We start from the raw sequence: 72,089 nt of genomic DNA on the forward strand, positions 1-72,089 counted from the left end.
CTTAATCATATTTAAATGGTTAATTTCAAGACCTTTTATAAGAAATTCTTTTATAGTGTTTTAGAACTATCTCTACACTTAGCTATTTAGCAAATATTTTCTGATTATGCTTTCGTAATTTATTTAATTGATAATTGTTTGTCTTTTCATTTTTATCGGGTTTTTATCCGTTTCGTAAAAATGTTGAAGAATCATTTGTTCTCTCATTAATATCAACTTGCTTAAAAAAAAAAACTTAGTAACTATTTAACTTTTATCGATTTGATATACTATCACTTATTCTATAATTTCTCTCTCTACATATTCAAACTATTTAAATATATTTTTTACTATATTTTCTATTCTACTACTCTCTCTCTCTCTCTCTCTCTTATTTTCATGTCTAAGCTACATTGTCATTTTTAATAGTGCAAAATTTTAAAGATAAAAAATCCAGGTTATATGTCATTAAAGTTAGACAATTTATATATTTTCATGGTAAAAATGTGAAAAAGTGATAAATTTTTTCTTTCTGAATTTTAAATGTAAAGAAAACAAGTTGCACTTTATAAAAAAAAAAATACATAACTAATCTTCAATATAAAAAATTAATGGAACTAAAATTATTGTTAATACGATAGAATAGAAAGATTACAATTATAATTAAGTATAATTTTATTTTATCAATAAAAAAATAATTACTCATTTTACTAAAATTTAAGAATAATCAAAATTTAGATTAACAATATGCTTTTTAAATATTTATTTATTTGTCTTTTAAAATAAATTTTTAGTTGAAAATATATTTTGAAAAATTAATGTCAAACAATAATTCATAATTGATTTATTTTTCAGTTACTATTATTATTAGTTCATATTCATGTGTATTAATTAAAATTTCTTACTAAAGTAAAGATATTTAAATTTCTTAATATAAAATTTATTACGCAATTCCATTATTATTATAAATTTATTTATATAAGGATCTGTATCAATATAGTATTAAAAATGTATATTTATCTCTTATAATTTTAATAATTGTATGATTAAATAGGTAAGTTAACTTGTATATAAATTTTTTTTATCAATTAAATATGTTTTAATATTTATGTTTTTATAGAGGTTCTTATAATTAATAATTTGAATATTAACCTTCATTTATCAATGATTTTACCAATGACGATAAAAATGTTCTTAAAGTATAATTAATATAATATATTTATAATTTTTATTTCCAAATATCTATAAATTTTTTACTAACAAAATTTTTTAATCAATGTTTTTTTGCCGACAGTTTTTATTTAATCAATTTTTTTGCCGACATGTTTTTGTGGTGAAATTCGCAAGTGGGATGCGGAAGAGTCGGAAAGTTCAAAATGCATGCATGTACTTTAGCTTTAGCAAACATTATCAATCTTAGATTTTCATGACTTAACTATCAATGTTTGCCACATCACGTTTGATAATTTCTCAAAAGAAGCCATGTTTAATAATAAAAAAGGATCACGTGGACCTATCATGTGAAAATTAGAAAACCGTTTGGAATAAATAAAAACCCTTTTTTTTAATACTTCAAAAGAAACTACGGTTCAATTTTCGAAACCGCAATCAGGAGGGAGCTCAACCCACTTGATGTCAAAGTTGATCTTTCAAATTGGATTATACCAGTTGTGATAAAAAAAATGAAAAAAAAATATTATTTTTAGTCTTAAATGTGACATCAATTGTTTGTGTAATTGTGATATATATGTCTATGTAATTGTGAAATCAATTATATGAAAGAGAGTTTCATTTGGGATCTAAGTTTGGTTGATTTACCTCTTTTGGCTAAACGAATATGGTGTTTGATTACATGTGCTTATGATCTTTGGTGTAATATTTTTATAGTTAGATGTGGTGCTTCATGTTTTTCTTCTCTATCGGGTGGGGTAGGATCTCAAGTTTTAATCTATTTCTATTTGGAAATGTTTCTCTCTTCTTGGGCCCAAAGAAGATGACCTCTCTAATTGGTTTTTTTTAACAATGTCTTAAGTGAGGGTGGCATCGAACCTGCAAACTTCTCTTTAGAAGGATCCTTATGTAACATATAATCTCCTTAAGATTAGGTTCCTTAGATTATTTATGATCACTAATCAATTTGATGGGTTCGTGGGAGCGATTGATCGATAGGTAACGGAAACCTTGTATTGGATCTTTATTTAGGAAATAACCTATTATTGATAACCTTATCTCTGTTCTTCAAGTCACTCTCTCTCCCTCTCTCTCATGAGTTCCCACTACCTACCATGTTCATCTAGTGCTTATGAGTTCCCACTAACTAGTTATCTAGAATAGATGGGATTTTTGTACACTACGTTAAAAAAGAGTTTAGGCAACACCCTCTTTACCAACGATTTTTATAAAAACACTGCTAAAAATTAAATAGGACATTAGACAATTTTTTTGATGAAAAAGCGTTGACATAAGGTATCCACATAGGCAGCGCTTTGTAATATAAGGGTTGATGTATGTTAAATAAAAAAAATTAATTTTTAAAAATTATATATTAGACACGTTTTTACTTTAGACAACCCTTATTAATAAATAAAAGCGTTGCCTTAATTAATACATTAGGCAACGCATATTAATAAATAAAAGCGCTGCCTTAAGTAGTTCATTAGGCAGCGTCCATAAATATACAAAAACCGTTGTCTAATGTAAACATAAAATCATTAAAATTTCTAAAAAAATAACATTACATTAGGCAACGCTTATTAATATATAAAAATGTTGCCTTAAATAATACATTAGTCAGCGTTTACTAATAAATAAAAGAGATGTCTCAAGTAGTATATTAGGTTGCTTATTAATAAATAAAAGAGATTCCTTAAGTAATATATTAGGCAGCGCTTAATAATAAATAAAAATGTTGCTTTAAGTAGTACATTAGGCAACACTTTTAATAATTAAAAGCGCTGGCTTATTTAGCTCATTAGGCAATACTTATTAATAAATAAAAACGTTGCCTTAAGTATCACATTACGCAACTCCAGTAAATAATTAAAAACGATGTCTAATATACACATAGAATCTTTAAGCCAACACTTTTGACATAAAGTGCTTCCTAGAGTGTACATAAGCCAACGCTTTTAACAAAAAAGTGTTGTCTAAAGTTCACTTAAGCCAGCGCTTTTGACATAAAGTGCTTCCTAAAGTGTACATAAGTCAATGATTTTAACAAAAAAGTGATGCCTGAAGTGCACTTAAGCCATCGCTTTTAATAAGAAGCGCTGCATAAAGTGCAATTAAGCTAGCGCTTTTAGCAGGAAGTGATGCCTAAAGTGCACTTAAGCCAACGTTTTTCCATAAAAAAAAACGATGTTTATAGATATAGCAGCGCTAGAATAGACAACGTTTAAAAGCGCCGCCTAAGATAAAAAAAACATGTTGTCTAAGGTTTTATTTGGCATAGTAAGGTGGTAGCCTTTTCTTGACAACTTTTACAAGATAAACTGTAGCACCCCAAATCTACCCAACGGTTTATAATAGAGATCATAGTGCAAAAGTTCCAAACAACATGAGGTATTACATTTCAACTTTAAAACAACCACATAAAAACTCATTATAACAAATACATAACACATGTAAATAGGAAGAACTCATCACAATCAATTAGTCTTCAAAACCAAATCACTTTAATAAACAATGTAGCGGAATTCACAACTCATAAACTTCAAATGATAGCATCTTTCTCAACATGAAAACAACTAAAAAAACTTCTTCAGAAACAACTTAAACATAACAAAACAAAATAAGCGTCAATTCCCCGAGTGCTACGTATCAGAGCAAAAGACACCAACTCGAGCTACTAATGGTAATGGCTACTCATCTTGGTTACCTGCACGTTACCAACAAAGGGTAACATTCAAACAGAAGGGTGAGAATTCAAATCATTATAAATAAATATAATAATGGGAAATGTAACACACAACAAGATTACATTTCGAGAATTCATCACTCTTCATATAAACATGCATTCATATAGAATATATCAAGATTCACATGTTTAGGTCATTCGACAAAGCTCATTCAATTCCAAGTAATCAAACATGATTACTACACAATGTACATAATCATATTTCACCAATATATAGATTCTAAGTACATATGTTTTCAAACAAAATTCACGAAGTAACAATTGTATACAACATAATCATATTTCAAATATACAAGTTATCTTCACATAATCACATATTTACGTTTTCCAAATATATAGACATGTACACAATTCACCGACATATCGCAAGTATGAACATAGGTCACCAAATGCACACCTTCATCTCTATCCCAATTCACAAAACATCATAGAATACATTTATCATTGGAATCATGTCATTTATACCAAAATATACCAGTAATCACATCTCTCACCACATGTATCAATATCAATAAAACATGAGTCACATATCCACTGATATTGATATATCATTAATACATATATTCACATATACATCACATATGTTTCAATCACATATATCACATCCATAATACATCAACCATTCATATCAATGATTTCAACTTCACAACTATGCATCCACAAATCATAGCAACCACTTCATCATCACAATGACTCGAATGCAACTCAATATGCGACTCAATACTATGCATATGCATGTGGTACCATTTGGAGTAAAACTCCCATCGTCAGTGTTGCCACTTGGGCAATCGCCACTTTGCCATTTTTAGGCCATCGTCTCTTTTCCATTTTCAGGCTATCATCGTTGCCATTTTCAGGCTAATACAAATTATGCAATGGATGCGACTCAGTGATGCAACATCCACAAATACAACATTCACAATACTTCACAACATCGGCTAAACATCATCAACTTAATGCCAAGATTCAATGGCAACAACAACATCATTACTATTATAGTAATTCATCACTTCTCAATCACGTCACCATGTCATATCAACATACAACATCATTTCACTTCGCAATACATCACAATATCGGAGAATAAGATTTAAGAGAATTATCCAAAAATCATTTCAATTCGATTTCATTAGTTAGGAATTAATTTCAGCTTTACGGAGGTTCAAACGGTGTTTAAAAAAGAGTTACGGATCAAAAGATACAACAAGTAGAAGTTTCAAAAAGTTTTTGACAGCAAAGTTCGCTTAGCGGGCCACAAGCTTAGCGGACCAATCCCGCTTAGCGGACTCGCGAATTTCAGAATTTGTTTCCGAACATCTCTTAGCGATAATGTAGAAAAATAACACCAAACTCAGTTCTGCAAAAAAGTTATTCCACACCTCAAAATCACTTTCAGACAACAATTAATAACGATTATGACCAGCATTTAACATCTATTATTAACAAGTTATACAAAAACATGTTTAATAGCATTAATCTCATTAATCTAGCATAAACCCTAACATTATTAAATCATGAAATTGAAATAATAGAGATTATGCACAAATCATACACACACAACACTACCCAATTATATAAACTTATAATGACTTAGATTCACACCCTTACGTTGAATCTCTAGTCCTTCCTCTTCAAGAATTTACTCCCTCTTCTCTTTCTCTTCTTTCTTCTCTTCTCTTTCTCTCTAGCCTCTTTTTTTCTATTCTCTAATTTTTGGGTTTTTTAACATAACACTCTAACTAACTCTATTTGTTATATTGGGCTTAACCCACCCAACTCTCATTCTAGTTAATTAGGCCCATTAACTAATTACTAGTCTTAACACATCTATTCAATTATTTAAATAATCCCAAAACACACCAAATAATTAATTACCACATAAATGATAATTAAATAAATAAAACATCTAATAATTAAATACGAGAAATAAAATCGGGCTGTTACATAAACTCCCTTCAAGAGAGAACATGTTTAAGCAAGGTTGAATGTTGATCCTAATGGGATCTCTTGTACCATGTGTGGGGATTCAGTTGAGTCTGTTTTCAATTATTTTGTTTCTTCCGAGCTAGCTTTGATAATGTGATATAAGATCATTCAGTGGTTATGGTGATAGTGTTTGTACTAATCACCATATACTTATTTTTTATTTTCTCTCTCTCTCTCTTTATGTGGTAGACATATGACTAGGGGTGATTTGGCAAAGATTTGACATGCTTTTGTCTAGTCTTTTAAAATTGTTAATAATGATGGTATTTATTCATGTGTCTTAACAAATATAAAATAAGGAAAGGAGATGATTATTTTTTTTCTTGAAATGGTTTCTAGATAGATTAGAGCTGAAATAATATATTTTCTCTACTTTAATTCAGAGCTTATTCTCTTACTTAATCAATATCGGATTAAGTGTTTTTCTTTGATTCTAGGGTTGGTTTTGGTATTTGTTTTTGGTACGCCTCAAGTCAAATATCATATCTTTTCTTCTTCATTAAAGTAGAAAAAGTACCTTTAGAGATAGCATAATTTCCCAACATCTTAATTTACCATACAATGTCAAAACATGGATTAGCGACATCTAATTCTAGACATCTCATCCAATGAAGTTAAAAAAATTTGGGAAAAATTGACAAGAAAGCATGAAACATGTTAGAGCCTCGGGTGGATTGCCTTAATCAACAAGAGACAATTCATCAAGACATCTGCCAAGATAAGAATATCATTGGCATAGTGATGGTGGGAGATCACTAGGTCGAAGGAACATGTTCAATCCTTAAAGAAGAGATTAAGACCCATTGTTTTCCTTAATAAACCCCTTGGACCTTTTGCTACTAACAAAAAATAATTGAGACTAAGGGGTCGCCTTGCTTTCATCCCCTTTAGATATTTATCTCTCTGGTTGAATAATCAATCACAAGCACAAAATGATTCCCTAAAAAGACACAAGCTCACATTCAAAATCTCCTGTTCATACTAAAATCAAATATGATACGAATATACTCTCTACAACTCCAACTAACTGAATCATATGCTTTTTCAAAATTTTCCTTACAAATCAAACATGATTTTTTTTCTTAGCCATATGCACCAACTTGAATTTCTGGTATGACAGACTCGGATGTCATTCACGATGTCAAGACATCTGATCTGTTATTAATGTAGCAGAGGCATAATAGAGAGATCCCTCATTTATTAATTACTCCTGAACAAGAGTCAATGAGACCTGGGATCACAAATGTTCAGTCAACATAACCAGATTGTAAAGTTTATATGGTTCTGTATAGGAACAACTAACACTTCTGAACCTGATGTTATAAACGATGTCATAACATCCATAACTGAACAAACAATGCAGAAGATAAATAACACAGTTAATTGTTAACCCAGTTCGGTCTAACTACCTACTCTGGGGGCTACCAAGCCAGAAAGAAGATCTCACTATCAGTAGTACTATTTTATGTAAACAACCTCTGGTTTACAGATAAACAACCTCTGGTTTACCTAGTCACTACCCAATGCAACCTTTATCTCAGACCTCCATCCAAAACAAGAGAACCTCTGCTCACTCCCTAGTGATACCTAACTGTTACAACCCTGCAACAACTATTTACACAATTAACAATGAACAATAACCTGATCTTGCTTCACAACTTCGATCAAGAATACAATACTCAACTCTTACCTACAGGTTTCGAGTGAGGACAATTACTTCTCTTACCTACAGGCTTCAAGAAGGACATGGCAGCCATCCCACAACCTGGGTGGTCTACCTATAGAAACCCTAATGACTACATCGTTTCTAAACAAGGTTTTCTATATAAAACTAGGTTACAAATATTTCTATTTATAAGCTATTCCCAATTGGACTTGGGCTTACAAATCGCAGCACTCCTTGGTGTTACAAATCTGCAGAAATCTTCTGCTACAATCAAGGTCTTTTAATCATGAGTTTCCTAATTTATCTCCTAAATTAGAAACTGTTGAATCTTCAATCTTCTGATCTGATTCTTCCTGAATCTTCAATCTTCTAATCTGATTCTTCAAATATTCTTTTGACCTTTAAATTTGCGCCACAGAGGATTACAAAATATTCTACGAATATCCTGTATCTGTTGAGTAACAAACTGAATCTTCCTTCCAGTTCTGCAGGCGCGATGTCATGAGTTGATGTCATGACATTCCATATAACATCTTGCTTGTACCTGTTTTGTTCTTTTTATATTTGCAAGATTCACAATCATATTATGTTTTAGCCAAACATAAATGCCAATCAGTCAATAAAAGCACTAATACAACTCTTTCAAAACATAAACCATTTGCCTCTCTTTAAAATACGATTGATTGGATTAGACTAATTTATCCATTACATCCACTAGTTAATCTGTCAAAGCTTTAAACACAAGCTTATAAAGAAGCTCACCAGAAAATTGATCGAAATTCACCTGGACATATTTCAGAGCAATCAAAGTTATTATCATATATTTTTTATTATCATCAAAATTAAATAAGGGATATTGTCTTTAAAACTAATTTAATTCTTACAAAAAAAATTCATCTAAAATTATTATAAGAGTGAAGACCGATTTTGATCCCTCACAAAAATTACACAACCCCAATTAGTCCGTCACAAAAAAAAGGACCTGATTTAATCTGTTACAAAATTTAACCGGGTCATATTAGTTCTTCTATTCATATTTTTTTCAAAATCAATTTTTTTTCATAGTTTTAAATCATGACTGGACTGCCACGTTGGCTTTTATTTTTCATTTTTTAAATACTAAATTAATTTTTAATTATAATTTCTTTTTTAAACAATTATGATTTAATAATATACAAAAAACCAAAATTATTTCTTATAATCGAACCCAAGACTTTTAAACAATATCTTAAGTCTTTACCACTAGGCCAATATGCATTCATGACAAATAATTTCCAAGATTTTTAATAATATTAAATAATTCTGAATTTAAAACAAAAATTATAAAATTTGTACAAATTGGGTCTCGAACTTAAGTCTGATAAATGATAATCACTTCACAACTAGACAAACTAATTTTTATTGTTAATATTCTTAATGATATTTAATAAATGGTAATTCAACTAATTGTTAAAATATTTAATCAATTTAACTTAAATAATCAATTGATTTTTAAAATTGTTTAGTTAATTCAAATTAAATATAGATCAATTAGTTTAATAGTAATTCAATTAAATATGAATTAATTTATTTTTATTTAATTGATTATATTTAGGATTTATATTTTATTAATTTTATTTTAAATTTTTGTATTATTTAAAATTAATAAATATTTATTTGTTTGTTATTTAAAATAAATAAATGTTTGATCTAAATTATTAACTTAAGTATTCATTATTAAGAATATTAACAATAGAAATTGATTTATCTAGTTGTAAAGTGATTATCATTTAACATGAAAGGAGTTGATTTTGAGAATCATTGGTACAAATTTTAACTCTTTTGTTTTAAATTCAGAATTATTTAATGTTATTAAAAATTATAGGAATTATTTGTCATGAATGTACATTGGACTATATAAAAAACAATTTTAGTTTTTTTTCTTATATTATTAATTTAGAATTGTTTAAAAATAAAATTATAATTAAAAATCAATATAATATTTAAAAAATGAAAAATAAAATGAAATTATAATTAAAGTTAATTTAATATTGAAAATAAAAAATAAAAAATAAAAGCCAACGTTTAAAAATTTGAAAAACCCCGGTTTGAAAAAAATAATAACAAAAAGACTAATATTGTCTGATTAAATTTTGTAAGAGGTTAAATAGAGTAATTTTTTTGTGAGGAACTAATTTTTATTCTGTATTTTTTTAAGGGAACAAAACGGATCTTCTCGTATTATAAATTACTAACAAAAATGTCATGCAATTAATTTTTATTAAGGTGGTTTGAATAGTAGTTTATATGAATTTCGACTTTAAATTTTTTTTCTCTACGTGATTGATTGAAAGTAAAATGTCATTTTCTGATAAAAACAAGAAGACAAAAACTTCACTGTTTTCTTTTCTTAACAAGTTTTAAAGACTGGATTGATTAATACAGACAATGCAAGCTACCATCCCCACTACCATGTAAAGATTCACTACCAAATAAAGCGCACACTTTCTTCCCTCTACTTTCCACTATATAAAGCGCACACTTTCTTGCTATTTTTCTCATCCTTCACTACCAAATATCATATTTCAATTGATTTTGAATTGAGTACAATGGAATCCAAGAGAGCAATCCTCATTCTTAGCCTATTGGCAATGGTTCTTCTTATTTCCTCAGAGGTGTCAGCTAGGGAGTTTACTGAGACTTCCACTAATACCAAAGAGGGTGAGCTTGCTATAAATTATTTTTCTTAATTTGAACTTAAAATTTATATTTTTCAGTGCTCATCATATATAAAGTGATGAAATTATAAGTTATATAAACACATTATAACTAAGACATAATTAATGTCATATATAATTATCATGTTGGAGATTTCTTTCTTACTTAATGATACAAGTATATATATGTATCATTTTGTAAAATTAATTTAAGATTTAAATTCACATATTGTGGTATTTGCAGAGGTTGTTGAAAAGTCAAATGAACTGAATGATGCCAAGTTTTTTGGTCATCACCGTCACGGTCACAGCCACGATCACCGTCATGTTCATGGTCATGGGCACGGTGGTCATCATGGTGGACACCATGGTGATTCCGACAATGGCAACTGATAATACAATGATACATGATGCACATGCAACAAAGTAATAAACTTCATGAATGAATAGTGTTTGGTGTTGAATAAAAGAGGTATAGATAGTCATCAGTCCGTTGTGGTTATGTATTATCTTTGAATATGTGGTGGAGTTTGATTTGAATCTATTTGGTGAATGTGTTATCATTTGTAATATATCAAATATATATCATCGTTGTTAAGTACTTTGTCTCTTTTTATATTTATATATTCATGCATAGTTCATACCAGGTTTTAAAAAACGGGGTCTGCGACCACGACGGCCGCGACAATACCGTTTCTGCAAGTGCCGATAGGGATACGTTATTACCCTTTTTTATATTTAAGAATAAATTGTGGTTAGTTTATGCTGCGACGATTGCAATCACACCTATACCGTCTGAAATCGCAAAAACCTTTACCCGAGTGCGTCGGGACTGATACCGTTTTTTAAAACCCTGGTTCATACTACTGTCTTGTCTAAATAAATTAGGCCAATAATTGACAGAACAAACATGTATCATTCATAAAATAATACAATCTTTTTGTACTGAGAAGTCATGTATAAATCATAATGGTAATCAAGGAAATGAACTTCACTTTCAAGTGCATCTTCTCTACTATGGACATAGTTTCCATGGCAACAAATCTCACTATATCAAAGACAGATCCAAAAATAACCAAAGCTTGGACATGGTAGATTGATCAAAACAATAAATAATGGTATAAAATTCGCCATCATTTATCACTAGCATTCCAAAATCCACAATCCTCATGCATAAACATTTATTTTAATAAAACTGTTTAGTCGGGCTATCTTGTTGTTCTTTGATTTTGGTTATTTTGTTATTTTTCTGACTTAGCCTATTGTTGTTCTTTTGGTACTTGTTGTATATATATATATATATATATATATATATATATATATATATATATATATATATATATATATATATATATATATATATATATATATATATATATATATATATATATATATATATATATATATATTTATATATATATATATATATATATATATTTATATATATATATATATATATATATATATATGACGTATTATATGAGAATATGAGAATAAATTGGAACCATTAAATTTTAATAATGGAGGAGAGAGAAAAAAAATTTGATGAATAATCTCCACAGTTTATTTTAAAATCTAATGGTTTTGTTATATATATATATATATTTTTTCAAGATTTGCTTCTAAATAAAAATCACTTCAATTATCTTACACATATCTTTATTGTATCAACAACAATAATATACATACATCTTATTCAAAAAGAAATTTCTATCTTTTTCGCACTTTTTATCATAACAAAACCATCACTTATTTTCATTGAAAAAAATATGTCATAAAACTAAGAGAAAATTCTTTTTTCTAGACATATTTGGAGTTAAATTTCTTACACTACTACGAAAAACACAAAAAATGACGATTGTGAAATATATATATATATATATATATATAATGACGGTAACACGTCTTTGTTAGGTAGCGTCTGATCATATGTATGTTGGTTACCACAACGGGCGTGTGAGCATTGTTATAAATTAGATAGTACACTGCTTATAACTACTATTTATAAAAACAACGGTTGTGATATTATTTCTAAACAATTCTCAATTATATCATACCGAAACAACAATACAACCATTTTTGAATTGACACTTATATTACATCAATGACACAATTCCGTTAGGAACCAAACAACCTACAAAGAAGGAATTTTTCAACAACTCTAGATAAATTTTCAACTTCTGAGAGAAGAAAACATAGAGAATTAAAGAAGCAATAATGAGCAAACTTGACATGCGTGAAATCTTTTGACTTTTACAGTTTCAAAGTTCAGAGAAGATGAAGAATTCGAAGAACCAATATAAAAGCGGAATTCCTCTTTGAACTAAAAAACAAAAAGAACTTCATCCAACGGAATCAGAGAAGAGGAAGAATCAAAATGAGTATTTTTGCTGAAACTTCTAACAATGCTGAGAGAACAGGAGTTCACGTGGCTGTTGAGGCTAGAGCTCCTATGCAAAATTTTAAGACCCTCCTCAGAATCAAGAAAAGGTCCAAGAACCTTTGAGATCGAGGAGAGCTTTTAGGAAAAGGAGATCAAGAAGAAGAAGGGTAAAAAGGCCAATCATCATTGATTCTAATGATGATGATGAAGCAGACTATACTTGGTCAAACTTTCTCTCAACCAGAACATTTATATATGATCTATATAAAAATAACTGACCTTTTAACAAGTTTTCAGCTTAAGATTTATTTAATGAAAGTTGTATTCAAGGAATTCTATAGTTTTTTATCTGTCAGCTTAAGGTTACAACTAATATTCTATCAATTTAAGGAATTCTATAGTTTTTTATCCTGTGGTTTCAAAGAATTCAAGAACTCCTTTCTCATACACAATAATCTATTAGCTTTCATCCTATGGTTATATGTTACAAAATATAAATATAACCAAAACATAGTTTCTCCGTTTCTGAGCTCGGGTTTAAAATGAACAAAAAGTAAAAAGTATAAATAGGAAACTAAATAGATTCTTCGGAGAGAATAATCTATCAGACAGGAATATACACTACTCGTCACAAACTTAAACCTATCGATCAGTTGCACTCAACCAACAATACTCGTCATTACCATCACGTATCTCTCACATCAGTGTTCATTTCTGAAGCACCAACGAGACGCATCACAACCGAGGTTATCTCTAACACAAAGTTGCAAGAACATCCGTATTCTCGCGTCGGCGATTTCTCGCTTGCAACTCAAACACTGAAGCATTAAGCTTAGACACAGAAGTAATTGTTAGCTCTAAATACATATGTAGAGTTTAGAAGCTAACAGAATTTTATCCCTAATTAGCATCTGTGAGGTATATCTCTATAACAACACAAATCCCAAATATTTAATGCAAAAAGATTAGGAAAGATAACAATAATAATTTGTAACGCAAGTTTTATACAACGCCATGAGCAATAAATATACATATGTTTAGAGTAACTATACAAACAAACCCAACAAAAGAGAAATACAAAAAGAGGAAGAGAGATAAACCAAACATTTTGCGGGTTGTCAGCTCTGATTGATGAGAAATCCACCTCCGATCATCCAAATGCACGATCCGATTGTTGTTTTCTATGCTAATCTAACCTAAGAATAAAATTGATAAATTTGGGACAAAAAAAATCCCAAAGACATAACCTAGAAATGCTGAAAATGAAATACATATAAACAAAATTTACGTAATCGCGCTAAGTGGGCTTATCACGCTTAGCAGACTGCCTTTTATTTAACACACTAAACCGCCTCTGGAAAATATTTGGCTGATTAAAAGGGACCACGCTTAGCAGGCTGACCGCGCTAAGCGGGCTCGGGAAATCATTTATGCCTCTGAAAGGAAAATTGGTAGCGCACCACATCTTGGGCTTAGTGGGCTCTGCAAAAAATTTCCTTTTTAATACTTTAAAACTGCATCCTTTAAGCTGTGTCTTCAACACTTTATAGCTCGAGGCTCCAATATTCAACAATACCTATAAAATGAAGGAAAAACTATCAAACGGTTTATAAATGAATCAAAAACTCAAGTATACTTATTTACACAAAAGTAGAGGTTTTACTATAAAAACCGAAAGAATGAAATCAATAAGTACAGTAAATGTATACTTAAAATAATGATATTTTGGCACTTATCAACTCTCTTCAACTTGAAACGTTGTTTTTTCTCAAACAACTCAACGAATAAAAAATAATAAAACAAAGAATTGTGAATCAACAAGTTTCGAAAAAAAAACAAAAACAAATATATGGCTCAACACAAAAATGTACAAACAAAGTAATACTTACCATAATTCTACAACAAAAACATGTTCAACAAAAAAATCCTAAGTATAAAAATCAAACAAAACAATACAAGCTCAATCATGAATCATACCTAGAAAAAATTCATCAAGGGATGAAAAACACACACAAAGGTGAAGGACTTGACACTCATCCAACAATCTTGCAAACAAAAGACTAAATTATGCATTCATTCAAAAATCATATTGAAAATACAAAAGCGAGAATCACAAGGGCTTTTCAAGGTTGTAATGTGGCTTGGTTAACAAACAAGGAGAAATTTCTAAAGTTAATCGAAACAAAAACTTGCCAGGAGAAAGTCAAGGTACTCTAGAAATTTCTCCTTGTTTGTTAACCAAGCCACATTACAACCTTGAAAAGCCCTTGTGATCTTGCTTTTGTATCTTCAATGTGATTTTTGGATGAATGCATAGTTTAATATTTTGTTTGCAAGATTGTTGGATGAGTGTTAAAAGTCCTTCACCTTTGTGTGTTCTTCATCCATTGATGAATTTTTGCTAGGTGTGATTCATGATGTGAGCATGTATTGTGTTAGAATGTTTTGTATGCTTTTTGTGCTTAGAATTCGTTTCGTTTACATGTTGTCGTTGTAGTATAGTGGTAAGTATTTACTTTGTTTATACGTTTTTGTATTGAACCATACATTTGTTTTTGGTTTTTAAAACTTGCTGATTCACAATTCTTTGGTTTATTACTTTCAATTCTTTGATTTATTTGACATTGTTTGAGGACAAACAAAGTTTCATGTTGGGGAAAGTTTTATAAGTGCCAAAATGTACTTATTTTGAGTATGTAAATAGTGGCACTTATCGATACCTTTGTTAATACCGTTTGAATAATTCCCCGTTTTGTGTATAAATACGTATACTTTGTGAATAATTGTATTTTCATATACTTTTATCCTATTTGATAGTTTTTCCTTTGTTTTTATAGGTATTCATGCTTATTGGAGCCTTGAGGAATAAAGTGTCAAAGGCACGGCTTCGATTTCGCAGTTTTGGTGCAAGCCCGCTTAGCCATCGTCAAGCGGACTTCCATAGGCTCAAATTAAGGATGACCAAAATCATCATTTTGGTTTCCATTCATTCATTATTGGATAGAGCATTGAATAAGTTTTCCAACACTTCGAACCGGGCGCAATTCGGAGTTACGGTTCTCAACTTATGGCGAAAACAAGATTTCACTTTTGCTGTCAGCCGCTAAGCGGGAGTACCTCCTCTGAGCGACCATGACAGATATCAGCTCGTTAAATAGGGGTAAAAATCACATTTTTAGGTTATGGTTTTGGGTTATTTGTTCCCAACTCCATCAACCTTCAATTTTTGGATAGATTAGCTTAGAAAACAACTTCGTAGGTTGCATTTGGATGATTGGGGGTGGATTGAACGTCGAACGGAGCTGACAAACTGGGAGATTTTCGGTTCATTTCTCTTCTTCTTTGTGTATTTCTCTTTGGTTGGATTTTGTATATGATCTTACTTTGAACTCATGTATATTTGTTGATCATGACGTTATATTTAACTTGCTTTATATATCTGTGTTGATTTTATCCTGGATTTTTGCTTTGTGCTTGGGATTTGGGTTGCTTTAGAGATAAACTTCTTGAATCCTTATCTTGGATGATTATCTGTTAGTTTCTGAACTCTAGAGATAGATTTAGAGCTAACAATCACTGTGGGTATCCGTTCTTAATGCTTTCGTGTTTGAGCGGCGCGCGGGAGATCGCCGACGCGAGAATACGGATGTTCTCGCTACTTTGCGTTAGAGATAACCTTGGTTGTGAGTTGATCTCGTAGGTGCTCCAGAGATGGACACTTATGTGAGAGATACGTGATGACATAGACGAGTATCGTAGGTTGAGTATAACTGATCGACAAGTTTAAGTTTGTAAGAAGTAGATCATATGCAAAGCTTGATAAGTCTTATCTTTCCGAAGAATGAATTCTTTTCTGTTCATATATTTTACTTTTCCGTTTTTATACTTTTGCTCATTGAATCCAAAGTTCGAAACCGTAGAAACTGTTGAATGGCATCTCTCCATCTCTGAGGACGATAATTCCCGGATCAATATTTCCAAATCTTTTTTGTTGCTTGCCCTATACTGCATTCAACAACAGGTACAAATATATACAACACTTGCACAAATATAAGAGAAAAACACAAAGATACAAGTATGAAACAAATACAACTATAAACATACTAAAAGAAAATTTGGTGAATGTTGGATACGCAATTTGAGAAGTGAAGATTTGAAATTAAAAACTGGTCCAATTTCAACTTGTTTAGCCAACATTCATCACCAATGTATACCTATATGTAATCATATACAAGTAAACATGTACAAATGAAAATATATAAGTGAACATATACAATATATACGATATATACAAAACTCAAAACCATAGAGACTATTGCGATGCGATTCTAACACAAAACACAATTCCTCGACAACGACGCCATTTTATTGACGCAGTAAAGTGGAAAGCAAACGATTTGGAAGTATTACTCCAAGAACTATCGTGTCCATAGAGAATGGTCAATTTATAATGCCATTCAACAGTTTCTCCATTTCTGAGTTCACGTTTAAAATGAATAAAAAGTAAAAAGTATAAACAGGAAAATAAATACATTCTTCGGAGAGAATAATCTATCAAGCATGAATATACACTACTCGTCACAAACCTAAACCTATCGATCAGTTGCACTCAACCTACAATACTCATCATTACCCATCACGTATCTCTCACATCTATGTTCATCTCTAAAGCACCAACGAGACACATCACAATCGAGGTTATCTCTAACGCAAAGTTGCGTGAACATTTGTATTCTCGCGTCGGTAATCTCTCGTGCGCAACTCAAACACGGAAGCATTAAGTTTACACACACAAGTGATTGTTAGCTCTGAATCCATCTCTAGAGTCTAGAAGCTAAGTGAAAAATATCTCTAAGCAGAATCTATGAGGTATATCTCTACAGCAACACAAATACCAAACATATAATGCAAAAAGATTAGGAAAGATAATAATAACGATTTGTAAAACAAGTTTTATACAACGCCACGGGCGATAAATATACATATGTTCAGAGTAACTATATAAACAAACCCAAGAAATACACAAAGAGGAAGAGAGATAAACCAAACATCTCACGGGTTCTCAGCTCTGATTGATGAGAAATCCACCTCCGATCATCTAAATGCACGACCCGATTGTTATTTTCTAAGCTAATCTAACCTAAGAATGAAATTGATGAATTTGGGACAAAAAATCCTCAAAGAAATAAATATAAACAAAATTACGCGGATTAGTGAAAATATTGTCGACTCCACAAAAGCCATGGGCACAATACGGAAGATTGCATCCATCTGGGAGTCATTCCTATCCACAATGGTTATATCGGGCGGATGTTTTAACAAGCTTACGGTGGGACCAGTAAAGCGGAAGTTCGAAGAGCTCATCCTGGCCAGCTCGGAAAAGATCGATGTGCTCAACCTTCCTAAGAGAAGTTCCGCACCTATTGCATTTTACAAAGAAGAACTCCCCGGTGGCGTCCCTAACCCTACTATTCCCTTGCTCGTCCGCGCCGGGATGGCCTACTTCGATGTTTAGTGCATCTTGGTCAATCAGGGCAGTTTCGTTGATATCATGTATTCGCACCTGTTCGCCACTCTGCAACTGGATGAGGTCCATCTTACCCCACATGTAATATCAGATCTACAAGGATTCAACGGTGTTGTCACCAAAACGTGGGGATTCGTAGAGGTGATTGTTTCATTCGGAGCGGCTGAGACGGCCAGGGCCATAAAGGTTCAGTTCCTGGTCATCGACTGTTTGTCCATATATCAGTGCATCTTCAAACGACCGACCTTAGTTAAGCTAATAGTCGTTCCCTCCACCGTTCACCTCAAGATGTAATATTATACGGCTAAAGGACAAGTCGCCACTTTACATGGTGACATCGATGCAGCTCGGAGGTGCTTTGAGGCATCTGCTAAAGTCCCCAACTCCATTAAAGTGACTCCACAGCGGGATGCAAACTTGTCACTGCCCACCAGTTCCGAAGCGCAGAAGTCGTTACCACATGTCGACACCGTTGATCTGGACACCTGTTTCTGTAGAGAAGCCAAAGACTAGACCGGGACAAAGAGCTCCTCAGCAACCAGGACTAAGGACCCGTTGCATCCTATTCCCGACGGTGATTTTGAGCTCGTCACATTCGGGGACGACCCAAGCAGAGGGGTCAAGATTGGAGTCGATCTTCCCGACTTGGCCAAGAAGCAGCTGAAGGCATGCCTTTGAGAAAATGCCAACATATTCGCCTGGAGTGCTGCATAGGTGCCCGACCTTGACCCTGAGGTCGCCTACCACCATTTGAACATTGATCCAGCATGCAAGGTCGTTGCCTAGAGAAGGTGGAAGCAGTCCCTTGAGAAGACGGTCGTGGCCGAAGTAGCTCTCAAAGACCTCTTAGAGGCAAATAATATTTCGGAGGCCAAGTATACTACTTGGCTATCCAATATTGTACTAGTCAAAAAGAATAATGGAAAGTGGCAAATATGTACTGACTACACCATTCTCAATAGGGCTTTCCCTAAAGATGCATACCCTCTCCCGAGCATAGATAAACTAGTAGATAATTCTGCAGGCTTTAAATTACTGTCGTTTATGGACGCGCATTTGGGATACGATCAAATCCCCATGGCTAAGGCCGATAAAAAATACACAGCTTTCATGACAAACTCGGGCAACTATTACTACAACGTAATACCCTTCGGTCTGAAAAACGCTGAAGCAACATACCAACGAATGATTAATAAGGTATTTTGAGGAGAAATCAGAGATATTTACATGGACGACATGATCGTCAAATCCCAAGAGGAAACCGATCATACGCTCCACCTCAAAAAGGTCTTCAAACAGGCCAGAAAATGTAAAATGAGATTTAATATGAAGAAATGCACATTCGGTGCCCGGGCAGGTAAATTCCTCGGTTTTTATCTAATCGAACGAGGAATTGAAACTAACCCGGACAAATGTATGGATTTTTCCAAATTCCTTATGCCGAACTCAAAGAAATCCATCCAATTGTTGAACGGAATGCTTACATCACTATCTCGTTTCATGGCCAAATTGGCCCAACACGCTCCTCCTCTATTCAAACTTTTGCGAAAAGAGACTACATTTGAATGGACAGATGAATGCTACAAAGCCCTCATCCATCTCAAACAGGCCCTGTCGCAACCATCGGTCCTCTCCCGACCAGCTAACGGGAGGTCATATACCTATACCTAGTCATGGCAGCCGAGGTCATTAGCGCGGCCCTCATCCGAGAAACCCAAGAGGGGCAAAAGCCTATATACTTTACGAGCAAGGCACATCAAGGCCCAGAGCTCAGATACCAACAAATTGAGAAGGTGGTGGTGGCTTTAATCAACGCGGCGAGAAGGATAAGACATTATTTCCTGGTACACACCATCGTGGTACGAACCGAACAGCCAATAAAACAGTTGCTCGGGCGTCTAAATATGGTCGGACGAATGCTCCACTGGTCGCTAGAACTGTATGAGTTTGACATCTGGTACGAGGGAAGAAAAGAGTTGAAACCACAAGCATTGGCCAACTTCGTGGCCGAAATGACCTTCGCTGAATCATCGATGAGCAACACTCAAAAAATGGTCATCTATTTTGACGGAGCGTCTAGCTCGATGTATAGTGGTGCGGGCATAATCTAGGAGAGTGGATAAGTAACCTTAATAGAGGTATCTCTTACGCCATCTCCTCGTAATATCCCCTCGGAGTTCGCGCCCTACGACCTTAAGTCATCACTTCCATGCTTGGAAGTAACGACTTAGAGGGCTCTTGCACTGGACTAGCCCAATTATCTTAATTGGTCCAATCCACACATGAGTGTGAAAAAGCCCAATAAGCGTTGGTCCAATCCAGGAAGCAAGCAGAAAGCGAATCTCCCCTTCGATCGGCCACAACTTATTAATGGGACCCCCATAGCCTAGGACTATTCGAGCACGCTGGACCTCCGTCCCCGCCAACGTCTAGTTCCTCTTGCTCGGCTAACCAAGACCTAATCAACAATTTCCTATGTTTTGGGCCCTGGAATTACGCATAGGCCCACAAATATTGGACGACCTAGTCCAACACCGAAGAGAACATTATAAATAGCCCTCTATACCTAGAGGGTAAGGTAATCCAAATTTTGTCCAAAACTTCATACTTTCTGTTGCACCTTTGTTCTCACTCTTACTTTGGCATCAGAGTATCTTTCAGGTACAACCCCTTTTTTTCCTCTACCATCACCGAAGATGAAGTCGTCGTTGCTAGCCACCTGTTCTGACTCATCTCGAACATAATTATTATGGAGTACTTGAATAGTTCACTTCACAATATGCTTATGAGCCATGATTTTAATCATCATGCTAAGTGTGGGAAGTTGCAAATTACTGATATTTCCTTTGCATATGACCTTTTGATGTTTGCTTGAGGAGATTTTAGATCAGTTGAGCTTATGATGAATGATTTCAACAACTTTTCCATGTCAATTGGTTTGAAAGTGAATCATAGCAAATGCAGATTATGCTTTGGTGGTGTGGATGATAGTACTAAAGAGGACATCAAAATATTGATAACTTTTATGGAGGGACCTCTTCCTTTCAAATACTTGGGGGTTCCTCTAATTTGTAAGATGCTAGTTATCCATCACTATATGAATCTTGTTGATAGGATTGTTGGGAGAATCAAGCATTAGAGTACTAAGCTTCTTAGCTATACAGGGAGTGTGCAACTTATAAGGAGCATCTCCTTTTGCAAAAGCAAATTACAGGATGCAATGTTTCCCGATTTTTAAGTATGTGATTCATAAAATTGAGGTTGTGTGCAGGCCTTTCATGGGGACGAGTGGTTCAAACATCAGTAGAAGGAGTCTGGTTGCTTGAAGAAAAGTGTGAATTTCCAAAAATAATGGATGTCTGAACATCATCGATCTTGGGATTTGGAACAAGGCAACAATGCTGAAACTGTTGTGGAACTTGAGTGGAAAGTCTGACAGCTTATGGGTGAAGTGGGTCCACATCTACTATATCAAAAAAAAAAAGATAGCTTAATGTAAAAAAAGTAAAGCATTATATCTCGTGGATTATAAAAAGTATCCTGAAGCAAAGAGAGAGAATTGTTAATGTGTTGAATGTTTGGGATCAAATGCAAATTATGAATAAATTCAATATATGAAATCTATGTACAAGATGTTAAGAAATGATGATCAAAAGGTGTCATGGAGCAAACTGTTTTACTACAATACTGCTCGACCTAGAGCTCTGATGATATTATGGTTTTCTTGCCATGGCAGGTTAGTAACTAAAGATAGGTTCATAAGTTTGGTTTGTTGGATAACTGGAATTGTTGTTTCTGTAATAAGGATGAGACTATTAATCATTTGTTCTCTACATATAATGAAATGAAAATTATCTGGTACAAGGTGCTTGATTGGATTCAAGTGAATCATGATCCTAAGGAGTGGGAAGCTGAATTGAAATGGATTATTTGGCATCGTAAAGGAAAAGGTTGGAGAGCAGTTATTTTGAAGTTGGTTGTAACTGAGACAATCTATGATTTTTGGAAGTACTAGAACGATAAGCACTATAGTAATAAAGTAGTCTATACTAAAATAATTGAGAATATTATTGATATGATTGTTTATAAAGGGTGGTATAGTGAGACACTACAACACGGAAGCCCTTTAAAAGCGCTTATTTTGGGCTTTAAGAGCGCTTTAAAGCGCTGCCAAAGCCAGCGCTGGTGTAGGTAACGAAAGCGCTTTTGGAAGCGCTCTGGTAGCCCCCGTATAAGAGCGCTTTTTCCAGAAAAGCTCTCTGGTAGCCCCCCTATAAGAGCGCTTTTTCCAGAAAAAGCGCTCTGGTAGCCCCCCTATAAGAGCGCTTTTCCAAAAGCGCTTTCGTAGGTTGCATTTTTTTTTAATTTTTTTTTTCTTTTTTTTTAATCTTAGGCAGCGCTTTTAGTAATAAAGTGCTTTAGTAGGTGGCCCTTTAAGAGCGTTTTTTAAAAGCGCTGTCGTTTCTAAATGAGGTATTTTAAAGTGCAACCTGTAATTTCAGCCTCCCAGTTCGACCTGTAATATTTTCGACCTGTAATATATTTTCAACCTGTAATATTTTCGACCTGTAATATATTTTCGACGATATATTTTCAACCATAGGTAGGACTATATATATATACTAATATAATACCATTATAATTAATATCCAAAATTATATATATATATATACATCATTATAATTCCTGTCAAACAAACTAAATCTGTAACATCAACAATATTATACTTCAAATATTGACAATAGTATGAACAAAGTTAGTAACCATATATCCTAGAGTACTATAATATTATACTTCAAATCGACACAAATCCTACATGAATAGCTGATGAATATAAAATTGACACAAATCCTCTTTGATTTCTTCCAACTTAAGTCTCGTGTAAGAAGCAGCACGGAACTCGTCAAAGTACTACAGAACAAAAACATAATATGAATGATTTAGTTAAATGTAATAAATTATAAGAAGTTATCTAATTAAGTTATAAATCCATACCGTAATTGGAATCTCTAGTTGATTCATTTGAAGGATTTCTTTCATAAATCTCAAAACATAGTATCCGCAATCTGAACTGTTTCGCTGTATCGGACACTACATAGAAAAACAAATAAGATTTTATAGTTGTACGTCTTGTTTTATCAAGTAGCATAAATATTATAAGCAAAATTGTGAAAAATAATGTACCTGCACTTTGATCCAAGTAATGTTGTTTGATTTTGTCTGGGATACCTGTGCGTCTCGTTGACTTCGGAACACTTGTATTGATCTAACAAAAATATAAAAGCATATATTTAGATCAATCTCACAAATAATTAAATATATAAATATACACGAATATTTAGAACGATCCCACTTACAAATCAATCATTTCCTTCATAGCCGGATAATTGCTCCACTCACCATCTACCGAATTCAGAAAATATACCACCTCTCTTATAGGGTTGATAGCAAGCAACAACCAGTGTGCTCTATAAATTAAAACAATAGGTTATATGAAAATTTTGCTACGCAAAAGAAACAAAGATTAGATGAATCAAGAATGAGAAACTAACCCTACTTGTCGGGTATTATACGCCCAAAGAATTAGACTTTCTGTATTGCCGGAGGATAGGAATCTATCGACTAAGCGCTGTCTAACTGATTCCGGTTCCGAAGCAATTGTCATTCCGCTGCAATGGGCGGAAGACACGAAACGGAATCTATTTGACAATGCAGTCCCGTGCAACACTCTGTCATACAACAACCTTAAATAACCACATAATAAACATTAGATTATTTTCATTGAAATGTGTAAATAAATTGTTCGACTAATTAAAGAATATATCGGATGAGTGAATATTACCGGATGTATGAGTGCATATTAGCGACGCCTAGTTGTTCATGCGTAAAAATCTCTTCCAAGTCATCTATTGCAATATTTGACATGAATTCAACACCAAAGATACCTTCATCCATATTGATATTACGGAGAGCGCCATCCTTCAAATCGGACATATCAACAAGTGTTCCGAGCGTCGTCCGGTATCGAGGCACAAAAGCACCACCTTTTTTTGCCGCTTGCTTCGGAGGACCCTTGGGTGGTACGCTACGAACTTGCTGTGTCACTTGTTGTGACCCCCGAGCAGATGCCTAAAAATCATATAACAATCGGTAAAATATAAAATCATGCAGTTTTAGATTCAAATTATATATTAACACCTTAAATGTACCTCTTTTAGTGATGCAACAGACTCCTCCTCCTGTAAAATCCCTTTGCCCTTAATTGCGGGTTTTGTAGGAGCAGTCTAAAATTAAAATGTAAAAAATAATTAACGTAACGGTGCAGAATTGACATTCGAAAACTAAATGATTCATAATGGTTTTCAATATACCTCATCACCAATGATAATGAGCTCCGAGGGCCATGCAACAAATGACCCTATTGCATCTCGCATCAATGTTGTCTCTGAGACCATGTCAGGTACCGGTAGCACCGCATCATGATCTAATACAACATCAACTGATACTTTTAGGTGTCCATCCGGGAGCGATCTATGGTGAAGTAAATCTCCCACAGTGTTGTGCACTTTTCCCTTGCCAACTAGGCGAAAATTCGGTGACGATAAGTATAGTTGGCAAGAAGAAATGCCCTAAACCAATAGTAAATATAAAGTCATTATCATTAATAAAATAGAACAATTTGTAAGGAAAAAAATTTATAATTACCTCGGGAAGTTTTCTTTGACAGTTGAAACTAGCTTTATCACTAGTTTCTTTCACCGATGAAGTATTGCACTTTTCTCTCATATACATGTCTTTATCTCTTTGCAATTCAGAGACTTGTGCTTGCAATTCCTGCAATTTTTGCAACACTTCTTCATTGGTAGGATTTCTTCTCCTAGAATGCTTGTAAAAAGAGGTTGGAGTCACACCATGACCCTTACCCCTCACCCGACCGGGATACTCAGGAGCATCTAGTGCTCTACTAAGTACGCTCCTATCATCCTGGTCCTCACCGGTGGATACCGATTGCGACAAGGTCTCCTGTAATTCATTTACATTTCAATAATTATTAGTGGAGATAAAAAATCATTTATATATTAAAAAACATTTGATTTAATTAAAGACACAGTATACTACTTACACATTCAGCATAAACTCTTTGAACATCGGGATCGACAGCTTGATTCTTCCCCACACGAGCTTCCTTCCACAACACATGCATGTCTTGAATCGGTTTCACTACGATACATGCGTCTAAATCTCGGAATTATAGGAAAATACCATAAGACTTTGGTCGGAGACAACTTTTTCTTATATCGAGGGGCACCGCATTTAGGACACTCATTCAACGCTGCATACTCATTTCGAAACAAAACGCAATCTTTTGGACATGCATGTATCTTATCGTAGCTCATGCCAATAGAGGACAACATCTTTTTGGCTTCATACGTTCGATTGGGAAGAACACTATCCTTTGGTAGCATATCTTTCATAAGGGATAATAACTCTGTGAAACTTTTATCCGACCATCCATTGTCCGCCTTTAAGTTGTACAACTTTAACACTGCAGACAATCTTGTGAATTTTGAACAACCATCATACAACGTTTTCTCTGCATCGCTTACCAACCTCTCGAACATTTTGGGACAATCCTCAAGATCTTCTTCAAGCGCTTCTGCAATCTCTTCGACTCGATCGCAATCGTATGTGTCTGTGCAATCGATGTTTGAAGCATACTTCGTATTACACCTCGACTCAACATTCCTGTTACTTTTCTCACCATGCAAACTCCAAACTATATAACTTCTATCAATTCCAAACCGTAGTAAATGCGATGCCAACTGTTTCCCGTCAACCTTATCCCCATAACAGCAACCCAAGCAAGGACACGTCATTCGAATTGGGTCTTCGGAGTGCGCAACCGCAAACTTAACGAATTCCCATACCCCTTTCTCCTACTCTTTCGACAATTGGTTTGAATTCATCCATGTCTTATCCATGTGTTAATTAAGCTAAACAAAAACGGTCAAACTTTCACTCTTCACAAGTAACCCCTATGGCGAATTCAATTCACAAAGTTAGTAAGTTCATCACTTAACGATTAACGAAATTGACATCAAGAATATTCCACATGTCGGAATAATGAGTATTACACTACACCAATGAGAATGACACAAAGGGACATGGCAATTCAATTGTTAGTGTTTTGTTCTGTTTTTAGTCTGGAATCAGAGAAAATAAGCCACAGGCTGGTAGGGAAAAATTATGTTACAGAACTATTAGATTTAACATGCAACCTCTCTAGTCTACCACAAATATATTATAACATAAACCTCTCTTATATCTATCTATTAAAACAATATTAAAACAGTACATCTATCACTCATGTTAAAACTTCAATACATTAAAACATTAACACAGTTTAGAATCTATCACACATGTTAAAACTTCAATACATTAAAACATTAACACATTAACATATTACTTTGGCGAGAGAGAACAATTAATTACCTGTATAGTAGTAAGCAACTTCTAGACCCACACAATGTAAGATTCTTGAAAACGATCAAACTTTCACTCTTCACAAGTAACCCCTATCTAGCAAAGATTTTCCTGAAAAATATAAAATAAAAAACTTAATTGAAGAGTATAAAATGACATGGATAGACAAGCATTGTTACATGTGTAACCTTCAAAAAGATAGGTACTATATCACTATATGCATGTTATTCTGTATTTTTCAAGTGCTTAATATAATGACACTTTTAGTAACTAAAAAAAGACAGTTTTCTCTTAAAAAGTTTAGTTATTGATATTTTAAGAGAGAGATACCATTTTATACTCATTAACCAACATTTCTTTATTTAGCTTGATTGAAATCTCATACTTAATTGACGTTAATTAAGTTTAACAACTATACTTTCTTTGTCTCCTAAAAGTAAATAGTTGACTAAAATTACATTATTGAATAACGCCATTTAAAATGGTGACCTTTTCTTTGGTGGACATTCTTGCATGGACAGAAATTATATCATATTACTTTTTAGAAAGTTGTTCATAACAAACACAATAGAGTCGCTAAAATTGAATCACTGTAACCTTGACATCAATTTGAAAAAAACAAAAAGTTCTCCACATTGTTAAGTAATAATCATTTTAGCTAATAGAGTAGTTAAAAAATTCAAAAATTTCTATTGAAACAACCATGTATTGAAGTTCCTTTATTTATACTCTAAACCCTAAATATAATTAAACAATAAGAACTTATAAGCTTTCTTTATAGGAAGAGTAAGAGGAAACCTGTGTATTTCCTAATCAGTGTTCCACGATTTCTCCGACAAATATCTGAAAGAAGAATTCAAGAAAGTTAAATTGTGTGATTATTTATCAATAGAAAGACAAAACATTGAAACAACCAAAAGAAGATCAATGATTCGACCATTGCTAGGAATGTGGTTTGATTCAATTAGTACAACATTAATAGAAAGAAGCATTGAGAGCATACAAGTTTTATTCTGGCCGTGTCCTTTGAATAAAATACCTATAAACACTAATCTTTCAAATGTCAAAAACAGAAATATAAACACTAATCCCAGTCAATCCCTGAATAACCCAAAGTTTCATTAAATCAGAATCAGAGCATACAGGTTACACAGTGATACAATCGTAAATGAAGAAAACATGAAAATGGAAGAACCTTTAAATATGGGCAGCGATGAGTTCTTCTCTTCTGGGCAGCGATTCTTCTTCGTCTTCGTATTCTGGGCAGCGATGAGTTCTTCGTATTCTGGGCAGCGATGAGTTCTTCGTATTTTTATGGAGGGTATTTTTATGGAGGTTAAGATGAGTTCTTCTTCGTCTTCGTATTCTGGGCAGCGATGGAGTTTTCGTATTCTGGGCAGCGATGGCAGAGAAAGAAGATTAGGGATTATGAAACGCATATCAGAATACTTTTGATTTTAAAAATTTTAATTATGAAACAGCTATGAAAGCGCTTTTAAAAAGCGCTCTGGTAGCCCTGCCTTTACCAGCGCTTTTTAGGGAAAAAGCGCTCTTGTACCCCACCCCCTATAGCAGCGCTTTTGAAAGCGCTTTCATAAGCCCCCTATAAGAGCGCTTTTGAGAAGCGCTTTCGTACCCCCCTATAAGAGCGCTTTTTTAAAGCGCTTTCGTACCCCCCATATAAGAGCGCTTTTTGAAAGCGCTTTCGTAACCCCCCTTTAAGAGCGCTTTATTTGCGTGTTTTTTTATTTTGTTTTTAGCGAAATCTATACCAGCGCTTTTTCCTAAAAGCGTTTTAATAGGGGTGCTGCTAAAAGGCAAATTTGGCATAGTGAGAAACTTAGATCACGTATAGCTAATATAATGGTGTGCAGAGTTTTCTTTTTGTCGCTTTGGTGGAATGGATCTGTGCGATGGTCTTGTATTCTTTATTTTTGAATTAATCAAAGTTTTTATTGCTTAGGAAAATATATAATTAATTGTCAATATAAAATTAATACGAGACTAAAACTATTGTGAATGCAATATAATATAAAATTTATTTAATCAATCATTATTCATCAATGTTTTTCAATCAATGTTTTTTTTGCCGACATTGTTTTTATTCAATCAATGTTTTTGCCGACATGTTTTTGTGGTGAATTTCGCAAGTGGGATGCCGAAGAAACGGAAAGTTCAGAATGCATGTTTAATGATAAAAAAGGATCACGTGGACCCTTCATGTGAAAAATAGAAAACATTATCCATCTTAGATTTTCTTGACTTAACCATCAATGTTTGCTAGATCATGTTTGATAATTTCACAAAAGAAGCCATGTTTAATGATAAAAAAGATTACGTGGACCCTGAAAAATATAAAACTTTTGAAATAAATAAAGGTGAAAACTCCGTACTCTTGAGTTTAGTTGAGTTTCGGTAAACACTATAATTTAACATCATGTCACTTTTTATTTTATTATATTTTTAAAATATATTAAAATTTTAATACAAATTACATTAAAGGTACCGGTATCTAATTTAAATTCATGGGTACCAAAAAATTTATTTAAATAAATAAAAATCTTTTTTTAATACTTAAAAAACTATTATTTCTAGTCTTAAATGTGAAGTCTATTGTTTGTGTAATTGTGACATCTGTGTCTCAATACAATTCCGCATGTATTTTAATTCTTTTTTTTTGACGGTATGTATTTTAATTCTTGATTGTGCTATATTGGAACAAAAAATTTTATTTTATTTATTTAGATTTAAATATATTTTGTTCTAGCATATTTTCGATATTTATCTGAAGATGACCTCTCTGAATGTTTTTTTTGACAATATTTTAAAGAGGGTGGCATCGAGCGTGCAAACTTAAACTTCTCTTTGGAAGGATTCTTGGATAGCATATATTCTCATTAGTAGGTTTCCTAAATTGTTTATGATAGTTAATTAATTTAATGCGTTGGTGGGAGAGATGGACCGATAGGAAAGAAGAACCTTGTACTGAATTTTTATTTATGAAATACGCTAATATTAATAACCTTCTCTTTGTTCTTTAAGGTCTCTCTCTCTTATGAATTTTCATTGCCTACTATGTTCAATTGGATCTTAATAACTCTTATTTGTTCTCTAATCTAGTTGAAGACTTGACCATTCTCTTTGTCTAGGTTAGCTGTGCTCCTTATAAGGTGGTAGTCTTTTCTTGACAGCTTTTGCAAGATAGACTCATTTCAAGAGAGAACTTGTTTAAGCAGAGGTGATTTTTGATCCTAATGGGATCTCGTCTCCCATGTGTGAGGTTTTAGTTGAGTTTGTTTCCCATTATTTTGTCGCTTGCGAGCTAGCTTTGACAGTGTGGTTTAAGATCATTCAATGGTTACGGTGGAAGGGTTTATACTAGTAACTATATGTCTATGGGTGATTTGTCTAAGATTTGACATGATTTTGTCTAGTATATTTAAATTGTCGTAATGATGGTATTTATTCATGTGCTTCAACAAATATAAAGAAGGGAAGGAGAAGGCTATTTTTTGGTTTGAAAATGGTTTCTAGGTAGATCATAGGTGAAATCATCTGTTTTCACTGATTTACTTCAAAACTTATCCTCTTGCTTAATCAATAGTGGGTTGAGTGTTTTGCCTTGATTTTAGGGTTGGTTTTGGTATGTGGTTTTTGGCACGTCTTTGGTTGAATATCATATCTTTTCCCCTTCATAAAAGTAGTAGATGTACATATAGGGATACGATAATTTCACATTATCTTAATTGACCATACATTTGAGTGTCGAAACATGGATAAGCCATACATTTGACCAACAAGGAGTAGATTATTGACCAAATCATGCTCATATATAAAATGAGATATCCCCTAATAAGATAACAAAAGATAACCCATCCACCCATATCTCAACCCCTGCAATAAAATGACCAATCACTAGTAAGAAATATTAAACAACTTAGGAAATCAAACACTAAGTAGGATACTACTAATCTACGAATTCTCCCATAAAAAGTGAGAAAACCTTTGCCCACATTCCTCCTTAGGCTATCGACTAACCAATTTGAAGGATTATCAACTTTAGAACTTGAAAGAGACATAAATTTCCACTAGGTGTAAGAAAAATGAAGAGAGAAGAATCTACCAAGTTAGGATTAAACACTGCGAGATCCATATCTAGAAAATATGATATTCAACAAAAGACGAATTTTACCCGAGAGAAGCCTTTACCATAATTTACTTTGTACAATCAATTTACTTAAGCGTATATCTCTAACCCATATATATACTTTCCCCGTAGGTTTGCACACATTAGACCAATAGACCCACGATATTCTAGGACTCCATTTAATTGTTCGCCATATAAAACTTCACTAAATCATAACTAACTTTTGCTAAACCTTAACAGGAATCTTAACAAAGGATAAAAACGAAATCAGGATATCATTAATAATGAATTTGAGAAGGATGACCCTACATCCATACTAACATACATATGTCACTAGAATAAAGCCGCCTAGAGACAAGATTAACTAATGGTTGCCAGGTTGCCTCAAGACATAGGTTTCTCCACACCGATAAGGAATATCTTTTTTATAGGAAAGAGAGTTCCTCACCAAGTCTAAAAATCAGGATCAACATTCGCCCTAATAAGGATACTTTTGGAAAAAATGACATGAAACATGCTAGAACCTCATGAGGATTTCCTTAATCAACAAGAGACTATTCACCAAGACATTTGCCAAGATAAGAATATCATCGACATAATAATTGTGGGAGATCACCAGGTCGAAGGAACACACCCAATCTTCATAAAAGAGATTAAGACCCATTATTTTCCTAAAAAAATTCCCTCATACTTTCTGCTACCAACAACAAATAAACGGGGCTAAGGGGTCGCCCTTCTTCCACCCCCTTTAGATACTTAACTCTCTGGTTTAACAACCATTCACATGCACAAAAAGATTCCCTATAAAGACACCAGTTCTCAACCAAAACTTCACGTTTATACTAAAACCAAATATGATAAGAATATAATCCCTACAAATCCAACTAACCGAATAATATGCTTTTTCATAATTCTCCCTACAAATCCGACATGATTTTTTTGTTCTTAGCCACGTGCACCAAAGTCTTTCAAAACAACTCCCCCATCAGCCATTTGTCTCCCTTTAAAAAATATCGATTGATTGGAGTAGACTAATTTATCCATAACATCCACTAGTTAATCCGCCAAAACTTTAACCACAGGCTTATAAAAAAAACTCACAAAAAATCAGTCGAAATTCACCTGAACATATTTCAGAGTAATCAAAGTAAAATATAAGGGATATTGTCCTTAAAACCAACTTAATTCTTGCAAAGAAAAAAACTTTCATCCAAAATTATTATAAATTATTAGCCAAAAATGTCATGCAAATAGTTTTTATTAAGGTGGTTTGAATAAAGTTTATATGTATTTCAACTTTAAAATTTATTTCTGTACATGGTCGACGGAAAGTAAAATGTCACTTTCTGCTAATAACAAGAAGACAAAAACCTCACTGTTTTCTTATCTTTACATGTTTTAAAGATTAGATTGATTAATACAGATATTCTATCATCACCACTACCATGTAAAGATTCCGCATTGATTCCTCATTCTTTCCATTATATAAAGAGCACACTTTCTTGCTATTTCTCTCATCCTTCACTACCAAATATCACATTTCAATTGATTTTGAAGTGAGTACAATGGAATCCAAGAGAGCAATCCTCATTCTTAGCCTATTGGCAATGGTTCTTCTAATTTCCTCAGAGGTGTCAGCTAGGGAGTTTACTGAGACTTCCACTAATACCAATGAGGGTGAGCTAGCTATACATTATTTTTCTTCATTTGAACTTACAATTTATATTTTTCAGAGCACATCATATATAAAGTGATGAAATTAGAAGTTATATAAACTCATTATAACTAAGACATAATTAATGTCATATATAATTTATCATGTTGGAGATTCCATTCTTACTTAATGTTACAAGTAGATATATGTATCATTTTGTGAAATTAATTTAAGATTTAAATTCACATCTTGTGTTTTTTGCAGATATTGAGAAGTCGAATGAACTGAATGATGCCAAATTTTTTGGTTTTCACCGTCACCGCCATGGTCACCGTCACCGTCACCGTCATGGTCATAGGCACGGTGGTCGTCATGGTGGTGATTCCGACAACGGTAACTGATAATACCATGATACATGATGCACATTCAAAGTAATAAATTTCATGAATGAATAGTGTTTGGGGTTGAATAAAAGAGGTATAGATAGTCATCAATCTGTTGTGGTTATGTATCATCTTTGTATGTGTTATCATTTGTAATATATCAAATATATATATCATCGTTGTTAAGTATTTTGTTTCTTTTTATATTTATATATCCATAGTCCATACTACTGATTTGTCTAAGTAAATTAGGCGAATAATTGAAAGAACAAACCATGTATCGTTCATAATAATACAATCTTTTTGTAATGAGAAGTCATGTATAAGTCATAATGGTAATCAAGAAAATGAGCATTACTTTTGAGTGCATCTTCTCTACCATGGACATATTATAGTCTCGATGGCAACAAATCTCACTATTTCATTGACAGATAAAAAAGAACCAAAATCCACAATCCATATACACAAACAATAATTTTTAGAAAGCTGTTTAATCACTTTAATTCTCTTACAGACTTACACTCATCTTTATTGCATAAAGAACAAAATTATGTATACAAGTTATTCAAAAATAATTTCTATCTATTTCTCTCTTTCTTTCATATCAAAACCTTCACTTATTTGCCATTAAGAAAACCACTATCACAATACTTGGAGAAAAATCTTTTTTCTAGGAGTTAAAATTCATTGGAAGTTCAAACAATATCCAGATTTGGAAACTTTCAAACACTACTAAAAAAAATTAAAATTAGAGAAGGTAGAAATCCTTCACAAAAGTATTGAAATTCTGTCACAAACTTTTTTTTGACGGTCCAAAATTCGTAACCAATTTGCATGTCACAAATTATATATTAGTGAGAGAATTTGTGATCGCTAACAAGTTGTGAGAAATCTAAACCGTCATAAAATAAATAAATCCGTTACCAACAAATTTCTAAAACAATTTTTGTTCTTCAAATTCCGTCACTAATTAGTTACGAATTTCTATCCCCTTTACTAATAATGGACAAATTTTAATTCCCTCATTAATTAGTGATGAATTTCAATTTCCTCACTGATTAGGGACACAATTTAATTTCCATACTAATTAGCGATGAATTTCAATTAGGCATGACAACAGAGCAGGTCGGGGACCGTTATTACCTCCCAAAACCTAAATCTGAATTCCCAAACAATTCTCGTTCCCCGCTCCAAACTCAAACGAAGATGAAAATTAAAATCCAAACCCGACCCAAACGGATTTGGGTATCTCCGCCACCATCCATTTTGTGAAATCAATTTTTTCAATAGAAATACTTATTTGCTCCAAAATCAAACATTATAAATAATCAAATAAAATAATTTCAAAAAATTTCATACGTATATTTTAAAAAATAAATACAAATCAAAATTTCAAAACATTTTCCATATATTTAATATTATAAATTATCAAAAATAAATATTAATGTACATAATAAAATAAACGGGACGAGTTCGGGGATGGATTCGGGACGGATACTAGTGTCCCTATTACCTGACTCGTTCCCATATTTTGTAATCGGAAAAAAACTCAAACCTGAATTCAAAGCCAGTCAAAACGGGTTTTCTCCGTCAACTTTAGATCAGATTTGAGTGGGTACCCATGGATACAGATTTTGTTGTCATGCCTAATTTCAATTCTTTCACTAATTAATGAATATTAATTCCCCATAATAATTTATGATAAATTTTAAATTTTCTTACAAATTTATGACATATATCAAAAAATTTGAACAACAAATATACATTACAAAACAACCGATAAAATTTCTAAATGGAACATGGAAATTATAATTTAGTGAAGAGTGGAATATATATTTATATATAGAGTATTTATACAATTCACCAGTCAAATTCAATTGAACTCAATATTTTATACATCCATACTCTAGGGACCTAATGAAAAGATACTAAAATAAAAGTTACGGAGCGTAGACTTCAATAGTTCTTGTTTCTTGTCTATCTTCATTTGTTAAGTATTCGAGGTCAATGTAGTAACAAAAACCCCAACTTCATCTCCACTTGAAGAATATACCATTTAACTGTTCTTGGGTCATATCATTACTCAACATTTAATGGGCCGACCAAAACCAATGTGAAGTTTCATTAGTAGTAGTCATACCTCCAACTCATTTGTTATACTCTCTCGCTCCAAAATATAAGAAAAAAAATACATTTTTCTTGTCCTAAAATATAAGAGAAAAAAAATTAATTTTCATCTTTTTCAAAGTAAAATTAAATGCATATTCCATTTAATTAACCTTCTCTCTCATATTTTTTATAACCAACCACCAATTAGAATTGTTTTTACATTTTTTTAAACAGTTTTTTTCAAAATAACCACAAGTCAAATCATGATGTTTTTACTTTTTTTCAATAAGTGTAATTTTTTAAAAATATTTTGGGACGGAGAGAGTATTAATTAGAAATATTAACAGTTATAATAAAAATAATTTATTATTTTAATGAGATATTAGCAACTATAAATCAAAAAGAGAAAAAAAAAACAAGAATCAATCATGAATATAAAATGAACATGTTCATAATGAATAAATAATACAAGATATAAGAATAAGAAATTACCTGACAATTGAAAACAAAAGATACCTTATAGATTAATAAAGAACAAAAATCTCGTTAACTAACTAGTAACAAATATATGACAATCTAACTGATATTGAGATTTTGAATAGACTTATCCCCAATTTAAAGATGTCTCTTATCCCAACTTAATCTATTGAGACAATCAGATTTTAATGGCTGATCTCATTAACCAAATTTTTTTTTTTTTTGGAAAAGCTTAATTAACTAGAGATTTATGGTTGATATCAAGAACAAAAACTTTGACCACTTACGAAAATATTCTCCTCACAGATAGAGCTTTGCTCAATAGCATTTAGGCAACCAACATCGAAATATAAAACTTAGGAGAAGAAAAAAAAGATAAATTTTAATAGGAAAACATTAGAAAGTGGTGTAATTTCAAGTGAGAGAGACCGTTGAGATGTCAAAAAAGGAAGGTTTTGATATAGAATCGTTGAATATCTTTAAGGTGTCGTCTAAATGACTTAGCGCGTAAGTTTGAATAAATCTAATCGATTAGATCAAAGTTCTAATCAATAAGATAAGAAAAAAAAATCCCCTCTAGCCATTTACACGGCTCATAAGTCATCTGGAAAAATTATTTCAAGGCATTTTTAACATGTTTTCTTTTAATAAAACATGTTTCGAAAAAGGTTTTAGTGTATGTGTGAGTTGCCTTAGTACTCTTAAGCTACCACATTTATCTTTACAATACTCAGTTCACTCAAACTGAATGACAGACATGACTCGACGAGCTTTCATACTTTGCATCAGAGAAGCTTCAAGGCTTTTGCTAAATATTGTATGATTTACAGGGAACTTAGTCTTGAGTCATTCTTAGATGTTTTACTGTCGCAGTAGATTGTCTTCATGAGTTGTCGTCATCAAAACTCCAGATACTGATCTTTACTACCTGCAAGCACATACATTCACAAAATTGACACGAAGACATGAAGCATGCTAGAATCCCTAGTGGATTGCCTTAATCAACAAGATACTTTTGACTAAGATATCTTCCAAGATAGGAGTATCATCAACATAATGATCATGGGAGATCACCAAGCCAAAAGAATTTTCCCAATCCTCATAAAAGAGATTAAGACTCATCATTTTCCTTAATACCCCCTCAGACCATTTTCTACCAACAAAAAAAAAAGGCTAAGGAGTTTCCTTGCTTCCATACCCTTTGGATAATGATCTCTCTAGTCGAACAACCATTCACCAACACAAAACGATTCACTATAAAGATATAAGATATCTTACAAGATTTCATGTTCTCACTAAAGTCAGATATGATAAGAATATACTCCCTTAAACTCTAACAAAATGAATTTCTCAAAATCCTCCTTACAAAATCTCATTATTTTTTGTTGTTTCTTAGCCATGTGCACCAACTCATTCAAAATAACTACCCTTTCAACCATTTTTCTCCCTTTAAGAAACACTTATTTATTGGATTAACTATCTTATATATAACATCACTACAACGGATTACACATTTAACCACAATTATAAAAGACATATAACCACAGTTGGAGGTATGTGGTAAAGTAGAGTTTGTTAGTAAGTGACTTACAACCAAAAAAAAAATTAAAAAAAAATAAAAAAAATAAAAATAAAAATAAAAAATAAACAACCGTAGTGATATGTTGTCAGCCCACTTTTCATCATGGTTAGAATTTTCAACCATAGTGATATGTCAGTGCAATATATTTTTCATTTTTGCAACATGTTTTGGCTGGCGACGTTGAGAACTTCCATCACAATATAGAATATTAAATTTTTCTAATATAACAGCAACAATAAAATAAACAAAAACAACAACAACAAGAACAAGAGCATCAAGAACAACAACAACAACAACGACGACGATAACAACAACAACAACAATAACAACAACACCAACAACAAAATAAAATCAATATAATTGTTAAACATTAAATCTCAACAACAGCATAAAAACAACAAACAAGATGAATAAAATCGTTAAACATTAAATCTTAACATCAACAAAAACAAAAATTAAATCGATAATATTGTTAAATATTAAATCTCAAAAACAACAACAATAAAAGCGACCACAAGAGAAAAAAACAACAAAAACAATAACAAACATTACAAACATGAATCCATGTTTTCCTTGCCTCCTTCAAGTTGGGAAGAGATGATGGAGTTCCGAAACTTTGTTAATGGAAGAAATGATATTTGTGAGTTTCGTTTTTGGGTGAAATGATGTTTTAAAGTTTGGTTTAATGGAGAAATAAAATTTCGTAAATGGAAGATGGATTTTGGAGGTAGAAGATAAAGTTGCTCTAAGATGTTTAGGGCAATAGTGATGAACATGGAGCATTATATATCTAGGGAAAAAATGAAAAAAAGGAAGGCGCCACTTTACACCACGATTGGAATTCCAACTGTGGTAAAAAATGGCTTCAAATAAATGAAAAATAAAATTGTTGTTACTAGGAATCGAACCCATGAACATGTGTCACTTTTCACCACGGTTGGAAATCTCATAGGTGGTTAAAAGTATCTTTAAAATAAATAAAAAACAAAAATGTTGGTGCTGTGATTCGAACCCATGATTTTGTGCCACTTTTCACCAAGATTGAAATTTTTTACTGTCGTAAAAAGTGGTTTAAAAATGAAAAAAAAAAAAAAAGGCCTAAATGGATATATTTTACCACGGTGGATAATATGACCGAAGTGAAAGTGTGTTACAAAAGGTATAATTGTAGTAGTGCATCGACTAATAAATCCACCAAAACTTTAGCCACAAGCAAGAAGCTCACTAAGAAAATCAGTCGATATTGACTCAAATGGATAGGAGACTCAACTTTAGATATCTGAAAAATAAAGTACAAAGAGAAGGGAGTATTGGAACTGATTAAACATAACCTTGAGGTCACGCTAAAGAGATGCCATAATTCCTCATGAACGAGAAATTGAACTAGAAGTTATCCCCAAGATGATCTCTAAGGCTTTGTTTGCGAGTTTGGAGGGGAAGAAAGAGGAGGACTTTGAAAAATAGGAAGAATTGGGTGAAAAGAAAAAAGATTTTGGGTAGGAGGGTTTGATTTTATTCATAACACCAAAAATCCCATAAAATAGGGGAACTCAAAAATTATATTGAAGGAGAGTTTTGGAGAACTTACATAAATTTTTCAAATATCTTTTAGGTTGTTATAGTATTCTGAAAATTAAAAATTTAATAATGATAATGACTCTTTTATCATTTTAAACAAAATCATTCTTGCTAACATAACCTAAGTAGATGCATTGTTTGTCTTTGTTTCATATTAGAATATGCACACCTAAACATATTTTAGAGTAACCAAAATTATTCTCATATATTTTTCATCAAAATTAATAAGGGATATTATCCCTTATAATAAATTTAATTCTTACAAAGAAAAAAACATTCATATTAGTTTTTATATTAAGGTGAATTTGAATAGTAGTTTATATGTATTTTAACTTTTAAAATTTCTTTCTGTACGTAACCATTAGAAAGTAAAATGTCATTTTCTGCTAATAACAAGAAGACAAAAACATCAACGTTTTCTCATCTTAACAAGTTTAAAAGATTAGATTGATTAATACAGACAAGCTACCATCCTAACTACCATGTAAACATTACGTATTGATGCCTACTTCCTTCCACTATATATAGAGACCACTTTCTTGCTATTTTTCTCATCCTTCAATACCAAATATCACATTTCAATTGATCTTGAGTTGAGTTCAATGGATTCCAAAAAAGCAATGCTCATTCTTGGCCTAATGGCCATGGTTCTTCTTATTTCCTCAGAGGTGTCAGCTAGGGAGTTAGCCGAGACTTCCACTAATACCAAAGAGGGTGAGCTAGCTATACATTATTTTTCTTAATTTGAGTTTAAGATATATATTTTTTTAGAGCACATCATATATGAAGTGATAGAATTAGAAATTATATAAACACATTATAAGTAAGACATAATTAATGTCATATTATATATAATTATCATGTTGGAGATTTCTTTCTTACTTAATGATACAAGTATATATCTATATCATTTTGTAAAATAAATTTAAGATTTAAATTCACATAATGTGGTATTTGCAGAGGTTGTTGAAAAGACAAGTGAAGTGGATGATCCCATCTTTGATGGACACGGTTTTGGTCATGGTTTTGGGCACGGTCACCATCATCATCATCACGGTGGTCATCATGGTGGACATCATGGTGCTTCCGACAATGGTAACTGATTATACCATCATACATGATGCACATTCTAATAAATAAATTTCATGAATGAATAATGTTTGGTGTTAAATAAAATCTGTTGTGGTAAGGTATTATCTATGTATATGGGGTGACGAGTTTGGTTCGAATCAATATGGTGAATGTGTTATCATTTGTAATATATCAAATAATATATAATGGTTGTCAAGTACTTTGTCTCCTTTTAAATTTATATATTCATACTACTGATTTGGCTAACAAACCAAGTATCATTCATGATTATACAATCTTTTATTAATGAAAAGTCATGTATAAATGATAATGGTAATCAAGAAAACGAACTTTACTTCATCTTCTCTACCATGGGCATATAGTCTCGATGGCACCAAATCTCACTATTTCATGGACAGATCCAAAAAAGCCAAAGCTTGGACATTGTAAATGATCATAACAATAATAAAAGATATAAATTTTCTCACCATCACTGCAACAAATAATATATTTTATAATAAAGCTTTCAACTTTGCTAATATGTAACGGAGGTTTTCAACTCTGCTAATATCTAACGGAGGTGTAATCTATAATTTACATCACTTTTATTTTATATTTTTTAAAAAAGATTATATATTCTCTTGATTAGACTATCAACTCTTAGGAAAAGCTCATAAGAGACTTTTACATTTAATTTTTAAATTTACTACCCATTAAATTGGTTGATATAGCTACCGATAGGTAAAATTTTCCCTTTGCAGATTTTTTTTTTTTTTAAAATTTTATAGTTAAAATTTAGGATATCTATTCCTTCGATTAGTATGACAATTGATATGTAAAGTATTACCTATTTCCATGCTGAATCACTAATTTAATAGGAAAACTCAAACATAATTATACTTCTATAAAAGAGGGAGTTTTTAGAACAAACTATATTTTCATTTTACCTTCGAAATCGAAAAATTCTAAATTGAATCTTCATTTTCTCCATCGAAATTTCATCTTCTCCAAACAACATGAAATTTCATTTATCTTGTGATGAGTTTTGAAACTTCATCTTCTCCAAACAACTTGAAATTTCATTTATCCTATGGTGAGCTTTGAAACTTCATTTTCTCCAAACATCACTTCTTCCATAATGAATTTTCAAACTTAATCTCTTCGATAAACATGTTTGAAACTTCATCTTCTCCTCTCGAACACCATTAACGCCAATAAAGGTCACTCGAACGAAAATTGAAACGAAGTAAAGACTACGAAACCCGAGAGAAGCAAGGAACAGAAACAAAACTTGAAATGAAGCTTCCTCCTTCAATGTCTTTGTGTTCTCCATCACTTTTCCAGTATGTAAATCACTTTATCCATGCATGTAACTTAGATATAATAGTTTTTTTTTGTAAAATGTTTAATGTTTCCCTTGTCATATCCATCTTCTAATTTTTTTCATAATATATATGTCACTACAACAAAAAAGAGTTTTGGCAATAGTTAAAAACTGTGGCATAAAATACTAAAACAGTTGCCTATAACTTTAGAGGATGGTTTTTCAGGCGTGTAGTAAAAGACCGTTCCCTATTCTCATAGGCACGGTTTTTCATAAAATATGCCTATAAGACATGATTAATCATAGGCCGTTTAGACTAGGGTTTATTTTAGTCGTCAAAATAATAAATCGTCGTCTATTATATAAGCTACACTTTTAAAACTTAGTATAAGGTCACAGTTTAAACTGTTGCCTTTTATATTTCACCTTTTAAAAAAATTTTAGAGCTAATATTTTTATGGTATTGAATATGAAATCAAATTTCATACACCTAGAAAGGAGATATAGGAAATAAATTATTGAAAGCAAATACAAAATATCAAAATAAAATACACAAAAGAGTAGGAATTTTTCTTTGGCCACCTCCCTATGGGGGTGACCCCCAGCGAAAATCCCAAAATACCCCTGCTTCGGAAATAAACTTCCGAAGCGCTTTTTTTTTAAAAAAAAATTCCTTAATTCGGAAGTGCATCTCCGAAAACACCTCATGGGGGGTGTCTGCGGAGATGAACTTCCGAAAACACCTTTGTTCAGATTTTGGGGGGTTTCGGAAGTTCATTTCCGAATTATGCAGAAATTTTATTTTATTTTTTTATGTTTTTTCTAAAACAGTCTCGCATTTTAATTAAACGTAAACGCCAAATAAAATAAGCAATAGATAAACTGAAAATACTAATATGATAAATAAACAAAAAAAAATACTAATCCGATGAAAATAATATATACAAACCGAAAAAAATAAAAATAGTGTGCTAAAGATACAATCCGATAACAAAAAATATATAAACCCGACCACTACTGGGTGTGTCTAAACCTCTCGCCCTGAGACCTCCTCTGTCGCCTGTATGTCGCCGCACGGTCCGCATCAGTGACGATCATCTCCATCACGGCGACTGCCTCTGGACCGCCCCGCTCCACGATACCTCGACCCAACGCGTCCCGCCCAAGCATATCGATATCCGCTGGCAGATCGGCATGAGATCAATGGCGTGATCATCCTCGGCCTGTTGGTTCTCCAGGATCTCCTCGTGTGTTGGCCTAGGAGCGCCGGGAATGTCGGGTCTCAGAAGAGGATGTGACACCCGGTAGAACCATGTGACGTATCCCTCCTCACTGTGCCAGTCCTAGGTGACCCGAGTGAGACGGTACTCCAGCGGTACCACATGATCCTCCCAATGCTCCCATATGGCAGTGAGCTGCACTCGGGTCACAGTGTCGGGAGCAGCCTCAAAGGGTGACCTGGGTATCCGCTGCACGAATCCGAACTGACGCATGCACCGCTCAGGGAGATATCGAACCATGATGTCGGTCCCGCAAGCCAACCAGCCAGAATAAAGTGCAATGCCGTCAAAGAGGACAATCTGAGCGTAGTCGATGAACGGCCTCCAGGTGACGTCGTCGTGCAGAGTGCGGTCCAGGTATCCACGGTATGGTCCCACCGCATCGTTCCCCCTCTGGAGATCGTATCTGGCGGCCCTGGGCAAGGCGTCCACGTACGCAGGATCGAGGTGGTAGCCGTGGATGCGGGAGAAGTAGGAGATGATCCAGCTCTGAAACAGAAACAAGATAATGTATTAAAATTAAATACGAAACATATATAAATAAATAAATCCGATAATGTATTAAAATAAAACGTACCGTAAGCAGTGTGCAGGATCCGACCAACTGCCTCGTCCTCCAGTTGGAGGCCTCATTCAGCTTCTGGTAGAGATATGCCAGAGTAGCTGACCCCCAATTCCACTGGTGAACGGTATCCAGGTCCATGAAATAGCGGAGGTAGGCCACGTCGACGTACCTGGCACTCTTGTCCACAAAGCATGCAGCGCCTACCACATGCATGTACCAGCACCGGAGAGCGCAGCCGCGGTGGTACTCCCTGAATAGGTCATTACCCTCCTGCTCGGCCTCGGCCGCCGCGTCCAGGTGGAACTCAAAATAGAGGCTCAGTGTGTTGAACCAGACATGACACCCAGAAGTCGAGACGCACTCCAGGTGAGCAACCTCGTGCGGCATGCCCAAATAGTGCATCATCCACTCAATGGCCTCGACCCTCTAGATCCTGGAGTGGTCCAACAGCCACCCCCTGATGGGCAGGTGGAGAAGACACTGGACGTCATGCAAGGTGATCGTCTACTCCCCCACCGGCAAGTGGAAAGAAGACGTCTCCTTGTGCCAGCGCTCCACAAATGCCCCCTGCATGCCGGTGTTGATGGTGGTGTACCCGGTCATGCAGAGCCCGCTAAGCCCTGAACCTCGCACATGGTCGTTAAACCACTGAGCTGATGGTTTAAACAGACCGAAAATCTTCCTGGAGTGGTTCACCATTTTTAATGGCTCTCTCTCCTGTTACAAAAAAAACAAATAAGCGAGAAATAAACGGTAAAATTATAAAAAATGGTGACAAATAAACGGCTAAGTTAAAAAAATACCTCTCCCTCCCAGATCCGCCGAGCGACGTGATCCTGGTAGTGAATCAACAGGGAAGTGTCAAAAGGCCCTCCCGGATAGCTATCCACCTCCTGCTCCTCCTGCTCCTCCTCCTCCCCGACTGGAGGGTCAACATCCGGTATCACCTCCTCCTCATCCTCATCCTCCTCCTCTCGCTGGCGGGAAGAAGATACCCGAGCCAGCCTACTCCTAGAGCCTGAAGCAGATGAACTCTCCACCAAGTCCTGTGGAACGCGCACACGGCGTCCCCGGCCCCGTCCCTGGGTCGACGCCAGCTGCGCCGCCGCCCGCTCGCGTCTAGCCGACGCAGTCTGGGACTCCCTGCCCTGTCTGATGCGTGCTGGCTGGTTGCCTGACATGTTCCTGTAAACAATCAAAATCGATTAATATGCGAGACAAATGAAAAAACAAAAAAAAAAGCACTTCTGATACAGTTCGGAAGTTCATTTCCGAAACTGGGATGGAGGTGTTTTCGGAAATGAACTTCCGAAACACCCCTGCGCAGAGCTTTTCTGCAACCTTCAATGGCAGACCCCAAAATCAAAATTCAAACCTATGTATACACATTCTAAACATCCTAAATATCACTATAAACCTAACCTAATACATTTTTTGCTATTTGTAAACACCCTAATATACATTTTAATCATAGATCTTAAAATCAAAATGCTTACCTATTGAATAGATTGGAGGACTTTAGAATGTAATAGAGCAAGTAGATGGAGCCTTTGAGGTAGCTTGGAACTGGTTTGCACAAAAATCTCTTTGGGGTTGAGTTTGAAGAAGATTAGGGTAAATGATTTGGGGGAGGGGGCTGTTTTGCTTAATCTGCAAAAGGCGCAGTATTTCGGAAATGAACTTCCGAAAATGTGTTTTCGGAAATGCATTTCCGAAATAAGTTAAATTTTTCAAAAAAAAAGGCGCTTTCGGAGATGCATCTCCGAAAACACCTTTTTCGTACATTTCGGAAATGCATTTCCGAAGTCAGGGATAGTTTGGGTTTTTCACCAGAGGTGGGCTAGAGAGTTGGGAGGTTGGCAAAGAAATTTTCAAGAGTAGTTATAGTTTGAGCTTGTGATTTTTCAGTTAATGTGATATAAAACAGAAATTACTTTACCTGAAAAAGATAAGCAAGCAACACATAATATTAAATTTTAAATCACTCTTGAATATTGTTTTGAATCTAATCATATTAATAAGTTGAGAAACACAACACAACCAAAAGCTTCAATGATTGAGTATGAGTTATGAGATTTTATCTAAAGATGTTTTATTTCTCACAAACATCTTAAAATCAATGACTAGTTAATGTTCAACTATCCACCTCTACAAACATTTGTGGCATACAAAGAAAAGAACTTGAATATACAAAAATTAGTAAATTTAACATATGATATATAACCTCAATATCTCCGACCAAAGAAAAGAAACCAATGACTAACTAATGTTCAACTATCCAGTATGACCTACCAAACAAAACGTTGAATCTTGATGTATGAATCAAGTATGGCCTACCATCTAATCAAAACTTATCTTGGCACATAATATTAACTTGTTAGATAAGTTAATAAGTACACTAACTAAAATATACATGTAAAAACACGTAATTTTTTTATTTTATTTTCATAAGGTAGTTAAGGATTGTAGTTGAATGAAAGTTAATAAAGTAAGTCCAATTACGAGAATGAACGGTTGAATTTCTTCAATTAGCTAAAAGAAATCATCGCGAAAATAATGGAACTTTAAATTGTAATTTTTTCAATACTAAAAAATACAGAAAGAAAGAAACATTGAATCATCTATGTTGTGATGGAATTTATCAAAATTATATGCTATGGACGTGACATTATTAAGTGACAAAAACCTTAATTGTGTCACATTTGATGTAGATATGGAAGATCGACAACAAGGTATGATTTGTAATATTGGAGAAGATTCTTCTAGGAGAGCCCATGTGTATGATACTTTACATAGTGAAAAGGAAGAGTCGTTATAGTCAGGGTGCACAAATTTTACAAAAATTTTAGCAGTGTTAAGAAAATTTAATTTGAAGGCAAGAAGTAGGTTGACAAATACAAATTTCACTAAATTGTTTGAATTATTTATATACATGCTTCTACAAGATAACACATTTTTGAACAGTAATTATGAGACCAAGAAGATGTTGTGTCCAATGGATATCGACTATATCAAAATACATGAATGTCATAATGAATACATATTATACATGAATGAGTATGAACAATTGAATCAATGCATGAAGTGCGGGGAGTCGTGATAGAAGTTGAACAACATTGATGTTGATGACGGTGTTGGTTTAAGCAGGATGGGTCCTCATGCAAAGGTGATGTTGTACCTACAAGTAGTTTCAAAGTTCAAGAGAATTTTTGCTAATATAAATTATGTAAAGAATAGTATATGTCATACAGATGAAAGAAAATGTAATGGAAAAAATACCAAGTAGTTGATTCTTTACAATGGAAGAAAATTGATTCGTAGTTTCTAGATTTTGGCCATGAGTCAAGAAACCTCAAGCTTGGACTTTTCTATGATGGAATTAATATGTTTGTTAATTTGAGTACTAAATGCACTTCATGGACTGTTCTTCTCATAATTTATAACTTATCTTTGTGGTTTTGCATATATGCCTAAATTTATTGTAATAACTTAGAGTGTGTACGTAAATAATCTATACAATCACATGATGATAAAGTACCATGCAAAATAATAGAGTTATGGTTGAGGTTGAATCTAGGTACTTATCTACCTCCAAATATAAGAATCTTGTAATGGTATGTAGATCGTATTTTGTGGTATTTTAAGAGATTCAGGAGACTGGTTATGCTATATTTAAAGTGTATTTATTTAAATACAAGTGGATTGTCAGTAACACTGGTGTATAAATCAATGAACTAGAATTCATATGGATTGACCTTGGAAAAGGAACCTTACATGAACGAGCCTTTCATCATGACATCCCAAGCAAAACAAGTGATTTATGTCACTGATCCTTAATTAACAATAAATGGTGAATTATTCTCTAAGGAAAATGCATTCCTATTAGTGATGAAAATCGACATTTAACTCTTGATATTTCTGAAACTCCTTCTTTTTCAACACACATGTGTACCTCATTTGAAAAAATTTATTCAGATGATGTGCATGTTACTCGTTATTATCATTGAGAATGGATATGGAAAAACAAACAGGTGATTATTTTTTATTATTTATACAAAATGTATTGTTATTTTTTATTCTTAATATATTTGTAGTTATTATTGTTAATATTCTAAATGTATTGACATTTCGTTCAATTTATAGGTGTTTAGCAAATAGACACCGACCATTCACAGAATAAAAACTTACATAACACATATTCATCCACGTTGGAGAACATAATTCCATGAGTTTTAGGAGTTCAACTGAACCATTGATATATTTGAGACTTGTTGTAAAAATTAAATATGTATACTTTTAATGTCACTCTCGACATATTTGAGTAGTCTAATCGATGTAAATATGTATAATTTCTATTTTGATACATGATGTGTCATTTTGGTTTTAATGTAAATATCTATAGTTTTTGTCTAGACCTTGTAACCATTAAAATATATGTTACAAAAAGTGTCATTTTATTTCTAATTTACAAAAATATAGGTTATAACAAAAAGTGGATTTCAGATCGGTTAACACTCCTAACAGATGTGAAAATTGGTCCCCCTAACTCTATCCTCTTAGTTAATAATCCATGCAGAGGAGAAAAGAAAGGGATTTCACCTTGTTTCAAATTCCAACCGATGTGAAAGTGAGAGATTTCTTTTCAATTAATCTCTTAATCGAGGGAAAATTGGCTTGCTTTCTAATTTTACGCCACGACCTGCACTCTCCATAAAGGCCATTAGTTACCTCAAACCCCAATCCAAATAAAAACCTTTTTTTATAATAATAAAATTATCACTAGCAATTCACAGTCCATAATCCGCCCACATTCACAATCCACAGTCCACAGACACTCATTTTTTCTATATAACGATTTAATCACTTCAATGTATACTCATCTTTCACTATACCAAACAAGCACATAGACATCTCTTTTTTTAGCCATAGACAGTGGTTTAAAGCGCTTCCTAAACCAGCGCTGCTATAAGTAAAGGCAGCGCTTTGGATTAATGTAAAAACGCTGCTATATGTCCCCTTTAGGCAGCGCTTTAACTTTAAAAGCGCTTTCTTATGCACCCCTTTAGACAGCGCTTTCTCTTTAGACAGTGCTTTGGAAAGTACCCCTTTAGCAGCACTCTCACTTTAGACAACTCTTTTGGTCATCTTTTAGGTATCACTTTAGACAGCGCTTTCTTAAAAGCGATGTTTATTTCCCACTTTAGGCAGCGCTTTCCTGCTTTAGGCAGCGCTTTTCCCCACTTCAGACAGCGCTTTTCTCTCTAAGCGTTGTCTAATGTTCACAATTTTTTTTAATATAATACTTATTTTCACTTACAGAAAGCGCTCCCAATATATAAAATAAATTTTCACCATATTTTGCACCATGTTTTCTCCATATTTTGCACCCGATTTGGCAACTTTAATATATATAACAACAACTTGAAAATTCTACATATATATATATATATATATATATATATATATATATATATATATATATATAGCACCAAATTTGCATATACAAAAAATCTACATATATATATATATATATATATATATATATATATATATATATATATATATATATATATATATATATATATATATATATATATATATATATATATATATATATATATATATATATATATATATAATTGATGATATATACAACAACAACTTGAAAATTCTAAAATGCTAAATTGATGTTAAATCTACATATTACTATCTTCGAGAATTTCTAAAAAAACAACAACAATGAACTTGTTAGCTCTATCTTCTACATCTGCACCTATAACCTGAAACAAAACCAAAAGATCGAAATTCATACCATCATAAAACAAAACTTTATTCGAATTTATACTCAAAACTCTAAAGTTATACTCAAAATTATCATCAATGAAAGAAAGACAATATACCTTATAAAATTCTCAACTCCATAATGAATTGACACCATTCCTCCATAAGTTCGTACAATTGATCTTTTGAGTAATGAGCACACTTGAATTCATCAAAGTACTACATAATAATATAACATAGTATGTGATTTAGTGAAAACACTATGCCATTTTATGAGAAATATTAAAATAATTCCTAAGTTAGAAATCCATATCGTAGATGGAATCTCTATTCGATCCAAAAGAAGAGTTTCTTTCATAAACCTCAACATAAAATAATCGCAATATATACCATTACTCTGACTAGGACACTTCACATGGAAATAAAATACGGATATATATCAGGACAAAAAATAAGATCAATTATAACTCATGATGTACAAGTATATCATTGCAATTTATAGATACTCACCATTTTTTGTTGTAAGCGTGCATATCCCATACACTCTTAAAAAGCAGATCTTTTCGTTTGGATTTAAAAGTATCTCATTCTTTAAGTGAAATCAAATTTTCATATATCTCTGGACGCTTTGCATCAGTAAAAAAATTGTCATCATCTCTAAGATACTTGTTTGATAAAAAAGATCTAAACCCTCTTAGTCTTTTTCGGTCAATTGAAGACAATAATCTCTTCTGGTATCATCAATGTTGAAAGACCTCTACAAAAAACATACAAAGAGTGCGTTAGTATAAGAAATTTAATGACATAATCGTAATAAAAAACAAATAACATCACATATGGTACCTATATCTCACTCCAGATTTTGCCTTTAGCGTCATCCAAATCCTCGTTTCTCCAATTATCAGGAGTAATTGGAACTTCTCTCCTTACAACTGCACCAATGTAACTTGTCAATTGAGAACCGCTACACTCATTAAGTTGGTCATTCTCATTCCAATTCACATCATATTTTATTCCTTTATCTCTTTCACGAATGATTCTCTTTATAATAGTTAATCTTCGTCTAATTTCCCTTTCCACTACATTAACGGATTCATCTCCATCATTAATAGAATCATCTTGTGGGTGATCCTCGTTACTAGCCATCTAATCTCTAATAAAGTAAAACATAAGTACCTAATGACAAATATATAATTCCAAATATCTAATTCCATAATCAATTGAGTATATAAAATGATAAATATATAATTTTATTGAATGATGAAATAGATAATATTTTAGTATATTACCTCTTTCACTAACATCTCTTTCTTTTCTTGGTTGGATTGTGAATTACTTGTCTCTTAAGAACGCAGATAGATGGATTGATCCAAATTCCCTTATTATGATCCTTTCTAATATATGATTCATCTGTTATAATATTCTTATCTCGATCGTTTCCAATATACAACTCATTCCCTCTAATACATGACTGATTCTCAACATCAATATCACATTGATCTACACTTTTATCATCAATCACTTTGTTAGATAAAAGCACTATAGACCATTTCATACTCTTCGGGTCATGGCATAGAACACTTGTTTAACTTGAGAGGCTAGAATAAAAGGCTCATCTTTGTACCCCTCCCTATTAAGATCCACTTGCAAAAATCCCGACTTATCCATTCGTATCTCAAAAATAAAAGAAGAGTCAGTTCGTATCTCACGAAAAAAACCGAGGACGACAGAAACCCTAACTTCATCCCTTCAAATACCCTAGCTCACAAATGTTATGGAAGAGTTCTAGTACTTTTTGGAAAGCATTAAACATCCTTTACAACTTTCATATTTGGAGTTTTCTCAAATTCTCAAGTGATTTTGATGGAAAATGGCCTCCAAGTTGGGTACTTTTAAGGAACAATGCTGCCTTTATGCAAAAATTTCTAAGTGTTTAAAAAAGTTAACAACTTTGAAACTTCATAACTTAAAAACCATTGATTTGTAGAAAAATCTTCACAAGGACAAAGTTGTAGATGTTGACTTTTTTTTTCAAATGAGGCTTTGGATCACAAAATTTGGCCAAGTATTGAAGAAGTTATGATCATTCAAAGTTTAGCCTTGAAACATGTATTTCTTCATGAAAAAGTCAAAACCATAATTGTTGACTTTTTTATTCTTGATTGATTTTTCTTGATTTTTCTTGATCAAATGACTTCAATAATCATATATTCATGATTTTGATCTTCAAAAGTTCATGGTTGACCAAATTTCTTAAAAGTCAAAGATGATATTGTACCGTTGACTTTTTTTTCAGATAAATTGATTTCTTCTAAGCATTAGTGGGATCAAACTCTTCTAAGCATTATTCTCAAAAGGAACATTAACTTAACATATACTTTTTATAAAATAAATTTGCTCTCCACTACATTTCTTGCAAACTAGAAGTTTCTTCTTAAATTTCGTCAACAAATTATTCAATCATAATATGGATGAATTCAATATTATTTATGAAAAATGTACACAAATTATTAATCATTTTGAAAAAGTTTTAATTTATCAAAATTAATTAACACTTATTTTTAAATTTAAAGCTATATTTTAGGTAACGAATGATAGAGAATAACAAATTTGAAATAACATTTACATGTCATATTCATATCACATATTTTTACATTTCAATGATATTACTGAAATATGAGTTTTAAATCATGTGTTGGTAGATAAAAAGAACTATTGGTGTTAAGAAATTTAAGAGTGTAAATATCATTGAGACTATTACTTTTTTTTTTTACATAATAAATAGAGATGATGAACAATTAAATATAAATCACTTATTTTTTTCTCATTTTAACAACTTATTTTGATGTTGGTTGAGTAACATTAGTCATCAACTTCCCCACATCAAAACAATCGAAAAACAACCATCAGTATCAGCGAACGAAAGAAACATTCAAAAACAGAACTACAATATTTGACTAACTAGAGAATGAAGACCCTGATTTCTGTGTGTGGGACGACGAAGACATCAAAGCAGAATTTAAACAAAACACCAATGCAATGATCAACAAATTTCTCTCGGAGAAACCTACGCAAAAAACCTCGCTGGTATTAGGCATGTCCAACATATGGTATGACCTAGAAGGTCTAAAGATTGTTGAATTAGAACCTCAAATCTACAAGATCACAAAGAACAATACTATGGATGTGAAAATACTCCTCAAGCGGAATCTTTGGATATTCCATAATATATTGTTGTCTCTTAAACCATGGATCCTAACTATACCACACAAAAGTTATCGTTTTAGAGTTCCCATTTGGATTGCGGATTCCGCAGAAAGTCAGAACACAATAGATGGGGGAAATGGCTCGATTCAGGAGGTCATCCCTGTATCTATACCCCAATAAGAAAGTTATTATCAAAGTTAAGTTCAAGTTGGACACTCTGAAACCAATAAATACATAAATGCGCATAGGTAGCACAAAAGAGAGTACATGCAGGGTCGATTTCAAATATGAAAAGTTATCGATGTTTTGTTTCAATTGTGGTCTCATAGGGCATAACAAACAATTAAGGCCCATGGACCCATAGAAAAACCTGAACACAAAAGATATGAACCCCAAAGGCCCTTGGTTTTGATCACAAGAATATGGAAAAAGGATTCGAGAAGTAGGGGAAAGAAGCTACAACAGTAACACCTAAAAATCCCCAAGCTACGACAAGCATAACCCTATTCCAACAAATCTTGTGCGGATAATTGGAAAAGTGACTATCATAGATGACCCGAATACGAACAATATGGCAATTTCTATAACAAACACATAATGGCACATCAAACACAATGAACCAGACGAATATGAACAATAGGATAAGAAGTTCAAATGAACAATTTTGGATCTTGAACAAGAAGTTTAAATGAACAATTTTAGATCTTGATCCTCGTACAAATCAATATGAACCAGAATTTCAAAAGATTATTCATTTGAAAATCTTATACAACCAATTACAGTTGCTAATACTACAATCGAAGTGGATTCTCCTGTTGGATAATTTAATATTGCAAATGAATTGAAACCGTGTATGAAGCATGGTAGGAAACTCGGTTCCAATATTAATAATCCTCTACCAAGCAAATAAGCTAAAGTTAAAGATAACACAAGTGAGGATATAGAAAATCTAAAAGAAATTTCAGACACAATAAACAATTCATCTCTAGAAGATTTTGATCAGGTACCTGAAATTCATGAAAATAAAGAGATCTCGATAAATTATGCCTATAATAGAATACAATGGAACCGACATGAAGTCGACATTGATGATATTTTGCATACAATATAGCACTAAATGTGATAAATGAAAAGGAGGATCATGAACCAACATCTATTAAAATTTGTTGACAAAGAGAGAATTGGTCAAAATGGATAGATGCTATTTAAGTATAATAGAACCCACTTTGCAATAGATAGTTATTGGACTTGTAGTTCGAACACCTCAAAGGTGTGAATCCAGTTGGATAGATATGGGTTTTTGTGCGAAAATGAAAATAATGAAATTGTAAGATACAAAGCCCAACTAGTAGCTCAAAGATTTTTGCAAAGATCTGGAATTGATTTTGATTTGAAATATTCACCTGTAATAGATGCAAGTAATTTTCGATATTTAATAAATCTTGTAGCACATGAAAGGCTTAATTTTCTTAATATGGATTTTGTAACAACTTATTTATTTGTATGACTCACTAGATAGTGAAATTTACTTGAAACTCCCTAAATGGTTCAATATACTAGATGCATATAATTATGGATTTCGAGAAAGCTACTCCATCAAATTAAGCAAGTCTATGGACAAAAACAATCTGAACGCATGTGTTATAATCGTCTCAGTGAATATTTTCTAAGATAACTCCATTTGTCCTGGCTTTTTTATAAAAAGATCCGAAAAAGTATTAGCTATAATTGATGTACATGAGGATGACATAAATATTATTGGAACTTCTGAAGAGCTTCCAAAAGGTATAATTGTTTCAATAAATTGTTTGAGATGAAGAAATTAGGAAAGAAAAAGTCCTTACTAAGTGAACATTTGGACAATAGAAATTTGTACACCAATAAATTTATATAGAAAATGTGATAATGTATTTCTATATGGGAAAATCTCAATTTTTGTATATCTCGATGATGTTAAATTATTGGATTTGTATAAGATTCTTTCAGACCTTGAGAAAAGGATGAAGAATTGTTTGGTCCTAAAGTACCAAATCTTAGTGCAATTGGATCACTAATGTACCTTGCTAATTATACACGTCATGATATATCATTTGATGTAAATCTATTAGCAAGATACAGTTCTTCACCTATAGCAGACATTGGAACAAATTCAAACATATTATTCGTTATCTTAGAGGTACAATAGACATGGGTTTGTTTTATACCAAAGTATCTAGATTCAAATTAATAGGTTATGCAGATGCATGTTACTTGTCAGATCCTCATAATGGTGAAACAAATCATAACAGCAACATCATCTAAGCATGCAGAACTTTTAGCATTACATGAGGCAAGTCGAGAATGTGTTTGGTTTAGATCCTTAATTCAGCACATACAAAATACTCGTGGTTTATCTTCTGAAAAATTGAATACAACGACCATATATGAAGATAATACTGCATGCTTCGCTCAATTGAAAGATGGTTACATTAAAGGAGACCGGACAAAACACATATCTCCAAAGTTCTTTTTACTCATGATATTCAAAAGAATGATGATATAAGCATCCCAAAAAAATCTGTTTATGTGATAATCTTACTGATCTTTCCACAAAATTACTCCCAAGTAAAATTTTTAATCAACTAGTATAAGAGATTTGTTATCATTAAAGAAATGAACGTTCACTGAGGGGGGAGAAACAAAAGGATATTGTATTCTTTTTCCTTCACTAAATTTTTTTCCCATTGGGTTTTTTCTAGTAAGATTTTAACGAGGCATATCCTCAATGGACATCCGAGGAGAAGTGTTATGGATAAAGATAAAAGTGGATGTTCATCCTTATTCTCATTTTTCATCTTCCTATTCCCTATTAATGATTGTGATTTTCTATCTCTCTTGGGTCTTATAAATAAGATTCACATTGCAATGTAAAGTGAACAATTGAAGAAGATAATACAGTATTCCTTTCCATGTTCTCTTTCTCTCATTCATCTCTATAGTGTTTTAGTTAATTTCATAACAACAAGACTATTTTTCTTTTTGATAAAATTGAGGCCCTTTAATATATGGGGCCATGTGCAACAGCTTTTGTTGCACTTGCTTTGGGCTGACACTGGTTATAAACTGTTATAAACTGTGAAAAATTAAAATATAAAAGAAAACAGTCAAAGAACTTATAAGATATCTTTGTGAGAGAATATATATATATATATATATATATATATATATATATATATATATATATATATATATATATATATATATATATATATATATATATATATATATATATATATATATATATATATATATATATATATATATATATATATATATATATATATATATATATATATATATACATACTACCAATCTTGTATCATTGCATGCATGAGAACAATGACTATTGCTCTAGAATTATTAATGTTATTATAATAAGTTAAGAACTTAGATCATAACTCTCCTAAAAAAACTACAAATTATAAATATAAAAATACCATAGAAGTCATATAGATAAAGGTTAGATAGATATCAATTTAAATTTTATGTACTTCAAATCTTCTGTTTAACAGACAACAACTTTTTTTCCTTCTGATTTGGTATGAATATTGTTTATCTCAAAAACAACTAATAGCATCTGCAATTTAAAGGGACATATATATTGAGAATACAATAATATGTTGAGAATTTAAATTAAATAAACAAAGTTCAACAATTACCTTCAAGTCTTTATACTTTGTATTTGTTTTGAAGAATTTCAGCAAAATCTTTGAAAAATACTGCTCATGGAATATATTATCAATCTAAGGCTTTAATATTTTTTTAATAATGCATGTCATATTTTCCTTTATTATTTCTTTCTACTTTGGTGTGTGATCGTGACATATACCAAAACTTGAATTCTATCACCCTAAATCAAATAGAAAATATGGTTTACATTATAATTAAATTTGTAAAAAAACATAGAGTGTTGAAAGAAATTGAATGATTGTATTATACCGAACCTTACCGAACCTTTGAATTTATTATAACCATCTCAATGTGTTTTATACCCCTATTGTTGACAACACATCTTACATCAAGAACACAAACATCATGGTGACACAAACATCAAAATTTCTAGACATGTTTCCTGCAATTGGCAGCAATTCATTTTAGCTAAACAAAAGTATAACCTTACTAAGAAAAAGTGGAAAGTTTCAAAAATCCGAGATTATATCATACACGAAAATTACCCATGTATAAATGGAAGTAACATCATAGATGGAAAAAGTTGGATAAATGTGATTTATTGTAGAATAGACAAATATATTGTAAGAAAAACGAAAAACATTACCTAGTTGAATAGAAAAGACGAAAGAATTCAACATAGATTCATAAACGGCTTTGAAATTGAAAAAAATGGAAATATTGAAAGAAATGGAAATGAAATTAACACAATGAAATAGGGTGTTTGCGTGTCGTTTTGATTCGGTTTTGAGAAAATTCAATATCTAAACCGATGAAAATTAAATAGATTGTTATTTATTGAGTTTGCAAATTTGGGCGATAAAGCTCAAATCAAATCGAACCGAAAAACAATTGATTGGATTGATGGTAAATAAAAAATATATAAAAATATTTGAAATAATAATTTATTTACCGAAATTAATTTTTGATGATAATATAAAAAATATTGAATTAATAGTATTCAATTGTAAATATTATACTAGTAATTTTTCTTTAATAAACTAAAAAATAACTAACAAAAAAAAATGTAACATAAAGGTTTTTGAATCTATAACTAGTCACTTGAGTTTGTATGATAATTAATGTGTTTCATAACTTTATACTCAGTTAACACATTATACTAACAATTTTCTAATAACAAATTAAAATAATATAACTTGTCCACATTGAATTTCACTAATTTGGCTCGGTTTTTGCCCAAACTAAAAAAATATACAACCAAAATATTATAGTTTAGTTCGAATTCACCCGAACCAATGAATACCCCCTACAATGGAATGCTGAAGCAACCGAAGGTAAGAAAGGTTTAGGTTTATCGATGTGGAATAAGAAAAAATGCCACCACTTTGACTTTTCAATGTTTTGAAACAACAACAAAAAAATGTAAATTCTGCATTTGAAAATATTGTGAATTGTAGAGATATGGAATTAATAATTAAAATAAAAATATAAAATAAAGTGAATAATTAATATGCTAGCCAAAAATGAAAATTATACTTAGGAACGTGATAAACCATGTTTAATTAGCCTTAATCAGGATTATTATGCAAGTTATATATATATATATATATATATATATATATATATATATATATATATATATATATATATATATATATATATATATATATATATATATATATATATATATATATATATATATATATATATAAATTAATTTTTTAATAGAAAATAATAAAATTAATTGCATGATTAATTTTTAATTATATATTATATTTAAGATATTTTAATTAAAAATTTGAGATATATTAATTAAAATTTCAAATAAGACAAAAAATAACTGATACCAGAAGGACCCTCCGTGCTAAAAGTAGCTGGACCTTAATAAGACATGGAGATATATTAATTAAAATTCCACTCAAAACAAAAAATAATTCAAAAAGGGACACTTCGTGCTAAAAGCAGTGGGATCATATAGAAACCCATTTCCACTAATCTTCAGTATAAGTCAATTATGACTGTAAAATGAATTAATTGAGGGACACACCTAATGACATGTCTATTTTGAATTCTTCTCACTTCTTCTCTATCATTAAATTGAATTATTGAATGGTCTATTATTTAGTGTATTGAATGGTATGGTATTTACTAAATTATTTAAAAATAATTTAAGATTGTATTTCATTTTTCATATTTTCTCTTATATTTTTTATGGAAAGAGAATATGAGAATATTTATAGAGGGGATGAATTATAATAGCTGTATTTTTAGAAAATGATCATTTTATTCTTATACATCTAGTTGAAGGTGAAGAAACGAAAAACACAATAAAGAGGAATTGGATTGGATTTTTAAATAAACTAAAACATTAATGTGGCTATTAATTTCTCTTTCTTGATGAATTCAATTGTTGATATTTGTTTATCTCATCTCTTATTATAAAATGCTCTTATTTGATATTATATATATATATATATATATATATATATATATATATATATATATATATATATATATATATATATATATATATATATATATATATATATATATATATTGAGAACTAAAAAAAACTTTATCAAAAGCATAATTAATTTTATATAGTTTTGATTTTCGTTTAAGACTATTAATACTATTTTTATTATTTATCTCGGTTTTGTTGTCCTCGGTTTGAAATTATTTTCTTAAAAAAATATACCGACATTGCTTATGTGTTGTTGAGATTCGCATGTATAAAGTTGGGAAATCGTCCAAGTTCAACATACACGTCACTTTAGCCAAATTATCAATCTTAGATTTTCTTTTTCCGTACTCAATCATCAATCTTTGTTAGATCGCGTTTAATGATATAATAAAAGGCCAACGTGGCGCGCTTCATGAAAAAAATAGAAAAGGCCTCTTCTACTATTCATCTCTAACAATTTAAGAGAATTTTTCACTCCACTCTTTAGATCTCTCAGCACAACTGATTTATTAAAATTGTCCTTCCACTTTCATAGATTTACTTTTGAAAGTACTCTTTCTTTTTAAAAAAATTTGATTTTTTCCGTAGGTACATATACGGAAGCGTTAAAAAATAGTGAAATTTTTCGTAGTTATATCTATAGAAGGTTTTGAAAATAGAGTATTCCGTATATGTATCTACAGAACATTCTGTTATATTTTCAAATCAACTACATTTCACTCTCAAATTCCAATTTTTTTAACAAAAATGAAACATCAAATTATAGTAAATCAAAGTAATTGGAAAACCTCATTTACACTACTGTGATTTACTATAATTTGATGTTTCATTTTTGTTATAAAAATTGTGTTTTTGAATGAAATGTAATTGATTTAAAATATAACAGAATATTACGTAGGTACATCTACAGAACACTCTATTTTGAAATCCTTGCGTAGACATAACTATGGAAGATTGTATGAACTTGGGATTTTCCCAATTAATTGAGAAAATCCCAAATTTCACTATGTTTTTAATACATCCGTAGATGCATTTATGTAAAAAACCAAATGTTTTTAAAAAGCACTTTCGGAGGTACATTTACGGAAGCAGGAACATAAATAAAATTTTGTTAGGTGATTAAGAAATTCAAGGGATCTATTAACAAATTCTCCAATTTAATTATATGAATTTCCTAAATTCCTTTCATAATTGTGCTTTTTTAATAAATTATTTATAATAAATAAAATGATGTTTATGTAATTAAATAATGTTTATTTTTTTATTTATAACTCTGATTAAAATATCACATGTATCATTCATTTTAATTTTTTATTAATTAAATTACAATTAAATATTACATATATTCATTTCACTCTCTTATTTCAAATTTCAAATTTCTTTCAAATTTTTTTTTACACTTTTTCTCTTTCAATTTTAATTTTTGTCTTTCAATTTAATTATTTTTACTAAAAATATTAATAATATATTTTTTAAAATTAATAAAATTAAAATTTTATATAACTTAGAGTTCACTACTATAAACATAATATCTATTTTATTTTAATCAACCATTAATTAAAAAGACAAAATCTTTATTTTTAAATATTAATTTTTTTTCTCCATCTCATGTTTTTTTTTTGTATAATCATTTAATACAATTAAATTTTTATAATTATTGTTTATTTTACAATTAAGTAAATCATTTCAAATTTTGTATTTATATATAAATACATTTTATATCGTATAAAATAATTTTTTTATCTCACGGGTCATTGTTAGCACAATGTCCATTTTATTTTAATCAACAATTTGCCTTGACTTAAAATACAAAATCCTTATCTTAAAATATCAAAAATTTACTTTTTTTTTTTTGTCTTTCTTGATCTCACAAGTCATATTTTTTTTTCTTTTTACATTATCATTTAATATAATTTAGTTTATATAATTAATTTTAATTTTAAAATCAAAGAACTAATTTCAAATTTACGTTTTATGTAAATAAATTTTATGTTGTATCAAATAAACTTTCTATTTCACGGGTCACTATTAACACAATAAATATTATTTAAATCAATAATTATTTTAATTAAAAGATAAAATTCTTATTTTTAAATATTAAAGAGAATTTTTCTCACGAGTCCTTTTTTTCTCTTTGTATTTTAATACAATTGATTTTATGTAATTATTATAAATTTTAAAATTAGTAGTTAATTTTAAATTTAAATAAATTTCTAAATATATTTTATATCGTATCAAATAAATTTACTCGTGCGACCGCACGAGTATCTGTCTAGTGGGATAAATAAAAATCCACTTCTTAATCATCCAACAAAACTATCTGTCTTTATGCCTTAACTATAATAATGAACTACTTTTATTGATAATAGCATTAATTTGGAACAAAATATTTTATTTATTTACAATTAAATCAATTTTATTTTAATAAATTTCAATTTTTTTACCATGGGTAGACGAGATTACTCAATTCATTGTATCTCTTAGTTAAATTAAATGGATGTATATTGTTAATCTAAGATTCAATTCTTAAAAGCTTAAACAACTAGAACTGAGAGAGAGATTAAGCTTTCTCTTTCTCACTTTCACTCTCCTTTTGTGCTCATATCTCTCACCTTAACATTGAATATTTTTAACACTGTTTTTCAAACAATGCAATACAATCCACCGCATTACGCATTGCAACAACTGTAATGTAATAAAAATTCATGTTGCCACAACTGTAATTGTATTCGTGATTACAACCGTGATTTAAAATCATACCGAAAACCAATTTCATATTAATTAAATGATAATTCACGTACAATATAATTCCATAACAGAGTTGCTAAAATTTACTTATATTTAAATTTACAAAGCATAATAAAATTCTAGTTTAAATTCGAGGGCCAGGTGGAGTTTCTCGTCCATACAATAAAGTATCTACTCTTTCAAAACTGTCATTTTCTGCAATTAAAGAAAAACAAGTAGACAAAAAACAGCACAGCTTCATCTTAGGCCCTTCCATCTTTACTAGTTTTAAAGATAAGGTTGATTAATACACACTAGCTACCATTCCAACTACCATGTGAAGGTTCCGTCTTGATTCCTCCTTCCTTCCACTATATATAGACCACACTTTCTTACTATTTTTCTCATCCTTCACTACTAAATATCACATTTCAATTGATCTTAAGTTGAGTACAATGGATTCCAAAAGAGCAATCCTCGTCCTTGGCCTATTGGCCATGGTTCTTCTCATTTCATCAGAAGTATCAGCCAGAGACTTAACCGAGACTTCCACTAATACCGAAGAGGGTGAGCTAGCTATACATTATTTTTCTTAATTTGAGCTTAAAATATAATTTTTTCAGAGCACAATATATATGAACACACGGTTGTATTTGCAGTAAATGATGCCAAATATGGTGGTGGACACTATCATGGTGGTGGTAGTCACTATGGTGGTGGTGGACATGGTGGACACCATGGTGGTGGTGGACATGGGGGACATGGTGGTGCTTCCGGCAATGGTAACTGATTATATCACATTCTTAATAAGTAATAAATTTAAAGAATAAATAATGTTGGATGTTGAACAAAAGAGTTATAGATACACATCATTTCTTTTTTGTCTTGCCAATATATGTATATAAACAGTACACGGTTGTATTTGCAGAGGTTGTTGAAACAAATGATGTAAATGATGCCAAATATGGACACTATGGTGGTGGCGGTAGTCACTATGGTGGTGGCGGTAGTCACTATGGTGGAGGTGGTAGTCACTACGGTGGTGGTGGTAGTCACTATGGTGGTGGTGGACATGGTGGACACTATGGTGGTGGTGGAGGACATGGTGGACATGGTGGTGCTTCCGACAATGGAAACTGATGATACAATCATACATGATGCACATTCAAAGTAATAAGTTTCATGAGAATGAATAATGTTTTGTGTTAAATAAAATCTTTTGTGGTTATGTATTATCTATGTATATGTTCGAATCAATATGGTGAATGTGTTATCATTTGTAATATATCAAATATCATCGTTGTTTCTACTTTGTCTCCTTTGTCTCCAATCAATTGGCCGAATAATAGACAGAACATGCCATGAATAGTTCATAATCGTACAATCTTTTAGGAAAGAAAAGGCATGTACAAGTCATAAACATAATCAAGAAAATGAACGTCACCATTTTAAGTGCATCTTCTCTAACATGGACATAAATAAGAAGAAAAAAATATCATCCGACCCTCCAACGGAACATTAAATTTACAAAAAAAAAAATTTGATGAAATAAATTCTTCAAGAAAAATATGGGCATATTCAATATAACTAATGAAAAAATTACACAATTAAAAATTTTTAATTTTCAAATTTAACAGAAAAATAAATAGTATTTAATTTATCAAAAATAATTAACACTTACTTTAAGAAGTTTCACCTATATTTAAGGTAACAATAGATAAAAAAAAAAGTTAACATTGAAAGGATGATAATGAATATTGATTTGAAATCACATGGCATTTGGCACAAATCTTGCCTAAATACTTGTCAATAGAAGTATGATATGAATATTGATTTGAAATCAAAAAACAAAATTCATTAATAAGATATATAAATTATTATTATTGTTAGATTATATCATTATTATTATTATTATTATTATTATCTTTATAATTTAATAAAATATTTATTTCTAAATTGTGTTCAGTTTTACGTCTATATTGGCATCTATTTTATGTCTTAATAAATATTTATATTTCAATTAACAATATATTTAATTTTTTAAACTATTTAAATACTAAAATATTTAATTGTATATTAACTTAGAGAATATGTACTTATTTACCTAGCATAAAAAATAAAAAATTAATTTGAAATTTTAGATAAAATAAAAATTTAACCCAAAATTTCATGCTAACAATATAAAAACAGCATAAAACTTTTAATTAACATGCATATTTTTCATTATCAATATAAAATTTTTACTCAAACATGCGATGTAAATAACTAAAATATAAACATAAGATTTTTACACTAAAATGTATTTTGTTTCATTCATAAAACACATACATACAAATTTTTTATTACCAATTAAAAAAAATCTAAAACAACCCATGTCCAATTACATAAATGAAAAAATATTGTAAAATATGTACCTGTAATGAAAACCGTGAAGAAACTTAAGTTGAGACCTAAAATAAATTTGAAAAATGAAGAGAAAAGGAGAAAGTGGGAGCTATTGAAGAGTAATTCAATATTCAGAAGATGAGTATCAAAAGTTCTGATGTGGGCTGATCTTCTGATGGTTACTCAGAAGATAGTGTTGACCAGAAGTTCTACCTTCCGGGTCCTGATAGTTTAGCATTTAGTTAGTAAGGGTACTTTAGTATTTTGTAGTATTGTACTGTTTGTACTTTAAACTTGTTCACTAAGTTTAGTCTGTTAGGGTTTAGGTGGCAATTTTTTCTTTTGTATAAATAGCCTTGTAGTAGCTATCATTTATTATCAACGCAAGTAGAATATACAATATTATTCTCTCATTAATCTTTGCGCCGTTATTCCTTTTGTTTATTCTCTTTGTCACCATCATTATTCATTGTGCACCAACAATTGGTATCTAGAGCTCCGGTTCCAAACACAAAGAAACACGAGTGAACGTGAGTTTGTGTGACTGTGTGATTGATTTTGTTTCAGGGAAACAAAGTTGTAATTGAATCACATTTTTCTTGGTTGTTTGTGGGTTGGGAAACACTGTGTGAGTGTGAGTGAAATTTGTTTTTGTCTGCACAAGTTTAAAGATGAGTGGAAGCAATTTGAATACCAAACTTCCAGTTCTTGATGGTAAAAACTGGAATAGATGGATGATTCAAATGCGTGTATTATTTGGTGCTCAAGATGTTCTAGATCTTGTCACTGGAGGATATGTTCCGGTTGCAGCGGATGCAACGGAAGAACAAAGAGAAGCGCAGAGAGAGACGAAGAAGAGAAATAAAAAGGCGTTGTTCTTCATCCATCAGTGTGTGGATGTGAATGTGTTTGAGAAGATTGCTGATTCTATGACGTCAAAGGAGGCGTGGGATATACTGGTCAGGTGTTACGGTGGTGATGTATCAGTGAAGAAGGTGAAGCTTCAATCCCTGAGAAAGCAATATGAGAATCTCAACATGAAGAACAATGAGAAAGTCTCTGAGTATATCTCTAGAGTGATTTTGATCACTAATGAGATGAAGGCTTATGGAGAAACCCTTTCTGAACAAGTAATCATAGAGAAGATATTGAGGTCACTTACTCCTCAATTTGATTATATTGTTGTATCTATTGAATATTCTAAAATCTGGAAACCATGAGAATAGAAGAGTTGCAAAGCAGTTTAGAAGCACAAGAGTTGCGTCTGACTGAGAGAACTTCTGAGAGAGAAGTTGAGCAAGCTCTTAAGGCTTCTTTTGTCAAGAAGGACCAGAAGCATAGACGTGGTGATAGATTCCAGAAGGAAGCCTCAACTTCTGATGAGAAGAGATATCAGAAGGGAAAGGATAAGAAGAAAGTTCAATGTTACTGTTGCAAACAATTTGGCCATTTTGCTAGAGACTGTTTGGCAAACAAAGGAATGAGATCAGAAGAAGCAAATATAGCTAGAGGAAGGCTCAGAAGGTGATAGTAAGTTGTGGCATAAGAGGTTGGGGCATCTGAACTATAGAAGCCTGGGGCCTCTAAGTTCTAAGAAGCTCGTACGTGGCATTCCAAAGATTGTGAAGCCTGAGAAGTCATGTGAGGTATGCATGAAAGGCAAACAACCCAGATTGCCATTTGTATCAAAAGTTGCTTCAAGAGCAAAGCATGCTATGGGAGTAGTGCACTCTCATGTGTGTGGACCATTTCCAGAACCTTCACTTGGAGGAAATAGGTATTTTGTGTCTTTTGTGGATGAGTTTACAAGAATGACATGGGTAACACTTATCAAGTTTAAGACTGATGTGTTCACAGAATTCCAAAAGTTCAAGGTGAAGGCTGAGAAGCAGAGGGGTCAGAAGATAAAGATTCTCAGAACGGATGGTGGAGGTGAGTATAACTCTACAGAATTCCAGAAGTTCTGTGATGATAATAGAATTGAGCATGAGGTTACTGCTCCTTATACTCCTCAACACAATGGTCTTGCTGAACGTAGAAACCGTACTTTGCTTGATATGACGAGAAGTATGCTAAAAGAGAATAAGCTTCCTCATAATCTATGGGGAGAAGCTGTTGCTACTGCAGCATATGTGCTTAACAGGTGTCCAACGAAGAGGCTGAAGGAAATTATTCCTTTAGAGAAGTGGACTAAGGAGAAGCAAAGTGTTAGTCATCTGAAGGTTTTTGGTTCTGTGTGTTACAAACACGTTCCAGAAGCTAGAAGGAAGAAGCTGGATGATAGGAGCAAAGTGTTGTTATTGGTGGGGTACCACAATACAGGTGCATACAAGCTCTATTGTCCAGAGACTAACAAAGTTGAAGTCAGTAGAGACGCCATTGTGAAAGAATCAGAAGTTTGGAATTGGAGAGAGTCTCAACCAACTTCTGATGTAGAGATAACTTTTGAAGAAGAGTTAGAGTCAGAAGATGAAGAATCTTCTGAAGATGAGTCAGATGGTGAATTTAATTCTGATCCAGATTCTGATGATGATCCAGAGTCTGGTGGTAGTCATGATTCTGGAAGGGAAAACTCTGAAGACATAGATTTTGGAGGACAAGCTTCTAGAGATGATCATGAAGGTGGTGATTCTGGAGGTGGTGACTCTGGAGTAGCTGACTCTGAAGTAGCTCAGCGACCACAAAGAGTCAGAACTATACCAAGAAGGTTTGCAGATTTTGACATGTTGCAAGACACAGAAGTTGACTCAGAAGGAAAGGTCATTCAGTGTGCCATGTTAGTAGACTCTGAACCAATGAGTATAGAAGAAGCACTCAAGAAGAAGCTATGGCTGAATGCCATGAAAGAAGAACTTGAGGCTATATAAAGAAACAAGACTTGGAAGCTGACAAAACTTCCAAAGAAGAAGAAAACCATCAGCGTCAGATGGGTTTTCAAGGTAAAGCTGAAGCCAGATGGATCAGTTGGTAAACACAAAGCGAGGCTAGTGGCAAGAGGTTTTCTTCAGAAACCTGGGCTAGATTACTTTGAGGTGTTTGCTCCTGTAGCTTGACATGAAACAATCAGATTGGTGATTGCGTTAGCTGCAAACAGAGGTTGGTCCTTGATGCATCTGGATGTAAAGTCTGCATTTCTGAACGGTCCATTACAAGAGGAGGTATACATGTCACAAATTACATAAAGCTCTGTATGGATTGAAGCAAGCACCCAGAGCTTGGAATTTGAAGATTGATTCATTTTTCAAGAAGCAAGGGTTTCAGAAGTGTGAGATGGAATATGGAGTTTATGTGCAATATTCTGGAAGCAATATGATTCTATTGTGTCTGTATGTTGATGACATATTGCTTACTGGGAGTTGTCCAGAAGATCTGATGAATTTCAAAAAGGTGCTGAAGAATGAGTTTGAGATTACAGACCTTGGAAAAATGTCATATTTTCTAGGGATAGAGATTCTATACTCAGAAGATGGTATCATTTTGCATCAGCTGAAGTATGAGTTAGAACTTCTGAAGAAATTCAAGTTGGAGAATTGCAAAGCTGCTGTTACACTGTCAGAAACGAATCAGAAGTTGGACTCTGACTCTGAAGGTGAAGATGTTGATGCTACGATCTTCAAACAGCTGGTGGGTTCTTTGAGGTATTTGTGTAATACCAGACCTGATATATGATATGCAGTTGGATTGGTTAGTAGGTTCATGAGTAAACCTAAGTGGTCTCATTACCAAGCTGCTGTCAGAATCTTGAGGTATATCAAGAGAACTCTGAAGTTTGGCTTATTGTTTCCTTCTGGAAGAAAGGAAGAATCGGAGTTATTAAGTTATTCTGACTCTGATTGGTGTGGAGACAGAGTTGATAGAAGGAATACCTCTTGATATTTGTTTATGTTTCTGGGAGGCCCTATTTCTTGGAGTTCCAAGAAGCAAGTTGTTGTTGCTCTATCAACCTGTGAAGATGAGTACATCGCAGGCGCTGTAGCTGCATGTCAAGCTGTGTGGCTTCTGAATCTATTAGAAGTTCTGAAGATTAAAGTGAAGAAGCCTCTGAAGCTGATGATTGATAACAAGTCTGCAATCAATCTTGCCAAGAATCCGGTGTTACACGGAAGAAGCAAGCATATTGAGACTAAGTATCATTTCTTGAGAAGCCAAGTCCATAATGGAACATTAGAAGTTGTGCACTGCAGCACCTAGAAGCAGATGGCAGATGTTCTGACAAAGGCAATCAAGACGGATCAATTTCTGCTCTTAAGGGATGGAATTGGCGTTGTCAGCTTTGATTGAAGAATATGAATTAAGGGATGGTATTAAAGAGTGATTCAATATTCAGAAGATGAGCATCAGAAGTTCTGATGTGGGCTGATCTTCTGATGGTTACTCAGAAGATAGTGTTGACCAGAAGTTCTACCTCTTGGGTCCTGATAGTTTAGCTATTTAGTTAGTAAGGGTACTTTAGTATTTTGTAGTATTGTACTGTTTGTACCTTAAACTTGTTCACTAAGTTTAGTCTGTTAGGGCTTGGCAATTTTTTCTTTTGTATAAATAGTCTTGTAGTAGTTATCATTTATTATCAACGCAGGTAGAATATACAATATTATTCTCTCATTAATCTTTGCGCCGTTATTCCTTTTGTTTATTCTCTTTGTCACCATCTTTATTCATTGTGCACCAACAAGAGCTTCATAATGTAAACACTACAAAAAAAACTGCAAAGTTGCAACGCAAACACCATCTCACTACTCTTAAAAATTTTCGGTAACTTTAAACTTGCGAGGAAGCGAAACACCCTACAACAACAATATTGTAATTCACTTCACAAGTCTCTTGGTCAAGATTCAGGACAGCGCGTCAGATGCAGCAAGATGGAGACATGACATTTTTTGCTAATTGAAAAACACCTAGTAAATCATTTTTTTTAAGGTGAAACACACCTTGCAACATATATGATTTATCATATTGTAAGATGTTTTACCCATCGCATATAAATTTTTTTTAATTAAAAATATTTTATTATATTTATATTATAACAAATATTTATTTTAATATTTATAATATATAAATGTAATAAATAATTTACAGATATATAATATATTAAATTTAAAATTAATTAAGAATATTTAAATTCAGTATTAACTAAAAATATTTAAATTTTAAACTAATTAAAAATATTTAAATTTGAAATTAATTAAAAATATATAAATATTGTACAAATTAATTTTAAAAATAATCAATAAAACTTAAAATTTAATATTCATGGATCCATCATCACTCATTTTTTTCATTCTCATCCTCACTTACCGTTCACTGGCCACTAACCGCTTCGAATCCGCCAACACTTCCATTTCCACCAAAACATTGATTTTTACCCATAAAACTATAAGTCACCACTACAATTTTGATTTATAATAGCACTTGTTTAATAGCGCTTTTTACTAAAGTGCTAATAAAATATTTACATTGAAACCTTTAATAGCGCTTTTTACTAAAATGCTATTAAAAAGTTTTACACTGAGACCTTTAATAGCACTTTTATGTCGGGCGCTATTGTTGGATACCCCTTTGTTAGCGTTTTCGTTAAGCGCTATTGTTTGGTAACCTTTGTTAGCGTTTTGGTTAAGCGCTATTGTCAGAATTGTTCTTTTTACTAAATTAATTTAAAAAAACACGCACAGTAATTTTTGGGGTTCCTTCTGAATTAAAACAAAAAACACTCATATGTGTTCGTAGTTTCGTAGAGTGTGTTCCAAAACTAAAATTCAATCAGCATGTCAACTTCACCGTTACCAACTCACTTCTTCCCTTACCTTCTTCTTACCCTTAATGTTGAAACCATCTTCTTTCCAAACGACTTAAACCGCCATTCATTCTTCTTTTGTCGAAATTAGAATCCTTCTTCTCTCCGTGATACCCTCCTCCATTAAGGAAATCTGAAACCCTAAAACCAAAATTGATTGAACTATGAACTCAAAAATCCTAAATAGCATTGAAACCCTAAGATTCATTGGATCCAGAACTCGAAAATCGATTAATTTATTTCCAGAAATCGATTGGAACCCTAAAACCATTTTCCTCACCGACACTACTCTGTAATTTTCTATGCCTCAAATATTTTTGAAGAAAATTACCAGAATCAAACGAAATCTGAACCATATCTCCCTCATGAAATCATCAATTCTCTCTTGCCTTTGCTTCCTCATTAACGCCTCCGGTCAAATGGGAGCTGAGATCGACAAAATTCGATATCGACTCTTGTTCGTTTGTGCAATTGCAATGCTTTACATGCCATCCACTTTTATGAATAGGAAGGGATCCAAGAGTCTCTCTTATGCTGTAATTTGTTCTTCAATTCCCCGAAGGGAATGCAATAAGGTAATACTGAGAATATAATATTTTATTCTTGTTGTGTAGATCTAATTTGCTCTTGAGAAACTGGCTTCTTCCAACTCAAATTATCTTTTTCTCATTTCTTCAATTTCAGCCTTTTGTGCAGCTTCACGTTCTATCTCACTTAGAGCTAATTGTTTCCACCATTCCAAGGGTTAATACCCAGGGACGTGACGACCATTTTCCATCTATAATTTTTGTAAATAAAGTTCTATCCTCTTTTCTATAGTTGGAGGAAAAATGTCAAATACCATAAATTTTCTCATTTTATTCTTTTCACCAATTGAATCTATCCAAACATTTGAATCAACAGAATGTGGGCCCTTTGAAACAACTAACTCATGATGTTGAGATAGAAATTCTTTAACCCGTTTATGAAACTCCTCCTACACATACCTAAACAATTAAATGGCTTAAATGCACTTTTTGCTCCCTCTAGTTTGATGATTTTTAACCCTCTATAACATCAAATGGAATGAATAGTTTGAGGAATGACGTACCTTGTAAGTTCTTCAATGGTGATGAAAATTAGAACCAACACTAAGTAAAATGGAAGAAAACCTATGAAAAAGAGGAAGATGAAGAAAGATAATGAATTAACAACATTGAACTTCATTATTTTTAGTATGAAGAAGAAGAATGACGATTTCTGCATGTGGAATATAGAAGAAGAAGAAGAATATGGTAGGGTTTTCCTTTGAGAAAGACGACACTTATTCAATCAAGAAGCGGACTAGAGTTAAATTCGCTTATATATAAGTAAAATATTTCACCACAGTTGTATTATAAGAGTCGTGACGAATTGTAATGTGTTTCACAATAGTTACTTTTACAAACCATGATTTTATATATATGGGAATGTATAGAGTAGGAGGATTTTTTAAATAAAAGATAAGAGGATTAAATCCTGACCATTGGATGTGATAAATGTTCTTGATCAAGTCACATTCAAGCAATGACAATAAATGTCCATCAAGACCAAATGTCAAATCTAATTGTTAGAATTTAATTATCTTATCTCTTATTTAAAAAGTCCTCATATATCCTCATATATATATATATATATATATATATATATATATATATATATATATATATATATATATATATATATATATATATATATATATATATGTATGTATATATGGGATGTATCATATGAGAATGTCATTTTTATGTGAGAACATGGGAATGAATATGTACCATTAGATTTTAAAATAAATGATGAAGATTGCGTGTCATTCTTTCTCTCTCTTCTATTATTAAACTAATGAAACGTATCGTAGGAGAGATAAAAAAATTGTAAAAGTAATAATGACCATAATGAAACGTATCGTTTATATATATATATATATATATATATATATATATATATATATATATATATATATATATATATATTTACTCCAAGAGTAAGTTATTATAACTTACTCCACATCTTCACCATTAATGTTTTTCAATCTAATGGTTAAAAATAATAAGTAGTAGTTTTCTCTCTCCACCTTTAATTACTTAGTATTTTTAACCATTAGATTGAAAAGAATTAATGATGAAGATGTGGAGTAAGTTATAATAACTTACTTCTGGAGTAAATATATCCCTCCTCATATATATATATATATATATATATATATATATATATATATATATATATATATATAACATTCTTTGTAATAAAAAAAATAATTGTTGGTATTGGGTTTTGAACTCTGTCACTCTATATATATTTACCTACGATTACTAATAATGACCATAATGAAATTTCTTTTGATAACTAAAAAAAATGCGCCCATAAATGAGGTATTACTACGTGATCTAAACTCGATCAAAAAGGATCTTCAAAGGCCTGCAACACTCGAACTGTGGTCAGTCCAAAAGAGAAAATGGGGGTGTACCTGCAAGACATTATGATGCTAAAGTGAGTTTCAGAGTAAGGAGAGCCAGTACAAAAGTAGAGAATGAATTGAATACCTGACCCTCTTATGAAAGTGGAAATTTATAGTGTCCCCCACGCTGGGCCATGGTCTTCTGTTTTGGGTTGGATCCACAGGCTCAAAACAGAAGACTGCTAGGGTACTACGTGAGTAGGGCAAGATCAGCGAGTGACACTATTACAAAACGCGTAAACAACAATGCCATGGTTACCACAGTTCTTTTCTACACCGTGGTTACATCTCTAAAATAAGGTGCTACCATATTTTTTTTTGATTAAATTAATTGTATATAACAACATTGAGCAGCCAACCGTGGTAAAACCATAGAGCTTTCATGAGTTTGAACCTCAACGCCATCATATATATTATTCCTTTAATGTTAAGGCGTGTCTTTTGTTTTTAATTTATTTTTATATAAAAACTAAAAGGGATATGACAACGGCTGGTATGATCTACCATTATGATATATTTATAATAAATAAATACATATCAATATGGTTGGTAGATAACCGTTGTGAAATAATCTACCCATATATATATACGCGAATTAACTCTCACTTATTGACGGTAGCGCTGTTTCCTTCATAGTGAAACCCTAGCACTCATTTTTTCTCTTTTTCTTCGCCATAAGCCGTGAATCTTGTGCTTCATACGTTAAGGTATTCTTCTTATTACATCTTATTGTTAGATAGTTCCTCGTTTTCTCGTTTGTTGCATGTTGTTTTTGTTGATTA

General features: G+C 32.2%; 3 protein-coding genes across 5 annotated transcripts; all 3 read left to right on the top strand.

The window, feature by feature from the left end:
- The first annotated feature begins 10,049 nt into the window (after positions 1-10,049).
- LOC131621067 (cold and drought-regulated protein CORA-like) lies at positions 10,050-39,858 on the top strand. 3 transcript variants are annotated; one of them, XM_058892273.1, is made up of 2 exons: positions 10,050-10,247; positions 10,488-10,844. In XM_058892273.1, the coding sequence occupies exons 1-2, from the start codon at positions 10,136-10,138 to the stop codon at positions 10,634-10,636; spliced, it is 261 nt and encodes an 86-aa protein (XP_058748256.1). In that variant the 5' UTR covers positions 10,050-10,135; the 3' UTR covers positions 10,637-10,844. The 3 variants fall into 3 exon arrangements, with proteins under 3 accessions (XP_058748256.1, XP_058748259.1, XP_058748258.1); XM_058892276.1 differs by lacking the exon at positions 10,488-10,844 and adding an exon at positions 39,528-39,858 and having other exon boundaries at positions 10,079-10,247; XM_058892275.1 differs by lacking the exons at positions 10,050-10,247; positions 10,488-10,844 and adding exons at positions 39,113-39,281; positions 39,528-39,858.
- On the top strand, positions 32,265-33,010 carry LOC131621068 (cold and drought-regulated protein CORA-like). Its single transcript, XM_058892277.1, has 2 exons — positions 32,265-32,461; positions 32,703-33,010. Exons 1-2 carry the CDS (start codon positions 32,350-32,352, stop codon positions 32,837-32,839), a joined length of 249 nt encoding a protein of 82 aa, XP_058748260.1. The 5' UTR covers positions 32,265-32,349; the 3' UTR covers positions 32,840-33,010.
- A 21,184-nt stretch (positions 39,859-61,042) lies between the features above and the next one.
- On the top strand, positions 61,043-61,964 carry LOC131621065 (cold and drought-regulated protein CORA-like). Its single transcript, XM_058892271.1, has 3 exons — positions 61,043-61,222; positions 61,315-61,437; positions 61,584-61,964. Exons 1-3 carry the CDS (start codon positions 61,111-61,113, stop codon positions 61,793-61,795), a joined length of 447 nt encoding a protein of 148 aa, XP_058748254.1. The 5' UTR covers positions 61,043-61,110; the 3' UTR covers positions 61,796-61,964.
- Positions 61,965-72,089: the final 10,125 nt, after the last annotated feature.

The sequence above is a fragment of the Vicia villosa genome, linkage group LG7, assembly GCF_029867415.1.
Source record: "Vicia villosa cultivar HV-30 ecotype Madison, WI linkage group LG7, Vvil1.0, whole genome shotgun sequence".
NCBI lineage: Eukaryota > Viridiplantae > Streptophyta > Magnoliopsida > Fabales > Fabaceae > Vicia > Vicia villosa.

Bases quoted from the DNA above. Each gene is read 5' to 3' on its own strand.
- LOC131621067 (XM_058892273.1), top strand. From the start codon at position 10,136: ATGGAATCCAAGAGAGCAATCCTCATTCTTAGCCTATTGGCAATGGTT. The intron at 10,248-10,487 runs GTGAGCTTGCTA...TGGTATTTGCAG, and splicing joins TTCCACTAATACCAAAGAGG to AGGTTGTTGAAAAGTCAAAT.
- LOC131621068 (XM_058892277.1), top strand. From the start codon at position 32,350: ATGGAATCCAAGAGAGCAATCCTCATTCTTAGCCTATTGGCAATGGTT. The intron at 32,462-32,702 runs GTGAGCTAGCTA...TGTTTTTTGCAG, and splicing joins TTCCACTAATACCAATGAGG to ATATTGAGAAGTCGAATGAA.
- LOC131621065 (XM_058892271.1), top strand. From the start codon at position 61,111: ATGGATTCCAAAAGAGCAATCCTCGTCCTTGGCCTATTGGCCATGGTT. The intron at 61,223-61,314 runs GTGAGCTAGCTA...TTGTATTTGCAG, and splicing joins TTCCACTAATACCGAAGAGG to TAAATGATGCCAAATATGGT. The intron at 61,438-61,583 runs GTAACTGATTAT...TTGTATTTGCAG, and splicing joins TGGTGGTGCTTCCGGCAATG to AGGTTGTTGAAACAAATGAT.